The sequence below is a fragment of the Pezoporus wallicus genome, unplaced genomic scaffold (assembly GCF_028554395.1).
Source record: "Pezoporus wallicus isolate ANWC-B61680 ecotype Strahan unplaced genomic scaffold, APGP_CSIRO_Pwel_v1 contig_5352, whole genome shotgun sequence".
NCBI classification, from domain to species: Eukaryota; Metazoa; Chordata; class Aves; order Psittaciformes; family Psittacidae; genus Pezoporus; species Pezoporus wallicus.
In genome coordinates, this window is record NW_026639660.1 from 7447 (window position 1) to 78293 (window position 70847).

Here is a 70847-nt window from a genome sequence, read left to right on the forward strand (position 1 = left end):
TTTTCTCTGCATTTATTTTCTCATTTTCTACTATCCTCTGAAATGGAAAACAAAAAAAGGGTGAGTGGGAAATGAACACTGGTAATGTTCACAGCCACATCTGCTTTGAAGCGTGAGTGCAAAGTACCCATCTTCCTACAAGTTGCTGGCAAGATGAAAGAAAATTTAAGTGCATATTTGTCCTTGCATAAAAACCTAACCCAGAGGAGCCTTCTGTTCAATTCTTACTTTTTGATGAAACAACATTAGGAATTCATGAGTTTTCTAAATCAGAAGATACCAGTCTCTATCATTTTTATTTCTGTTTTTCCATTCAGAGATTTAAATTCTACACCCAAGAATGACTGGAATGACTGCTAACAAGAGCAGTCTTAATTAAATGGCTCCTGTGTGCATGCACTGCGAACGCAAAACACTAACAGCATGAGAAATTCAGGTGGAGCCTGACCAAGGGGACTCTATTAAAGTCAAGCACTTCAAGACTGTGCTTTATTAAAAGTATAGATGGACCCTTTGAAGAAAACGTATGCAAAATGCTTCAAAAATGCTTTTGGTCAAAAAGTGCTGAATCATCTTACGCCATTAACTGCAGTTAAAAAAGGGTACCCTACCACTGCTAGTAAACAAAATGTATTCAAGGGAGCATAAGCATATCTACAGATACGGGACCAACATATCCAACGTGTTAAAGTTCTGTAGCAGAAGTTGAAGCCAACAAACAAGCAGGGGGATGAGTCACAAAGGATATTTAAGAGAAGGTTTCTGCAAAAGCTTAGCAAAAAGCTGATAATGGAAGGAGACTGAAGGCTCTTTTTTAATAAATATTAAGGAAGTATCATAGGGTTATTACTGTAATCCACCCTGTTACCAACAGCTGAGAGAATGGATTGTGTCTGCTCTTTCTCAGCATAAGTAATTAAAGACAGCTTGGATTAATCTGTGAATATGAAAAGAATCCCTTCCTTTGATACTTCTCTAGAAATTCCATCAACTCTTCCCTGTAATTTAAGTCTGCCTGGCTTTTTGTGGCACAATAAAGCATATATATATATAAAATAGATAATGATGAAATAGATAATGATCCTAGGATACTTCCAAAAACCCCCACCTCATTAAAGGTTTCGTTATTTACTTCAGTACCATTTAATATCATGGAAGCAACACAACAGAACACGTATTAACGAACTGTTGCTCTGTAGGTTCAATTTCTATCTGACTTTCTTGGGAACATTGTATTTGCTGAAGTTAGACTCAAAACTCAACATTTTCCCCCTTGATCAGGAATATGACTTCCCTGGTACTTCACAACAACAAAATCTTTGTTACCTCTACATTTTCAGTGAGGCCATATTCAGAGTGGGGATTTTCTGGAACCTGAAAAATAACACACTGTCAGCAAAATGAAAAAGCTCCGTTCACACATGTAGCATTATGCACATAAAGCATTTCCTGCAGTACCTGTGGCTGTCCCTCCATGATCTGCTCTGCCTCCATGATTTGAAAAGTGGACTTTGCTGGACACACAGAAATCTGGAAAGCCATAAAATACCGGTCAGCAGGCTGAGGTGAAGATCAATGTTAGCAGACTAATACCGTATCGCTTGCTGGCAATTAAGGCACAATTACTAGAGAGCAAACTGAGTGGCTCCGTGCTTTCTTCCCCACCACCAAACTTGTACGCGTTTCTCCCACACACCCAGAACCGCGACAGGGGCTGAAGAAGACGGCACCAGGATTACAAAACACGGTACTCATCACTTAAAACAGGAGCCCCCCGAGACGGCCGGCTCCCAGTCGAGTGCTTCCTCAGGAAGGTGAACACCCTTCCTTCCTCTCTCTTCCTACCCTCCTTCCCTCCCTCCCTGCTCCTCACGCCGCAAAGAGCGCCAATGCCCCAGGGCCCGCCGCAGCGCGGACACCCGCGGGTACTGCGCGGCCTGGGAGATGCCCAACCGCCTCGCTCTCACCCGTGTGTAAGGCCGGGACCCGGCAGTCTCCGAGAGCCTCACCGCAGCAACCACTGCCACCGCGCACGGCGTCGTAAAGTGTTTTGACGTAAGTGAAGAAGTGGCGCCGCTGGCGCAGACTCCCGACAAACTGCGCCTGCGCGCCTCAACCCGCTCTCCCCATTGGCGGGCGGGCACGCGGAAGCGGGCCGCTGGGCAGTGCCGGTCGCGCGGCGGTTCTTAAGTCACCGGAGCGGGGCTGAGGGGTGTAAAGCAGTGATGGTATTGTGGCTGTGGGGTGTTGTGGTGCGGGCATACGGCTTATACAGCCGTCATGCTGCCTTTAGAAACTAAAGGGGACTGTGGAGATTAACTCATCAGGCTGGTTTGAAAGTTACTGTTTTCCTGTTGTCATTCAGTCTGTCCCTCAGTTTATTCTCCTTCACCAGCTTTTCTGTTTTGCTCAGGAATGGGGTGATGTTAGAGTTGGCAGATGGCTAATAGTGACTATAGATTGTTATCTATTGATAGGGGGCTTATTTTTCTAGACATTTTTGAGCGCTACATTTTTTTAACATCGAACTTTCTGAAATTCTCTATTCCAAAATTTGCTACATTTTTACATCAGGAGAGATAACTTTTTTTTTTTTAAAAAAGGGCACTTATATATATTAAAAAAAAAACAAACAAACAAAAAAAAACAAACCAAAAATACCTATCTAGCTGCTGCATTATTTTCCAGTCATTTCCAGATGAAAAATAATGAAACTTCCTGCCTTTTTCAATGTTTGTTGGTTTTTTTTTGGCACTGGTAAGTTTATCTAGGTCATGAATAGTTGTATATTTATGATTTTTATATATTAATAAAATCATGTATTTTATACAGTAAGAAGTAAGAAAACTAATACTTGGTTCTGTTGTTAAAGTAACTCTCAGTTTAAGTAGAGACAATACCCATTACTGAGGGAGCTTTCTGAACTAGAAGCAGGTGTGTGGCACAAACAAGAAAAGTAATCGAACAGTAATTTTATAGTAACTTGGGGAAAGACAGTAACACATCGGGGACGGCAGTGATTTCAATTCCTTTTAATTAACACCCCCCCTGCCCCAATTTCCTGCTGTGAACGGGAAAGCAGCTCGCTGGTGCACCGAGTTATGAACTCATACTCTGGGTCAGCCTGGCTTCTGTTGACCTTTCTGGGGTGTAGAAAGGAGCGATCTGTCATGACGTTAACAGTAGCTCTGAGTATTTTATTTGCAGAGCAGAGAGTGACAAAACAAAACAAATCAACCGAAAATGAAAGGAGGGGAAGATCGCAGCTCAGAGGGAGGGTTCGGTCCGGCCCCAGGCGCAGGTCGTGCGCAGTCTGTCACGGCAGCTATACAGACGTTGAGTGGTCAAATCACCGGAGAACCCACTGCCATGTTCCCGGGGGCGATACGAGAGGCGGCAGGATGGACATTGGCTGCAGCTCTCTGCGAACGACTTTGGGAGGGAGGAAATTCCTCCCAACGATGCTCATCTGCCTCCCACAACGCCTGCCCGCCGACAGCGGCGCCAGGTACCCCGCAGTGCGGGGCGGCTCACAGCGCCAGTCGGAATAATTAATGTTATTAAATTAATTAGGTTCATCCTCTTCCCACCCGCTGCGTTTCAGTGTGCTGCCATCCCGCGGGCTTGGCCCGGGCATAGGCACAGCACTGACAGACACGGTGCTACGTCCCGCTGGAGTCCCCGCCCCGGCCCGCGGGGCAGGCCGGGAGCTGTAGGCGCCCCGCGGCGCCGTCTCCGCCTCCTATTGTGGCTGCGGCTCGCCGGCAAAGGCACTGGGTGCGACGGCGGGCGGTGTCTGAGAAGTGCCCTGCGCACTCCTCCCCCTGGGGCTGAACGAAAGGGGCGTCGCCGCCGCTGCCGCCATGGCCGGTTGTTGTCAGTCGTTGGCAGCGGGTTATGGCGACGGCGGTGAATGAATTCTCCGGGCGGCCGAGGGAAAAAGAAGGGCTCAGCCGGCTCCAGCTCCGCGCCTCCGGCCGCCGGGCCCTCACCCTCCTCGCCGCCTGGGCCGGCTCCCCCCGTGCCGCCGGCGGGGGCGGCGGCGGCAGCGGCAGCGGCGGCGTCCCCCCATAAGCGGAACCTGTACTACTTCTCGTATCCGCTCTTCGCCGCTTTCGCCCTGCTCCGCTTCGTCGCCTTCCAGCTCGGGCTGCTCTTCGCCTGGCTCTGCGAACGCTTCTCCTGCGGCGCCCTCATGGCCGCCAAGGGCAGCAGGGCCGGAGCCAGCGACGCGCCCGAGCCCGGCGGGGCGCCCGAGACGGTGAGGGCCTGCCACAAGCGGGCCTTTGAGTGCATCTCCATGGCGCTGCGCATCGACGAGGACGAGAGAGGTAGGGGAGAGGGATGCGGTGGGAGGCGGGCCGGGTAGGCCGGTGTCGGGAGGGCGGGCAAGGCCAGAGCTGCCGCTTTGAGTTGAGAGCAAACAAATCCTGCTCGTGTGAGAAATATGGGTCACGAAGGATCTGTGCCGGGGGGCGAACGCCGTGCGGCCGCCCGTTCGCGGGTACGGTGCTTCGCTCCCTGTCGTCCGAGTCCGGTCCGGCCGCATCCGGCAGGTGCAGGCTGGTCTCCCACACGCGAAGCAGGTCTCTATCTCGCTGTAGTAGCTTTAAAGCTTTTAGTGCGGAGGCCTGGCTGTGAGTGCAGCTAGCTCTCAGTGTAACCGAGTCAGCCGGACAACAAAAGCGTCAGGGGCAATGATAAGGGTGCATCTTTAGTGTACCGTCATTACAAATGATGGAAGTGTTGAGGTAAGTCTGAAGGAAATTCTGCTTCCAAACTGCTCATTTGAAGTCGTCTGAATTTTAAGGAATATTCGTATTCTGGCAGTTTTGAGAACCTATTTTTCTAAAGCTGCTTGGCATGCTTGCTCTTAAGAAAACTATTGCTATGTGACTAGAAGAGCTTAAGAAGGATTCACAGGGTTTGATTAAATGAAACACAGGAGTAAGGGGTTTCTTTTTTTTCCTAAAGGATAAAAGCAAACAAACAAAAACCCAAACAAACAGAGCAATTGCTACGGCATTTGATGTGGCCATTTATTCTAAATGCAGCAGCACAACTCTCTCAGCCTCCAAAAGATAGTCCTTAGGGACATGCTGTGCTGTGTTTTAAAATTCTCTGGAAACGTCAGAATACTTTATACCATTTCAGTTGAGCTGTAGTGCAACTGCTATAATAGAGGAGGATGTTAAAAAAGTAGGTATAGGGCTTCAATAGGAGCTACATGCTGAGAGCACCATAAAAGTGAGGGATGTGTCTTGCTGTGCACTGTTGGAGTAGCAGTGATAAACTCTGGGAGGAAAAACCTCACAAGGTGCAGGAGCGTTACTTTAGAACAGACATAAAGTGTGAGAGCATTGAGGATCGTAGGAGCAAAGCATTAACAAAGGTGAGGTAGTTTAAAACTTCTGTAATATTGATTGCTCTCTGAAGAGTACCAAAGTCTTAAATTATCAGGTGCCCATTCCATTGTTGTGGCTTGAAGGGTAAGCTTTCAAATACTGATTTTAATCATGGACTTCCTTTGTAGATACTCTTAGAATTATCATATGTGAATTAGCTGCACAGGTCATACGTTTATTAAGAAGGTCTTTGCTGCTAGAACAAGCAGTTGCAAAGCTGTTACAACCCTGCAACTGCAGTATTCATTGCACTGAGAAAGAACTCGTTTTAATACATTGATTTGTTATTTGCTTATTTGTTTTTGCTAGAATACATGCATAACTTTGAATATATTTGGTATGTAAACAACCTTTGTATAGCTTCCAACAAAAGACACTATATTAGGCATAGCATGCAAGATGTTTGGGGTTTCTGGATCATCTAATATCTTGTTAGTTATGTGGTGGTTTTGCTATTCTGGAAGCTATGTGTACTTAAGTAATTATGATAGCACTTCTGGTAAGTTTTATGCTTCTGAATTATTTGTGAAATGGATATTCTTGGTGTGGTATGTCACACTTAACACCTTCTCCTGGGAGTGAGAAGGCACATGTGTTGGGTTGACCTTAGCCAGCAGCTCAGCACCCACACAGCTGCTTATTTGTGCCCCTCAGTGAGGCAGGGGAGAGAACAGGAAGAGCAAAAGTGAGAAAGCTTGTGCCTTAGCAGAAAGACACTTAATAAGTGAAGGGAAGAGGTGGGTCAGAAACTCATGATACAAAGGCATTGCTTACCAGTGCCCAGGGAGGTTCTGAGCAATTACTGCCTTGTAAATTGGCCTCCACCCGGTTATTCCTCTACCCAAGTTTTTATTGCTGAGAATTAGGCATTATGATATGAAATACCCCTTTGGCCAGTTTGGGTCAGTCATCCTGCCAGTGACCCCTCCCAACTTCTTGTGCACCCCCAGCCTATTCGCTGGGGATATAGAGTAGGGGAAAAGAAAATCTTCAGGTTGTGCTGTTCAGCAGTAGTCCAACCTTTGGTGTCTTATCAACACTTTTAGTTGCAAATAAAAACCACAGTGCCATAGGGGCTGCTGTGAAGAAAAAGTAACTCCATTCTAGCCAGACCCAGTACAGCAAATCAACAGCTTCCAAGGAATGTGACATTGAATGTATTTATCACTGAGAACTAGTAAACCATCCCGCATAGATTCAGAATGGTACTTTTGCAAACAGTGCACTTTGGTACAGTGCTTTTCAAACTTCTCCAGTTAAAATGTGGAAGTGAGATTTTACTGATGACCTTGGCATGTTTGCAACTGCTCTGCAGAATAACAAAGCAATTTAGGCAATAGCAGAGGTGCCTGAAATCATCTGAAATTTGATTTCTAATAGCCAGATTCAGCATCAGAGTTACATTGCAGTTGAAACAGTTTCTATAGGTGATGGGGAGAAGCTTAAAGAGAAAAGGCCGCAAATAAGATGAAAGGCACTCAGCTTTGGTGATTTAATGTATCTTTGTCCTTAACAGTCAGGATATATGAGGCTGGTGGAGAAAAGGTAGTAATAAGATTATTCCCAAGGTGTGTGATGTACACAACTGTGGGAGGGCGCTGCTCCTGTGATTTGCATTGGTAAGAAGAGCAAAGCGTGGGAATTATCTGTGCAGGGTAACTTGCCAAATGTTATTAAAAGATTTTGCATCTGGAGAGGAGCAAGAGAGCACCCTTAACCTGGTTCTAGAAGTGTGTTGCAATATTTTTTTACTGGTGCTGCAGTTTGCTAGAAAATAGATTTGGGACTGAAATTATCAAAAAGATTAGATTGCCAAAGCAACACATCACTGATAACTGACACTTAGGAATAGTTTGGTGAAACATCTCCTGTGAAACTGGGATAGTGGTATCTGAAATTTTCAACCTAGGCTTTTTTTTTCCCTCTAGCACTAGCAGCAACTAATGCTAATCAGGTTTAAATTGAAATACCTAATGTGCTGTATTCCTGTGTGGAAAGGCATACTTAGTTTGACATAGCTACCCTGTAAAAGTATGTTTCCATATGCAGGCAAGTATCTTATTAATGCAGAGTGCTTATAGAAGGGGGGCAATATGAAGTAGATATTGATGTCTCCCCAGTGGGTCATTTGCTGTCATGGCATTAGACAGTATAGGTTAGGCATAGCCATGTTCACAGTTGTGTCTGCTGTAGAATCCATTTAGGACATTGTTGGTACAGGGGTCCTTTCTAATTCTACATGTATTGTACTTCATGTGAAGGTTGATGTTCACCTGTGATAAAACAGTTTCATGATAGGATGAACAAAGAAATACCTCCATGACTAATGAGCTGCTCTATACAAAAGTTAACCAGAGGAAAAATGTCTCTTGTCTCATTTGAGTAGTATCTTAGAGTCATTGCTTTTCTTTTTGAGTTTCTGTGCCTCTAGTGTTATTTTGGTATTGGCTATTACTGGAAGATTGAGAGGCTTGTTTCCAGAAAGAAAAGCAATTCATTTCACCATTTCTGTTCTAAGCAAATATGTGTAGGCTAACCTTTTTGCCTTTTATTTGGGGTATTGTTTGTTTGAGGGTTTGTGTGTGTCTGAGATCTTGGGGATGTGGGTAGGGGAGGGTGACTCATCCCTATAAGGTGGACATAGAAATATTCCTAAAAGTGATTTGATACCGTGTTACACCAACTGGTGTAGTACCTGTTTTTAATAGAAAAGCTTGTTCACAGTGTCTCTTTAAATGTTTCTTTAAATTATAGGATTTTGTTAAAATATCTCCTCCTTCCTCTTACTTGTTTTAAGTAGCATTATATGGAACCATTCGTAAGCTTTAATTCATTACAGAAAATAATGGGTTCACTTCCTTTTTAAGCAGGACAAAAGGAACAAGCTGTTGAATGGTATAAGAAAGGAATTGAAGAACTGGAGAAAGGAATAGCTGTCTTAGTAATTGGTCAAGGTAAGCCAGTTTTGGATTTTGTGGGAAAGATTCTGGTTTATGACTTCTTCAGAGCGAGAAATCAGTATTGCTAAATATAATAGATGCTAGGAATGGTCTGCTGTGTGAATTTGTTCATCAGAGTGTTCTAGCTGTAGGGGAGCACTGGTCCATTTCTCTGTTTTATCTTAATGTTCTGGTCTATAACACATGCTAATCTTGCTCCAAATATTTTCATGCTATCCAAAATCATAAGCAGTTCATGAAAATTCTAAAGCAAAACACTTACATAATGTACATGTCAAAATATTGAGTTCTGTTTTGATTTGTCAGAGTTGACAGTTCATGTTCTCATGCAGAATTTCATATTCCCTTCAGTATGACTAAAAAAAACCCCAATTCAGCATGGTCTAGTGTTGTGCTTCTGAGTAGCTTATGCCAAAATAGCTGAACATTTCCAACAAAGGAAGAAAGCCATCTGTGTGTATGGAAACATTTTAATCTGTAGTGTAGAAGCAGGTATGTACCATGGAGAAATAGGTATAAGTGACAGATTTCTTAAGAATTTATCTCCTGAAAATATAACAATAATAATAAACACCCCCCCCTCCCCAAAACCTGTAACTGCTTTTGCAGACTGCTGTTTTGTTCCTCAGCTATGTTTAGAAATGTTTGTGAGCAGTATATTATGACATGTTACTTATGCAGCAATACTGGTGGCGTTTGATACAACCCATCTAAATTTCACATTAAAGGGGAAAAAGAAAAAGCTTGACTTGAACAAATGTTATTCTTTAGGAAGTGGTGATATTAATGTCTGTAATTCTGTGTTTTGAAATGTAAAGGGACACAGTCAACTGAATTGAAATCTGTTCATTTTGAACTGAGTTATTTCAAATTGTACTTGCCTCTCAGTCACTTTTCAAGCTTTCTAAAAAATCATTTTTATTCAGTTTCCCCTGAGGAAAATGCAGTGACAATGGGCACATTGTCAGTGTTAAATATTAAAAAATTATGCAAAGCAGTGCTTGGGTTCTCACTGCTTTATGAGCAGCATCATAAAGCAGATAGTCTCAACTAACTTCAAATTCTTGAATAAATAGAAAGCTCTAGGATTTTGTCATTAGTTTTGCAATGATGTTTCTTAGTGGAGAGGGTAGGTAAGGGGTAGGAGAAAGAAGAGGGAAGCCTGGGTGTCAGTATTTTAGTACTTTAAAAAGTTAATTTGCCAAATTATGTTTTAACTTTGATTTTTCTTTTTAAGGTGATCAGTGTGAACGAGCTCGACGTCTGCAATCTAAAATGATGACAAATTTGGCAATGGCCAAGGATCGCTTGCAGCTCTTAGGTACCACTTACAATTCATGACTTGTGCAGATAATGACAAAATTTCCAGACTTCCCCATATGTGTTCTTCAAGTACTTTACTCTGATTTTTGAAGTGAAAGAGTCATTATCTGTGTAGGCTCTCTTAAGTTTGGTTTTTAGTTGAGAGTAATATTTTTTTTAATGCTGTTGATGGATTTTGAAATTGGAATCTCATGATCTGCTTCCCTATGCCTTAATATATAGGTGTAAAAGTAACCGAGAAGTCTTTATATTGTAGCACGCTTGACTCATAAACTGCAGAAGTCTTGACTAACTCTTGTTGGAGCTAGTTTTGGATTTCTGTGTTAGAACTGTAGTAAAGCTCAGGATATACTGCTGTTCATTAGTACCAAGTGTGCCTTCTGTACATGTAACTACCTCATGTTCTGTTAATTCTGCTGTCACTTATGTAACATTTGTCCTGATCATTGGTATGTGCAGTAATAATAATTCTTTAGCATCATGTAGTTCACAGGGTTATGAAATCCTAATGCTTTAATTTTTATCTAGTACTGGTCTATTTTAAGACTAGCAGGTAAGATCGCTTCAGAAGCGTAGTGTTGTATAGCTTTATCAAAGTTGTATTATATATAAGCTCTTAATGGACAGAGTAAACCAGGCAGTATTGGAAATAGCATTGTACTGTGCATGATAAAAAAAGACTCCCCCCCACCCCCGCCCCATAAGGCAGCAAACCCCCACTTCTGTGTAGTGCATCCTCTAAATTGAGAACTTCGGAAATGCTTTCAGTTTAGACAGTAAAATGAAAATACAGATTACTTTTTAATTGCTCTTTAAGTAAAACCTAACAAATGTACTTGAGTTTAATTTATCTGCAGCCTTAGTCTTGAATTGTGTTGTTTTGAGTTCTTCTAACTGCCTCTTCTAGGAGCTTGTAGAGCAGACAGGGAAACCTTTGTTCTTCTCTTACTTACACTTCGTGTTTCAGTGGTCCTAACTAGTAATTGACAGGGAAGTTGTGACAACCACAAGGAAGTGAATTATTTTTGTTTCATTTGAGTTCCTGGTATCCTTAGTTCCTTTAGAAAAAAAAGTGAAGGTAACATGGGCAAAATAGGCTTCTGGCTTCTATGCTTTATTGCAGGTGTTTGTCAGTAGAATTTTGGTGTATGCAGAAAAGATTTTTACTCGTTAGGGTTAAAGGCTGATTTCTAGAGAAAATACGAACTAGGGAACAAAAGAGTGAAAGTGATTATATGCTATATTGATAAGGTATGTCTTGTTGCTGACATCCGAATTGCAAGCAGCTAGGATTTCTTTAAAAAATTTGCTGTTATTTGAGCCCTGAAATGCCAATGTCTGTGTTTTGTAGGCAGTGCTTCATCCTTGTTGGTGTTATTGTAGTAGCACTTGCAAGGTTGCTCACTTGCTGTGCTGGACAAGATAACAATGATTAGCATAACAAAAAAACCCTGAAATTGAAGTCAAGCTGCCACATTAATCTCTACTACCTGAATGTGTGATCACATGCTCTTTGTATTGCTTGTGGAGATTGAAAGGTGAATGGACAGAATAGCGTTTATTGCATAAGCTAATGTCAAATATTATTTTTTTTGCTTTGAAATTATCTAAAGTTTTGTACTTTGTTCTACATAAGCTCTTGTTCAGTTTGCACTAAGGATCTGCTTCAAACAATGTACCTGAGAGCAAAATATGTATAGACAGGAGCGTGTGAAGCCATCCGCCCTTCAGGAAGGAAAAAGATGATGTTTGGAGAAAGATTCCAATGGATTTAAATCCCTGCAAACTTGATCATTATGGATCTATTCAAGTAATATTTGTTATACCATCTAACCAACTTTCAAGTATTGACAGCATCTGTTTTTGTTGTGTGATTTTATGTGGATTTTGTGGAAGTATAAGGTAATGTAGAGTTAAATTGCATGTGCAGTTCTAAGCATACCTTTTAGCTTGTTAGAGTAACAGATACTTGAAAGTTTTTAGGTGGTGTAGAGATGATTTTGTAGTTGAACTAAACCTGAGGCTCTTGAAGTTCTAAAGGTTCAATAAGGTGATTTTTCCTATGAATCTAACTCTTAAGATCAACAAGTAATTTTCCTCTGGAATTTCTCAATTTCTTAAGGGAGAATAAGTGGTTCCTTTATTGCATTATCTTGCAGGATAGAACAGATTTAGACTAAACAATAATATCAAATATTTCAACCTGCTTGCTAGGCAGAGATGTGATTGCAGACTAAAATGCCACCCAGTCAAGCAAGTTACATTGATAATACATAGAAAGTGAATTTTAAGTCATACGGATTATAACTGTCCCTTAGAAGTGCTCAGAGCTTTGATTTATTTTGAAGTGTGTTGGGTCATCAGTGTAACTGCTGATGGGGCTGTTTGACACCACTGATGGGAGCATGATGTCTGATCACACCTGTGTATTATTGCCATGTGTCATCACACCACTGATCTTCAACCAAGAAGATGTAGCTACTTATCTTGGATGATGGCTTTACTATTTTGAGGCCTGTTTTCATCTTGAACGTAAATTACTGTATCATAGTCTCTAAAGCTGTACCATGACAGCTGCAGTTATTCTAGGTATGTGTCAGGGCACCTGAAGGTGACTCGACCACTTTGGCAGTCCAGTGAGAATATTGGGTTGTCCTGGCTGTCAAGACTTCAAAGTTCTAACATTTGGCGGTCTGTGTTTTTGATGTGGTTTAGGGTGTGGTAGCTGTGCAGTTATTTAGATGAGTGGATAAGTCTTGCTCTGTTGGTCTTTGTAAACCTGATCTCTCCTGGATGATTGATCACCCACAGTAGAATCATTATATTTGATATATTTAGAATCACAGAGTGATATTTGCTTTCTATAATTGATACATAAAACAGAGCAGCTCAGCAGTTTGCTGTTCCTAAAGACAGGTAAACATAAAGTCCAGTGCAACACTGTTCACTTCTGATGATATACACGTGCTTTACCAGTCAGTGGTCTCCCATTTCTGAGGTCTTTTCTGTAGGGGGTTGGATTTCCCACAGCACAAGTGCCTTTCTGTTATACTACAATTAGCTTCAGTATTTTGGTTGAAAGATGCACATGGCACATCATACAAGTTTCATCAGTACCCTCTTTGGTAATAAATCTGCTAGTGTATAGATATGGGCTTCCATGGACACCTTTTTGGATTTTTTTGCTTTCTTGGATGTGATGGTGGTTTTGCTTTAGACTTGTGTTTAGGCTAGATTTTTATTTTTTTTTTTTCCTTTTTTTCAAATTGGGAACATTACCTTGATTTCAAAGTCTAGTGTTGCCTAAATAAGACAATGGCTTCAGTGGTGTTTATTTGGTAGGTTTATGGCAGCATGTGCTCTCAGCCCAGAAAGCAAACCGTATCCTGGGCTGCATCAAAAGAACCGTGACCAGCAGGTCAAAGGAGGTGATCCTGCCCCTCTGCTCTTGTGAGAGCTCACTTGGAGTATAGCATGCAGTTCTGGTGTCCTCAGCAGAGAAAGGACATGGAATTGTTGGAGCAAGTCCAGAGGAGGGCCGTAAGGACGATCAGGGGACTGGAGCACCTCCCGTAAGAAGAGAGGCTGAGAAAGTTGGAGCTGTTCAGCCTGGAGAAGAGAAGGCTGCGTGGAGACCTCTTAGCAGCCTTCCAGTATCTGAAGGGGGCCTTATAAGGGTGCTGGGGATGGACTCATCATTAGGGACTGTAGTGATAGGACAAGGGGTAATGGGTTAAAACTTAAACAGGACAAGTTTAGACTGGATACAAGGAGGAAGTCCTTTACCATAAGGGTGGTGAGGCACTGGAATGGGTTGCCCAGGGAAGCTGTGAATGCTCCATCCCTGGCAGTGTTCAAGGCCAGGTTGGACGAAGCCTTGGGTGACATGGTTTAGTGTGAGGTGTCCCTGCTCATGGCGGGGGGGTTGGAACTTGATGATCTTAAGGTCCTTTCCAACCCTAACGATTCTATGATTGTCCACAACGTAACTGATTGTCTAATATCTTACGAAGTCTGTTAATACTAATTTTGTTTCCTAAGCTTTTCTCTGTACTTTCCGTTCGGGCTGCATGGACTGGGCAGGGAGTAGACTATTCTGCTGTTTCTTTCAGTAGTGTTTCACCTGCTGAAATAGTACACTGTGTTTGCAGTCAGTCATACTAAAAGAAATTTTCTTAGGTGTCTTTAGAAGGAGGTTTCTTAGGGTAACTTCTTGTAAGTTACAAAGCTTGTGGTTGTTTGTAGAGTGTTCTTGTGTGGCTTAACATTTTTTTGTTTTACTGTACCTGACTTCAGTGCTTTCAGTGTAAAGCAAAGTAAACCCTTGGTGCACATACTAACCTTGAACTGTAGCTTTTTGCATTTGCCTGTGGCTACTAAGTTTTCACTCTAAATCACATCTTGCTCAGTCTGGATATTATTGTTGCACCATCACTTAAGCTATGAGGCCTAAAATACTTTTCAGGGAGGCTAAGCAGCTGAGTGATCAAGAGCAGGCAGAAGAAAGGAATGAAGCAGAAAGGCTGGAAGAACACCTGTAATAGGCAAAGAAGTGGAGCAAGGAGGTGTTTATGCTTGTTGGATATATGATACGGAAGCTCTGAATGGCAGTTCTTCCTCCAAAAATAGTAAGGCCTAGAGATTTTTAACTGCGGTGGAAAAAGCAGGAGTGGTAGGTGAGCTGTAGAGAGCAAACAAGCCAGAGACTGACTTACTCTGTATTAGTTGCAGCCTTATACCTTGACACATGCTTTGGCTAGTTCATCATGACTTCCTAGAGTTAATTTCTTTCTCCTTAATCTTTAACCTTATAAATCTTATATTTGGATGTTTCTTAAGCTCTTAAATAATACAGCTTGCATGATAATTTTATTGACTTAATTTCAAGGCAATTATATTTCTAAATAGAGATCTTGAAAGACATTATCTTAATGTATCTGTGGTGTTTTACTTCAACAGTTGAGGTTTCTGTAAAATGTTGACTGGCTGTTATCACTTAAGTGAAACATTTAATATGCAGGAAAGGGATGGCTCCTTGCAGTTGGTCAAAAGTAATGCCTTGGGGAGGACTTTCAGAACCGTGTTATCAACACTAGTATATAGTCAATGAAGTTGAATTAATCCTGACCATTTGGGGAAGTAATCACAGTCACTAGACTGGAAAGACTGCTGTAATTAACTCAGCTACAAATGGCTAGTTTTAAAGCTGTTTTCAGTCATGCTTATACTAACAGAATTCTCTTACAAATTTGCTAAACATGTAGAAGCTAGAAATACTCCTTTTATCTTTAACCCTGTATCGAGTGTAACAAAGCCAAACTTGACATTTGTGTGTTCAGCATACATAAATTTTCTTGGTTCATTTTTGGTTTTTGTTTGTTTATTTTGTCCTTTTTTCCTCCCTCCCCCTCTGTCTATTATGTAGAGAAGCTGCAGGCAGTTTTGCAAATTTCCAAGCCGCAAATGGAGGTCTATAATGACAGTACTAACCTGGCATGCCGCAATGGACATCTCCAGTCAGGTGGGTTTGGTTTTACCGGCGCCTATTAAGGGGATGTCTCTAAGTTTCTGATGTATTGCAGGGAAAAATACGCAATGCTATGTTCTGGCCCCACCAACTTAAAAATATGTAAATACATAGAAATTTGGTTTATATTTCTATTTTTAAAGGCTTTGTCTAAAATACATTCCATGACCGTGACAACACTGTTCTATAGTACTCAGTTCTCCTACGATGACTGTCCTAGAATCCAAAACTACTTACTTAAGGCAACATTTTAGTAAATACTTTTCATGTTATATTCTTAAAGGAATTGAATTAAACCTGTTCTAGAAAGTGTCAAAGGCAGTGTACTGTATGTAGGTTATATTGTGCCTACATAAGTAGTTCTTCCTTTATGATACTGTGAGATTGAATGTGCTGCTTTAAATTTCAGAGTTTTTTTACTCTGAGAAACAGATGCACAATTAAAATAAAGTGGGCCAAACAGCTGTTACTTTTTGTAAAAGAAGGTTGTTTGTATTCTTTCTCAGAAGACTGCACCAGGGATGCTAAAATATCAGAAATAAACTTGTTTCTCCTTACACTAGGAGTAAAGTTGCCAGGAGGTTTGTGAATTGTGTTCAGGGACTGTTTTAAGCCAGCAGTAAGCTCTGTCACAACTGAGATCTCAACTGATATTTTATACAGTAGACTACAATGTGAAATAAAATGGAGCAAACAGGCAATGGAATTTATAAATCTTGTCTTCTGAGTTAAGAGCAGGATGCAGCTTTTAAAGCAACTAAACAACATGCCTTTTCTAGCTCCATTTCTAGTTCTGAAGTCATACTGCTGCTTGGTTTTATTCTTTATGATGTATGAGAAGTTAAAAGTAGTAGAACTATGTCATGTTAGTCACCTGTACATTGCTACATGTGTGGTATTTTTAACTGCATTTGTCAAAAAGATGTAGTTAAAATGGCTTTTCAGTACAAGTTCTTATGTAGATTGACCTTGAGAACCGTTTACCTGAAATGACCAAGTACAACTCTTTTTACCTGATTGGCTGGAGATTGAATGAACAAATACATACATATACACACAAGTTTACAACATGCTCTGTTTGATTAAATATGAATAGGTTTTTTTTTAAACTCTTTCCTTGATTTTTTTTTTTTGGTATATTTTTCTCAACATATTTTAGAATTGGATGCTGCAGAAGCTTGGACTGAACTTTCTATTTATTAAACTATTAATTAAATCTGTTAGTAACAAAGCATAAAGTATCCAGTGGCATCTACTGGAAATTAAGAAACATTTCTGCCAGTTCTTTGGCAGCTGTTTTTCACAAAAGTTCCTGTAGCAGGAGATGGTCACTGTTGATAAACATATAAAGTAGTATTAGTCAGTTTACCCATTTGGAGTCATACTTCTGGTGGATTATAGAAGACGAATCACTGAACCACTTCTGCCAGACTGTGGAGGAAAGGGTAGCGAAACAACAGTGAATGGCCACAGCCTCGTGGGGATTCTTTTTTTCTGAGAGTCTTCCCACTTTCTGAAAAGGAGTGCAGGCTAACAGAGGAACTTTTATTTACCAGACTTAAGGGGATCTGAGGAGAGATGGAAGGACTAATGAGTTGGTCATAAAAAAAGAGTTAGGTACCAGGTGTCCACCGATTACTTTGAATGAGAGTTCACAAGAGGCTTGTTCCATTTCTGTTTGCATTTACATTGCCAGAGGTAAACTTGAGATTTGTAATTTGTGAAAGTCAGAAGTTTAACCTAAGTACTGAACTTCTGCAGCTGTGGGATCCGTGATAGTACCAGGGAAGTCAGCCTGTTAACAGTCATCTGAATTTCCTAACTGGCTGGTGCCCATGCTCTCATGCTCAGGCACTCTCTCTTTTTTTGTGGAGGACTGTAGGGAGAGGGAGTTGTTTGTAAGAACCTGTTTCTTCTACACTTCTTAGAAGTACTGCAGAAGTTTTGCTTCAATCCGCCAATCTTGCTGTTCCTATTTCTTTATACATGTTGTAATAAAGGTGGTATTTTCACATGGAGAACTGCAGTCATTTAAAAATACAAAGTAGACCACAAATTCTTAGAAAACTACAAAATCAGCTTGCAGGCTGTTTGAGATAAGACAACTGCTGTTACTGGGAGAGGCTATTTGAGATAAGAGGACTGGTGACACTGGGAAAATAGAGGCATACTGCAGAGGTACTGAGCCACAGGGCTCTGGCATAAGCTTCATTTTTCTGTCAAGTTGGGCATTTTAAAAGTCCAGGATGTTATGAAGTATGAAACGTGGTGCAGTTTTAACATCAAGAAAATGCTTTTTAGTGTGTTCTTTGGTCAGAAAGTGCTTTGCTTTTTCATATGCTTTTAAAGGCCAAAACCTTTACAGATGTGTTTGCTTCTTAATTCTTTAGGATAGTCTATTCTCACAACTATACTGCATGGTTTTTGTATTTACAGAGTGTTACCAATTTGAGTTTGTTTTTTGTTTTGTTTTTCCTTCTCGCAAGGTACTCTTTGTCAGCTTTTCAGGCCAATTTACTTGATTCTAGCACAGATGACTACGTATCCCTGTCTTCCTCATTCGTAGTTACCTGAATAGCTAGTGATTTTCCTTGATAATTTATCTGATTGATAGATTTATAACGAGGTTTTATGAAACATCATTACAGCAGTATTACCTGCCTTTCAGCTGCAGAAGGCTATGCTGTAACTTGTCTTAAGACCCAAAACTTTACTTTTAAATACATATTTATTGTTTAATATCCATCACTCTTGTTCTCATAGCAGTCTTAAATTAGATGTGAAACATTTTAACTGTTGGCTTTTTTCCAGACATGCATGTTTTCCTTTGCATTATGGGTTGTTGGTTTTTGTTTTTAAAATAGTTTGGGAAGGAGCTTATGCCAGTCTTGCCAAGCAGTGTTTGAGTTTTGTGAGCTAACTTAACTGGGCATACAGTACTGATAGTAATAAAGTTGGGCGAAGCCTTGGGTGATATGGTTTAGTATGAGGTGTCCCTGCCCATGGCAGGGGGATTGGAACTAGATGGTCTAAAGGTCCTTTCCAACCCTAACCATTCTATGGTTCTATGAAAGTAATTCCAGTGTACCTTTTAACATTTAACGTGTAAATCTTGGTGTGGTAGATGATCAGACAAAGCATTACATTTTTTCTTATCACAGCATTAGCACTGTGGAAGTAGCTAATATTCTATCTCAGTTTTCACTTGGAAGAAATTGCTAGCATGTCTTTAACAGTAGGCATATGTTGGCAATATTTTTCAAGTCACAGAAACTGTTGATACTGAAGGTTTTTAAGGATCTTCCAAAGTAGAAGAACAAGTAGCAATAAGATGGTTTTTAGCACCATAATTTGCCAACAGTAGGTCTTTGACATGTCTGTCAGCTACATGACTACATAGCTACTACATAGAACTCCCTGATCTACATAGCTATGCTGTCATTTGAAACATGAGACATGTTATTTTCTGAAGCTTTGTGTTAGGTAGATTTTATTACTTGAATCTACCTGTCTGAAAATATAATACAATATTTGAAGGAACTTTGAATTATCTGAATATTATCTTTGAAGGAATTGCTATTTTGGGCACTGTTGTGAATGTTGAAATGCAGAAGAATTTATAGCTAAGAAGTTTAAAGATTTTTAACTATTTTTAATAAAATTATGTACATAAAGTTACAGATAATTCTACAGCACTGAATTATTTTTCCCAGCTTGGAGCCCACAGACCACATAGAATAATTTGTCTTAGTCACTTTACATCAGATCTCAATAGGCATATGTGAGGAATTTCTGAGAAATGTTCCCTGATGTTTTTTTAAGGTGTCACAACTGAAGGCTGGAAACAGTTTTGCAAGACTAGAATTGCCACTGCTTGTTTAAGCTTCAGGCCAGATAGTAATTATGTCTGTAGAATCCAGTGGTGTCAGCTTGGAGCTTTAATGTACGTTATTCTGTCCAGTCAAGAATTGGAGAGTAGAATCAAAATGATCAAGCCTCTATTGCTATTCTGTAAGCATATGTAAAGTAGACAATTGAATCATTCAGTGTTTTGAATACACTTGAAAAAAACCCATAGTTTTTATGATCAGAAGATATTTCAGGCACTTTCTTACTGTTTTATACAGAATGGAGAAACATTTGGCAAAAGGCTGCTGGAGATATTACAAAGGTTTTAAGGTCACTTAGAACATATTTTCAGTCTTTCAGCAGATAACAAATACAAACGGGTAGGAAATGTGTTTGGGGGATTCTGCATTTATTGCAGCAAAATGTATATCTTATGAAATGGGCTGTAAGTCTGAAAAGCACTTAATGCTTTAGAAATAAGTAAACTTTAGATAAACAGTAATTTGGAAAAGTTTGGTTGCATTTTTATTTGTCGCTTCAATGAAAATATGTATCTAAAATTACATTTCCCTCTGGAGTTGACGCAGAACAACTATGCTCAAGAGCAGTTCATCAGTGCTTCTTTCTGTGCTACCTGGTGGGACTGACCACAGAACGTGTGTAAACTTAGTGGTCTTGATTCCTGGAGGTACAGTTAGAGTGAACTCTAATTTGTATTTAAAACTTCCCCTCTCCTCTCTGGCACCTTATTTCCAGCTTCTTGAAATACTCCTTACCTGTGCAGTTTTGTGATACTCAGAATTGCTCTGTATGTGTGTGTGCATTATTCTCAATGGATGGGGGTAGTTCTGGGAAAGTGTGATACCTGAGCAACATGTTAGGGTGAAGGAGATGGAGAAATACTACTTTAGCTTTTTGATGCCTTCCTGTCTTGACTTTAAGCCAGCTGTGCAAATGAGACTGAAGGGAAAAAAAACCAAACAAACAAACAAAAAAACCTCAGTGAATAAACCAGAGTGCCACCTTTGATTAAATTGGACCACAAAGTCCTGAGTAGCTAGAACTAATTTAATAGCTTCATAGACTGCATTTTGAACTTGAAAGTTACTACGTATGCCTAATTTTTAAGAGGTTTTGACTTGGAAATTCCTGTGCAGGAATGACTAAATTTAACCTGCTCTGGACCTGTGCATGATTTAGTCAGTAGCCAGTTTTGGTTCTGTTTTTCAAGAAATATCTTACAGGTGAATGTAGTTAATTATGTTCTTCATGTTCCCTTGGTTTTTTGCATGTTGATACATCTGCATTGTTTATGATGACACCTGCAGACTTTCTGTAACTCTTAAAAGGAATAGATTACTGACTCAAGAAAGGCTTTAGAAGCTTGTTAGCCAAGTAGTTCAACACATGGATAACTGCAGGCTGTATAAAGATTTGCTCCTGGTAGTATGCAAGAGGCTAAGAACATAGTAGTAATTAATTGATCCTCCCACAATAGTGTTTCACTGAAGAATTCTTATTTGAGTATTTTAAGCACATCATTTAAGATTAAGGCTTCCTACTTAAAGTATTTTTTCACTGAACTGCAGTATTATAAGTTAAAATTTTTTCATAGTCATTAACTTCTTTAAAAAGCAGGGTTCTTTGGCCTGTATCTTAAGACTAACAAGTCAAACTGAGTAGCAGATTTCTAAAATCTTAGTGAAGAAACTTGTAGCCAAAATCCATCTTGAGCTTCCTTAACTCTTATGCCATGTTTCCCTTACCTAATCAAAAGGCTTCTTAATCCTTTTACAAGGATGTAAGGCAGTATTTATAGTTTCCATTGCAGATAACAGTGCTGTACTAGACAGCTTCTAGTACTGTGTTCCCACCACAAAAAAAAAAACAGTCTGATGCTGTGTTCTAATCATTAACCAGCTTGACCAAACTGCCTGCTCACTGTAGCATGTTCTTCCCTCTTAGTAGTGTTTTACACTTGCTATTTCTGTGCCAAGGAACTTTATCCCATATGAAGAACATAGAAGTCAAGTGCTATTTCACTTACTCTGGACCAAAATGGCCTTTTGTACTTTAATTGCCTGTGAGAAATATTAACTTTTATCTGTCACCTCATTTAAGAACTTCCTGCTCTGTCACAGAAGTGAATTAGATTAAGTGTGAACAGAATGTATGGTGGTGGTTGAATTCAGTGGTATAATACAATATTTTAAGACTTAATTTTAAATGTAGGAGGATGTAGCCACTTCAGAGCTTACTTCAGAATTTATTTACTTATCACTTGAGACTCCTGAAGTGAAACTAAGTTGTAAGAAAAACCTCCTGGCAGTTGCTTGCAGGTATAACTATTTTAATACTGCCAGTTCAGAGTTCCTTGGTGAAGCATCTATGTGGAGGGTGCTAGGTAACGTGAACTAGCATCCAAAGTAACTAACCTGCTATCATCGCTAAGAAGTGAATGCTCTAATGACTTCAAATTTGGTGATCATTATAACAGTGTTTTTAGGAGGTCTTGGGAAGGAAAATCTTCTGGCTTGTGTTCTGTCTTAAGGAGTAGATGGTATTCTTCCCTTGTTACAGGACTTGTCATCGCCCCCTTCTCTAAGATGGTTAACTAGAGCTGGTTTTAAAAGCCTCTAAAAATTAAAAATTAATTTAGGAGAGAGCTGCAGTTAATATCCCATTGAAAGTACTAAACTTCTTTAAAAACTAGTGTTATTCTGCTATAGTACATGTCAGTAATACTATCTGCAAGTTAGAATTGATAGTAAACGCATGACTGCTGAAAATGTTCTCATGGCATTGGTTTTCTTTATAGAAAGTGGAGCGGTTCCAAAAAAGAAGGATCCCTTAACACACACGAGTAATTCCCTTCCTCGTTCAAAAACTGTTGCAAAAACCGGATCCACAGGCCTTTCAGGTCACCATAGAACACCTAGCTACAGTGGGATATCATCATCTTCTGTGTCTAGACCAACACCTAACCCTGCAGCTTCAGCTCACAAGGTATGGTGAAGATAAATGTAGCAGTATGCACTTGGAAACTCAATGTAAATTCCAGTACAGACTTTAGATTTAGTGCCTTTATTGCAGTATTGTAATAGCAGAAAGTTTTTACAAAAAAATCTAAAAGCCTATTGAGCTGCGCTGCAGAGTGGATTTTGGAAATCACGGGGCTTACAGTGGCTGCATGGGCAAATAGACTTCAAGTGGCATTGCAGTAATAAATAATACTTGTTTTGAAACTTGCGTGGAAAACAGAGGGAAGCTTATCTAGGAGAAAAATAAACGTTACACTGAGTACATGAAAGATGGAGAAACAGAACGACAGATTTTCTCATGTTCCTTCTCTTTCAAAGCATACATGTAGAGGTTGTATTGCAACCACATTGAAAAGCAAGTTATGGTTAGGTTGTGACTGAAATACAAAACTATAGTAGTAAGACGGAATACCACTGTATTTCTTTTGACCTGTCGTCTTCCCTTCCCTCCTTATCTCCCACCCTGCTACTCCACAGTAAAGTGGAAGTGATAAAAGAATTGGAATGGACAGAACATAAATGCAGTTAAACATTATTGTTCCTATGATTTGAAGGCTTTCAAATGGCCAGTTATCAGTGTAGGACAGCAGTAGAAATTCTTGCTTATAGGTATTAAGAATCTGAAACTGTTTGTGATGCTCTATTTCTTGAGTATGCTGGGGGAAGATACTGTTGTTAAATATCAAGAATTATCTTACAAACAAACAAGCCAAACAAACCACCAAAACAAAAAGCCTGTCATCTCTAGAGCCTAAGATTCACCTGTGGCTGAATATGATAGTATGATTTGTAGCAAAATAGGGCATGAGAATATCTAGTACTGCTTAACCTATTAGGTTTTACTGGAGCAAGTGAAATGAAGAAGTAATTTTGTTAACAGTATGCTTTAAAAATATCAAGCTGTTTTTGTTTGGTGTTTTCCGCTCCCTCTCCAGGTTGCTCCTAAAAACAGTAGAACAAATAAGCCTTCTACTCCTACCACTGCTCCTCGAAAAAAGAAAGACTTGAAGATATTTAGAAATGTGGACAGTAATCTTGCTAATCTTATCCTCAATGAAATTGTTGATAGGTAAGTCTGAAGAAAAAGTAGGTTTTTCAATGCAGAAACCCAGGTTTTTACTCAGTACAGTTTTAATCCATGTGGAATTAAATCAGTACTTCTAGTTTGTTGTGGATTTCGGGGGGGGGATTGTTTTGGGTCGGATTTTTTTTGTTGTTACATTAGCAAAAGGATGAAAAATGCTTATCTTCTTAAGAGCTTAGCAGTGTAAGTTGTAGATTTCCTCAGAAGGGTTCTGTATAAATAGTCAAATGCATTAAATTAGTCAGCTGCAGCTGAAAAAGACTATCTCATTGTTAGACTAATTAGTATTCTATTTCTTTGTTAGTGGGCCAGCTGTCAAATTTGATGATATTGCAGGGCAGGAACTGGCTAAACAAGCTTTGCAAGAGATTGTTATCCTTCCTTCGCTTAGACCTGAGGTAAGCAACTGGGTGTCATCATCAGCCTGTGACAGAATGAAAAAAATGTATTGTGCTTCATATGTGAAATGGTGATTCTTGAATCCTTTCTTTACTGGTTATGATTGCTATTGATCACTGTCTTGGAAAAAAAGAGTTAAGAATGAGTGTGTTAAAATTCTACCATGAATTTCCTCATCTTCTGGTTAGTCAATGGTCAAAACCGAACCCAAGCCTAAAACAAACCAGCAAACACAAAGTCCTAAAACACCAAACAAAACAAAAAAATGCCTTAAAACTTGTGCAGCTGACTGTTCCAGACAGGTGTAGCTGTGTGTCCAACCCTGTATGGACATGTAAAAGACAAAGCACAGAATCGGAAGAGTGAAACACATGAGATTGTACAGGTAAATTAAGTCATGCCACAATCCGATTTGAAAAGTATTAATTGATACTGTGGTCATGTTCTGTATGTGGATGTTGGTTAGATGTTCCAGACAGTCTATTTGCAGCAGGGGAGGATACAAAGAAATGTAGTGAACAAGCAAATACAGTGAGGGCGGATTGCCTCTTGGCTGTGTGGAAATTGGTCACTTAGGCTTTAGTTTTATTTATTGTGGGTTTTGCCTCAACTCCTGTGCCTCCCTAGGTCCAGGTCTTGTCTCTGGGCTACTGGAGTTTTCAGAGCCACTTCAGGGGAAAAAAAAAAGTTTGAGGGCTCTTGCAGATACTGCATGCAATGATTTACTGCAGTGCTCATGATTCAAACAAAGTTGTTGTTTGTGGGTCTCACTGGTCACATTGATGGGGGACCAGAGTTGCTCTGTGTTCTTCCTCTTTTAATACAGTTTCTGGTTTTGAAGCATCATGGGGAAGAAACCCTAAACCTGGCATAGCATCACAGGAATACCAGGCCTGAGCAAAACAAAGCTTTGATATTAAATATGCAAGCTCTGGTATTGTAATGCGGAAGGAAAATGTCATAGCACAGTGCTTTAGTATGTCAAGTTTGTTGTTCAGTAACACTAACACAATGAGCTGTGTGGGAAGTACTTTGGGTGAGGTTTGGAATAGTTAGTTGATGTTTTCAATAAGGTCATCTTCATATTACTGTAGCTAGCAATAGGTCTGACCATGGTGTTGAGATATAACAAAGACAGAAAATTCCGTGAATTTTTAAATGTTCTTTGGAAGAAAAGAGGTTGGTTTCACTCATTGTAAATGAGTGTGGTAGATGTGGCAACTATAAGGGAATATTTAATAAATTAAATACTAATTCAGTTTTAGCCTTCATGAATTTTGAGCTCAAATTCACATTTAAACAAGCCGATTAATGGTATTTTTGTAGGAGAGCAAGAGCTGAGGTGAATAAACAGAAAACAGTGGCTGTAACCGTTTCAGCAGTAGGATGCTAATCATAGAATAATTAGGGTTGGAAAGGACCTTAAGATCATCTAGTTCCACCCCCCCTGCCATGGAATGGTAGCCATTAATTCAGACCATGTTTAATATGATTAGTCTATTAACAAAAATGTTAGAAGCTTAGTGTGTCTCAGTGATAAATGGCAGTTGCAACTGAACTGTGTAGGTGATGATCACGGTTAGGGAGAGTTAAGATTCAGTCTGGAGTATCAGAAAATGCTGGAACTCCCAAAGAATGGTTCCAAACAAAAGGGGTCAGGCAGGAGATGCATGTGGTGGTGTGCAGCACAGAAAGCAGAAATGCTGAGGAATGTAGTTATCCAGGTGAAAATGCTGCAATATGTTTGAACATAGGTGGTATGTATTAGTGAATACAGTTGGGATGGATAACTATTTTTAGCGATCAAAGTCAAGCATAAGCAAAATGCTGTGAATGATGAAATGATAAAAGCATGCATGTTGGTTGGTCATCTCAGAAATACTACACTGGTAACAGAGTCACTTGTTGTCATGGACATTGCGGAAAAGAATGCCTGCTGACAGTGATGTGTATATTTGAAATGCCCTACTGTTCCTTTTGGTTGATTGTTGGAATTTTTGGAAGCTGGAATGGAGGGGGGAGTGTGAGACCAAAGAAGGAACTCCAGAACTCTTGAGGAAAGTGGTAAAGGCAAAGTGCTGGGGAAAAGCTATAGGAATAATCAAAATATGTGTACTCTGAATTTGTAGACTTGCTTGCTGTGATGCTACACGTGATGGGTGCAGTTTTACAGAGTAGGAAAGATGAATCCAATACAAAATGAGATTATTATCAGCAGCATTTAGAAAGAGTAGGTGGTTGTAAATAGTTTCACTCAAAGCTTCTTTTCTCAAGTTTCATTTCATAAGAAAAAGAGAAAGAGTTCTTCCATATGGCGTTAGTAAGAACACTGCTTTAACTACGCACCTGCGTTCCCCCCCTTTTTAAATCAAATGGATGCTTTATCTTGTTCGGCTGGTCTGTGTTGTGGGAAGTATTCAAGCCTTTTATGCTGCTTTCATAGTATGTCTATGCACAAAACAATCCTAATGTAATTTAACTGTTGTGTGGGAAACCATAGTGATGTGCATTAGGTCAGGTTAGTAAAAGACTGTGGTTCTTTAAAACCCTGTATTGTTGTAGCACTGCTACTGTTGCTACCACAGGTAGCCAGTAAGCCATACCTCAGTCTTAAACCATTTCCTTACAAATGTAAAGTAACACTTTTTCCAAGTGTTTAGAGGTAACTTATGATGATATACTTTTCAGTTATTTACAGGACTTAGGGCTCCTGCACGTGGCTTATTGCTGTTCGGCCCACCAGGAAATGGGAAGACAATGTTGGTGAGAAAACTACTTCATGTATGAGTTGGTGGACTTATAATGTAACCATGAGGATGGCTTTCAGTTTGGGTGTTGTAGTAACAAACTGTGTATTCTTCCTGGATAAGTGTTACAGTGTCAATTTAATACAAAAACGCAAAATTGTTCTTGATTGTGGATTTTACATGGGAGGCAATTGGTAAACTGTTCCCTGTTTAACTGTTTTCACTATCGCAAGTAATATCTTAAACCAGCAAGTCCAAGTTTAATTTTCAGAGATAGTTGAAGACACGGTTAATTGTCTGTGTACAGCAGTGATTAATAACAAACAGTCTGCTTTGCACTAAACGTACGGAAAGTGCATTTTGGAAATGGAGAGGGAGCACAGTAGCAAGAAGGGGGGTTTCTCATTTCCGTACTGCTGTATAAAGAAAGTGAGTAAGTTGTGGAACTGTCTGGCTGCTGCTTGTTCCCTCAGCCTGATAAGCTAGATTAGGGGAACTGGAAGGAAAAGGCTGTGCATCAACCAGGGAGCATCGTGTGTACTGATGCAGCTGAGCTGGGAACATCATCCTGCATCACATGGTGTGGTGCAGCTGCAAGCTCCCTTTGCTAATACGGAAGCGGGATCAGCTCTGAAGCACAGGGGTGTGAATGTTGAGCAGCTTGCTTGGGCTTAGCAGTTGTGGTTTATGTACTGGGGCATAATTGCAAATCACTGAAATTAAACTGTATAACCAGGGAATTGTAATTTCTTGAATGTGGTGAAACTGTGGAGGGTACTGTGTGTGAGCATTATGGCAGATCTAATTTTTTCCTAGCTCTCCTCTGAAAACAGTTTTTGTATACATAGAGTAAGGAGGAAAAAAAAAATAACCACAATTCTTTATGTGATTTGATCCAACTGCTGCCCTAAATTACCACCCTAAATGAGTTAAAACTGCTTCTCATGTCTACTTAGGATACATTGGAAGGAGCTGGAGACCTGTATTCTTCAGTAAGCAAGTTGTAGTTGGCTATGGAGATGATGTGATTAGAGAAGTTTAAGCGAGTCTGGAAATTTCTCTAGTGGTTTGGCTGCTTACCTGTTCTTATTTGTAAGTGGCCTGTATGGAAGTTTTCTCTATTATCTACAAGGTGTTCCCTTTGAAGGAATAGAGGTTTTCAAAATCATCAATCAGGACATAAGTACTAGCTGCAGAAGCAGAGAGGTATCTTCAGTGTGATGTTTTTAAAAGTACCTTTTTTTTTTCTTTCTTTCCCTGTCTCCTAGGCCAAAGCAGTTGCTGCAGAATCCAATGCTACCTTCTTTAATATAAGTGCAGCGAGCCTAACTTCAAAATACGTAAGTAGCAGCTGTAAATTATATTGATTTGGAAACACACATGCTATAGTTGAGGCTTAAGAACGCCAGAGACTTCTCATGAGTCCTTGGTGAACTGTTAGCCTGTAGTGAAAGTAAAGCTTTAAAGTGACTTGTGAAGTAAAAATATTTGGTTTGTGATAACTCGATGTCAAAGGCTTTTGCAGTTCAGGATGACCCTGGCTGCCGTATCAGTGAGTGGCGGTGTGTTTTTCTTCTTTAAAAAGTAAATGAAGTAGGTGCCAGCTCCCTTTCGCTCTGATAACTTAGGCACCAAAATATCTTCAGAACTCATTCATGATCATAAGTAAATTTGTAATCTTAAGACATAAACAATGCTGTCATATGTAATACTGAACTACTGATAATCTGAGTGTGTATGAATGGACTGACTGTGTTTGGTTATCAGCAAGATTTCCTGTAGGTCCTTATGTTAGCTGTCTTGTAACAGACACTTTCTAAATCTCCTGCAAAAACAGTTTATTGTTGTTTCAGGTGGGTGAAGGGGAGAAACTGGTGCGCGCTCTATTTGCAGTAGCCAGAGAACTTCAGCCCTCTATAATATTTATTGGTAAGACCTTAAATATTGTTGACTTCTATGTATTTTCTTAAATAGTTTGATTTATTAAATTAGAATAATTGTGTAAACTTCTTTGTTTAGTTCTGCAGTGAAGAGTGTCTCACCTGTGACCAGCTGTCTATCAGTAGTTGCATATAAAGCACGTTAGGTTACTGTTAAGTTACTTAATTGGTGTTAATAGTGGGAAGAAATGCCCGCAAAATTACAAATGCTGTGCCTTTTATGATTATAGGTCAAAGATGAAAATGAATTTTGCTTGTCCTGAGTTGCATTTTATTATCAGCAGGGTTTTTTTCCCCTTCTCATCTGTGCTTGGTGTTACATATTCAAAGGATAACACGTTATACCAGCTTTTAAATTTTACTAAGATGTGTCTGTCTCCTGCATAATGAAGATCTGATTTCTCTTACTGGAGCCCTATATTAGCAAAAGACCTCAGATAAATATAAAGATGTTTTGATGTTATATGCTTAATTAAGATGGCTTTTTTTGTTTTGTAGATGAAGTTGATAGCCTTTTGTGTGAAAGACGAGAAGGTGAACATGATGCTAGTAGGCGTTTAAAAACAGAATTTCTAATAGAATTTGATGGTGTAAGTATCAAGTCTTAGGTATTGTTTGATTTATCTGAATCGGCTAATGTAGTGCCAGTGCATGCTACAGGTGAAGCATAAAGAGGATTTGGCTGCTGGGGCTTAGCTCCGTACCCCTCCTCCCCACCTTGGCTGGCAAACAGATTTTACTTATATCTGTTAATTTCTCATCTGCATACTGTAGTAATATGGAATATTCAATCTGGGGTGGAAGGCAGTAATCTGGCGGCGAGCTGAAATAATGGATTGAAAGGTTAACAAATAATAAGAGTTGTGAGAACCAGCGTTCTTACAGGGCAAGAGGGACACTTGAGGGTTAGGCAGAATTGAATCCTTGTTTGTAATTGAATATCTTGGTAAAGCACATCTCTTCGTTTGGGCAAAGTAAAACAAGGTTAAAGGTTAAATAGCTTTCAAATAGTGTCTCTTTAAGTGATACATGTCACAAAAGCACCCACTGTCAAGGTGAGACTTGAAAGCTGAGGATTTCAGACTAGTTCAGATCATGGGTATACATAGCTCTGACACATCAGAAGGATTAATTTCTGTGTTAGTATGCTGCTTCTTGAGCTGTAATTTTTTTCTTGGCATCGTGACATAGAGATGACAGGATACAATTAAGAATATATTTAATAGCACATACATAATAGGAAAGGGAACTGGATTTCATAGTTGGGACACACACACAAATGAATATCAGAATATTTTTGTCATGCAGCACTGTTTTTTACTGATCAGTCTTTGTATTTGATTAGCATATGGAATATTGCTACAGTGGTGAGGCAATAGTAATGAGGTACAGGAGAATTTACATTCCTTTTTTATTTTTCTTTTTGCTTATTTCTAGTTTGAATTTACATTTATCTAAAGCATGTTTTAAAGTTAACTGTGTGTGGGGCTGGGGGGGGAGTGCATATACATTTCTAGTTTGAATTTACATTTATCTAAAGCATGTTTTAAAGCTAACTGTACGGGGTGTGAGGGGGGGAGTGCATATACAGTAAGACCCCGTAAGTGTACTGGATATACAGCAAGTCCTTAACTGGTTTTGTTGTGTTACTGCTTGATGTAAACTGAAAGCTGTCTTGCTTTCCTGTGTTATATAGGTGCAGTCTTCTGGAGAGGACAGAATACTTGTGATGGGAGCAACAAACAGGCCACAGGAGCTTGATGATGCTGTTCTCAGGTATCAAAATATCTCTTCCTTTGGAATACAATAATATGAAGTTCATTACAAAGAGCAGGTTTTGCTACTTAGTGTCTTGGTTACTGTAAGTTTTGGATTAAGCAGCAAAAGCTGTTCAGGACAGTTAAATTATTTAACCTCACCAAAAAGGTGCCTGGCTCTTCTCTTCTGGGATGCATCTGCAGAAGCATCATGGCTGTGGAATTGTCCAAACCAGCAGAACCTGTTGATACAAGTCAGCATTTTATAAGCCTCTTCTATCTTACATACTGCTGCTTTATTATCTGGATTTCAATGGCAGGATGAAGAAAGAAATTTGATCAGTGAAATCGAGCATTTCTTCTCTGTGAATATTGGACTTCCAATGTCCCATGCAATTACAGATCTTGCTGTAGATTTGCCTTAGGACTTTTTTGCTACAGGTTCTCATGCTTTCCTCTCTTCATTCTTGATTGAGGAAAATAGGTATGGCAGCACCCTGAACAAACAAAACCTTCTTAAGGATTCCAAAGGCCTTTTGTGTACAACGAAGAGATGCTTAATTTTGTTGCTGGTAGTCAGTGGTATTTCTACCTTTTAGAGTGTTTCCTCTCTGGGAGGGGTCTTGTAACTTTGAGTAAAGTGACACCAGTGGCTAGTGCATATTGTTTACTTGGTGTTGGTTTAGGTTTGTTTGTCTGGTTTTTTAATTTGTAGTTCTACTCCCTAGAATTCGATGATGTAAGTGAAATTTTGACATCACACCAAATGTTAGATCTTTATGAGTGTGTGTATACATGTATATGTTGTTTTTTTTCCCTAGACGATTCACCAAGCGGGTATATGTGTCTTTACCAAATGAGGAAGTAAGTATTCTTTTCTGTGCGTTTTCTTAATTTTAAGATCAATTTAATTAAAGCGTATAAAATGTATTTCATAGGCTATTCTTGAATACAGTTCTGTGAATTAACTTCTGGCCCAGCTTGGCCATATACATGGTGTTTTAATTTTGGTGGCTATATTAAATTTTTGCCTTTTGTTACATGTGCCAGTAGTAAATTTGGTAGTAGGTACTCAGTGTTTCTTGGCTAGCAAGATGCTGCTTACATACTGGCAGGCACAGACAAGTCTGAAGTAGGGCTTGCAAGAGCATGTTTGGTTGGCTGGAGAAGATACTCATTGCAAAAGATGAAAGGAGCTTTCTTGAAGATTTTCATCAACAGCAGATTAGGGCTTTTAATGAGGATTCTAATGTATAATTCTTGAAGTAGTTTGACCCTTGATCTCCTTATTAACCAGTCCCTATCCCTTCCTCTGAAGAGATTACAGTTTACAGTCAAATCAGCAAAGTACTGTAGGCAGGTTTAAACTGGTGAAGCATGGAAGCTAACCTGATAAACATGTAGTTTTGTTGTTGCAACAGAATTTTAAGTGCATTGTGAAAATGAGTTTTCCATCTGATAAATGTATCTTCTTTTCAGACAAGACTGATTTTGCTAAAAAATCTTCTAAGCAAGCAAGGAAGTCCATTGACCCAAAAAGAGTTGGCACAACTAGCTAGGTAAGCAGCTTGTAACTATACTAAATAAATATATTCATCTACTGCATTCATTCAAACTTTTATACATTCAAAATGTAACTAATATAAATCATCAGATAGTGACAACACTTGCTGTGAATGAATTGGATGTGTTTTGGGAAGATGGTATCCTGTCAGGCTCTGTGAAAGTGTGTTCTTTATGTATGCATACACATCATTGTTTTTATCCCACTCCACCTGCTGGGTTTGTGGTGTTAAAACATGCTCATCGGTGCTTTCCTCTCGGAGGAGGAGGAGGAGGGGGGAGGGGAATGCTTCTCTCCATCCATCCCCCAGGCAATTCAGCTCTCCTTCCTGATGGAAAAAGGCAGTGCCGGGTTTGCACTTGGTGTGCGTTTCAAATCAAAAGCACCTTTTCTTTGTTGGCCCATTGCTAGGTTTGTTGAAGGTATTAACCAACACAGATCAAGCAGTGGATAATTCTGGATTCTTTTCAATTTCATAATTGATTGGAAAAATGTGGGTTAAATGCCCTTCTTATTATAAACCAAGTTGGTTTGTTTTCCATCATTAAGATTGACACAGTACTCCCGTTTGTCACCCTCAGAAATTAAATGTAATGGATGTGAAGGTAGTTAGACTAAAAGCAGGTAAAGCATTTAGGGCAGGAAGGAATGAAAAGTCTGTGAGATGTCAAACATATGTAAATGTATGTACTTCAGTCTGTTGCTGTCAGTAGTAGTACCCAGGAGGTGAGTAGAGTCTTAGATGTAGCATTTTTCAGTCTCTTAGTGTTAGTAATGTTACAGAATTATGTTTTATAATCCAACAGAGTAAGTTCTTGAAGGAGGCTAGTTCAGGCCATATTTAGGCTGCAGTAATAGCTAACTGGAGGAAAAAGAATGTGTCTTGAATTCTGACTGCAAATTTATGAACAAAATTACAAATGGAACCTAAGTACACTTTTTTTAAAGGGTTTAAAGAAAACAAAATTTGAGGTTTTTGCCTACTTCACCTCCCATTGTCCTTAGTTTCAAAAGAGATGGGTATTTAACCTCCTTCATGACTTCGTGTGCTTTCACTCCTTGGCAATGTTTTCTAAAAATTGTAACAGAATTAATGCTCTCCAGAAGACTGGGAAGACTGGCCTATGGAGTTCTTGTTGCTGCAGCTGGCCAGAGCTCTATAAGCTGAGTGGGAGTGTTTTGGCTTTAAGTTTTTCTTTGGGTAACCATTACTACTTCTTTTCACCTGTGTTGGCAGTATGTATTGCTGGCTTTCTGGTTCAGTGGAGATCTTTAATCTGCAAAGTATTTAATTGCTTAACTTGGAAATCAAGTAATTCTGGAAAAGCTCCCATAGAGATTGGGTCCTTGGTTTGATTTCCCTCCCTGCTTCTGGTTCTGAGCATCTGGATGATATGTATGTCTGCTAGCCTTACAATAACAAACAAACCCCAGTAAATAACACAATTTATGTTCCTTTCAGCTCACACAGAATACCTGCACATTTACACTATATTTCCCGAATCAATGGGAAGTGTGTGCAAATCAAACTTGTAGAACCTGTTTCTTTCTGAATAAGGACCTATTTGCTGTATTTCACTTACAGGCTGAATTACAATTCTGAGTTGAAGTTAAATGTGTGAAGTTAAACTTGCTAAGTAAACTGGTGCTGCTTTTTGGATTTGTATTTACTCTTCTGAATTAGAATTTTTCACTCTCTGGAGTTCACTGGTCAGCTGCTAACAGGCCTTTTCCACTAAGGGCATGCTGCAGAACTGTCACTTACTTTCAAAACCAAACACTGTTGTTAGTTTTTTTAGCGAGGCATGCTTTTGCCCATTGTTTGCCTCTGATGTCACCTGAAAGCGTGCGTAGTTTTATTCGGAAAACCAGTTGTGTGATCACATCATAATGAATGTGTGGTATTGGGTTCTCACTGCATTGTATGGGTTGAAAGAGTACAGAAAGCTTTGGTTTCATAGTAATTTATGACAACCTAGTGGTAGAGCATCCTTATGACAGAGAATAGTAAATGTGCTTGAGATTAGTTTTCATCTACAAATCCAAGTTGGTTGCTATCTTTTTGCTTTTCTTAGAATGTAATTTGAGATTTGAATATCTGTACTTTAAATTTAACCTGGGAAAGAAATACAGGTCACTTACGCTGACTGCGCTTTGATTATGAAACCTGTGAAACACCAGAGTAAAACTACTTCTGATTAAGCTATGTTTTAATCATCTGCAATTAAATTGATATGATCTGAAGTGGGATTTGTTTTTCTTTTGTTTTGTTTTTTGTTTTTTTTTTACCTTCCTCCTTTCCCCCACTTTTTCCTTTGACAAAGAATGACAGATGGATACTCTGGAAGTGATTTAACTGCATTAGCAAAGGATGCAGCGCTGGGCCCTATTCGAGGTAAGCTGCATAGCTTTTTATTTGGGTTTTGAAAAAACTCAGTGATGTTAAAGATACTGTATTCTTATGCATGTTTATAATTCTTAAGCACCTGAAATTAAGCTTTTTAGATGGGATTTTTGTTTCTCGTAATAGTATAAGACTTACCTTACACAAACCCCTTTAGTACCTCACTATGTGGAACAGACAATTTTTGTGTCTTAAGAGGAAAGCAGGGTGAAGTGCTATTCACAGATTTGTGAATAGTGCATCTTTCCTAGGCTGATGTCAGTTCTGTTGTATCTAAATTATTAATTGAATAGTAGTTTCTGACTTGCATTACTTGGTTTTATAAAAGGTGGGCAGATCTACTTGTTCTGTTTTATTAGCTAGGTATTATGTGTCCAGTAGCCACATCTGAAAGGGCTGATTTTGTTCAGTGGAAATCAGTAGTGGGATTTTGAGAAGAAAAGTTTGAAGATCTGATGTTAGTTTTCTGTTTTCAGATAGATATATTGTCCTGCCTGACAGAAAGGTACTGAAAGCAGCCAGAGCAGAAGTGTTCTGTAATATCAGTCTATTATGTGTAAACAAAAGTTGTTGCAACTCTCTTAAATAGCTTATGGAGCAGAGAGGCCTGTGCATGTTTTATGGGCATGCTTGTTTTACTATATTTTTGAGTCTAAAGTCCTGTAACATGCAGTATTGCCGGTGCATTATCTCTTTAAAAGCAGCTGCTGGAAAGTAATGTTCTTTTTTTTACCCACTTACTTTCAGCTGTTGGGATTGTAAGGTGTATCTTCCAAATTTCTGCATAATAACTGGGAAAGTGAATTTCATTAAATAGCTCTCACCAGAGACATCATGCCTCCAAAGATTTTGAGTATATTTAGAGTTGTTGAAATTAATAGTGTATGCGTGTAGGTATGCAGGCTTAACTTTGCTGACAGATCACTTCATGCGCGTCTATTTTGAGGACAGACTGTGAAATGTCATGCTATTTGATCCCACCAGTACCCCGTAGGGCAGGAAGCACTCCTGTGTGCCCTGCCTGATCTTATTTCTGTGTTCTTGGCTGCCATACCTTTCTGTTGTCTGCAAATTATGCATGTTTGAGCAGTAGGGGGGTTGTACCAGGAGTAACATGGGGGAAGGCAGCTCTGCATGCTGTTCCCCATACTTTAAGAAGGAAGTAGTTCTACTACCACTTTGTACTGTATCTGCAGTGATGTGTGGGAGGAGCCTTGTTAGGGAGGTGATAAATGGAGATGGAGGAGAGAAAAATACCATGTACCTTTCTGTGCAGGACGTTACGTTGAGGCTGAGAGGTACACTTTTTAGCTGTGGAGTTTTTTCAGAATAAAAGCAGCTTTAACATGTTTTAGTTGTCAGAAGCAATGAAAGAGTCCTCTTGGCACTCAGTGATCTTCCTTTATTTTTCCAGAACTAAAACCGGAACAGGTGAAGAACATGTCTGCCAGTGAGGTATGCTCCTCTAGCAGTTGTATTTTCCCCTTTGAATAGAATGCATGCTCACCAGAAACTTTATAAAGGTCCCTTTATTTACACATAGCATCATACGAAATACCTGGCATAATTTTGGGGGGTTATTACCCTTTTTTATTTCTTATTCACTGGAGAAAATTCTTTGCAAATAGTCATTGAGAAAAGAACATGTTATCAGATGTCTGAGGTACGTTGTGTAGCTTGTTGCTAATCAGGCGTACGAGCACCACCTCTTTTTCTGATAGTAAGTTCTTGGTTTCAGTTGACTGTGTTTTTATTCACACTGAACTGCAACTTGCTCTGTTACCTAACACATGATGTTAGAGGCCTGGCTTTTATTTTCTTGCAGTGTCACTCCCCAAAAAGGTTCCCAGAAGTATTATGTCAAAAGATATATTTCTGCCACCAGCTCAATCTTTACATAAAGCAAGTCATCTTAGTGATGACTCTGAACACTCTGAAGTGTTTTAACACAGATTTGTTTGCATATATGTGCAATACTTACATTCACATGGACCATCATAAAGCAAAAAAAAAAAAACATCGCCACCACAAATTGCATCTGTAAAGCTCAAAAGAAAAGTAAGAGATTGATCCTGTGTATAAAGGTTTCTGTTCAAATGAGTGTGCAAACCACAGTTATGTAGGGGAAAACGAAGCAGAACTTAATTCCCCGTGATTTCTGTGTTTAGCCTGAGGTCATGGCTAAGGCTATGATGAGCTGAAAGGATTTGTTGCAGGAAGATGAGAACATCCAGGATAATTTGTTGTGAATGCAGGTTTACCTCTAGTAGCCTATAAACAGTAGTCCCGAGGAAACATGGGCAATCTTCTCCAATTCTCATGTTTTAGTAATGAGACCGCTTGTTCCATACACTAGTTATCTCACATCATATTTGTGCGGGAAATGTCTGCTTATAGTCATGTCCTCGCCAAACTGGAAGGCATGTGTTGAAGCAGAGAGGTTAGGTAATGAGTATGACTTGGCTGACAACATACTATGGTATGAAAACAGCTGTGGTAAGGGCAGGAGCTTTCAGTGCCTTCTCCTGATCTGCAGAGGTATGGCATAAACGTGTTTAAAAAATCCCATGTCCCATCCGTCACTTGCTCCTGTGCCTGCATAGGCACCAGCTTACGCCACTAGTCAGATAGGAAGTAATAATGAAGTCTCATGGGCTATTAAAGAACAAGGCAGACATGATTACCAAGTGTCAGTTTATTAAAACCAGTAAATACTGGTAGTCTTAAATTACAGGACTCTTGCATCAGGTCATAGAATCATAGATCAGCGCAGATCAGAAGGAAGGGACCCTGAAAGATCAGCTGGTCCAACCTTCTGTGGGAAAGGGAACATGGATGAAATGATGTAGCACCCTGCCCAGTTGCATCTTGAAAACCTGTACTGATGGGGACTCTACCACATCCCTGGGGAGGTTGTTCCAGTGAATGAGTGACCTCTCTGTGCAAAAACGTCTTTCTTAAATCAAGATAGAGCACTTGTAGAATCTGCTTTGTTAAAAGAGAATACTGAAGTATTTCTGAGATCATCTGTGATCCTGATATTTTCCACTTCTTGTTTAGATGAGGAATATCAAGCTATCAGATTTCACTGAGTCTTTGAAGAAGATAAAGCGTAGTTTGAGCCCTCAGACCCTGGAAGCATATATTCGCTGGAACAAGGACTTTGGAGATACCACAGTGTGAAACTCTACTTGAAGTGAAACAAAGTGCTGCCTAAGGAGCATTTGCTACAGACTACTGGAAGGCAGCCAGAGTTTACAGGACTTTACAGATCTTTCAGTATCTGCATTAAAACTTGAGATTAAGAAAAAAATTACACAATGTGAAATGTGTTCATCAAAGCCTGCTTGCCATTGAGCGAGGATTTACACACTGTAAGTAAGAGCACAATAGGATGTGAGAGAAGGTTCCTAGCAATCCAGTTATGGTTTGAACAATAATATGTATTTTGTTTCAGCTAGAAGGCACTGATGATATTGATCATTGGCAGACCTTTTCCTTATGTTGTGTTTGTGTGTGTTTGTTTTTAATTTTGCCGTGACATCTGTCTCTGGCTTTCTTCCTTCTAACTACTAACTTACAATTGGAGGTTTGTAAACTTTGGTTCGGTTCTTGACTTTTTTTTTTTTTAATCCTTAATGTGCCAAATAAACCAATTCCCCTTTGCAGAAAGCAAGAACAGCATTGGGGAATTACAATTATTAAAATGTAAAAAGCAGCTGGTCTGTTATTATTTGTCTTTTTATTTAGTTGAAATGTGGCTGTATTGTTCACAGAACAGTTTTGAAGAAGACCTTTGATAGCAGAACAGCAAAAAACCCAAACCTATCAAACCAATTCAGCCTCTTTTAAAAAAAATAATTACTAAAAAAAAAAAAAGACTAAGACATTCATTTACTGGCAGTATTTTCTCTTAATGCATTTTGTAACGCTTCCATTGGTAGAATGTTAGCCTACGCTTACGGTGTACAACTTGAAGCCCAGCTGATGTTTGAGAGTAAGTGATGCTAATTGTCAAGTTTCAGAAATGACATGTTTCTACTCTGTATTTTGGTCTGTTTATGATAATTGAAAGTAAAATTTCCATTGTGATAATTTTTTTAATCTCCACATGTAAGCATTAAAATATGAGGCTACATGTTTAATACATGGCACACATTAATGTTTTTATAGCTTTCCTATGTTTTGGTTTATATATTAAAGTATGAAACACTCAACTGATCTGCTTTTTTAAAAAGAAACTGAATCTTTGTACAAATATTTGTTTTTATTATATAAATGACAAGCTATTAAAAAACACAAGTAATAGCCTTTAAATATTGTAATAAAGGAAGACATCTTTGCCTTTACTTCTAAAGGCCTGACAACTTGTTTACAAATTCTGCATGGATTAAACACGGATGTTGGCAAGGTGGAACACCAGTTCCTTGTTAGAACAGGTCTGTGGGTTTTTGTTGGGTTTACTTTATTACCTTTTTTTAAAGACAGCCAACTCTCCCAATGTAGTGATATTACAGAAATGCTATCGTTTAAACTAAACTGAGTTATAAGCTTTGTTTGCTTTTGTTTTTAACAGAAAATTTTGTCTTAATTCATCATTTAACTTATTTTTTATTGGTAAGAGTAAGTCAAATGTTTCTGGGACTACTCAACTGAAAGTTGACTATAAATAATATATGACATATATATATGTATGAAAGCACATCCCTAGCTGATAGATGCAGTGTAAGTGTAGTAATACCTAGATAGGACTCTGCTCACTGCATAGTATTGCATATTAAATAGCAGAAACTGTTGAACTTTTGAGGTACACAGGTGCAAAGTTTGGGATTCTGTTCTTTTGAACCAGAGGTGCTTCTGACTGATCTCAAGATTAAAAGCTATTAAATAAGATGGTGTTACTCTAGTATGCCTTTTGAAATAGTCTAACCAAACCTCTTCTAGCCTTCTAAGCATATGACTCTCTCAAATGTATGTCTTACATAAATGAAACATGTGACTCCTGTTCCCCTGATATGCTTTCTCTGGGGAAGTGAGAAATGCTAAAAGATTTCAGTCTTAAATCGTATTCTTGCTTGCTTTACCTTAGTTCTGCCTCCAGTTAGACCAGCTCCGTTGTTGGAGATCGTGGTTGACTTAATCCATGTTTGTCATAGATTTCATAGTGCTGCACATGAATATTACTGTTTTATTAGCACCTGCCAAATAGTTAAACAGCTAGGAAAAGCCCTTGGTGGTCTTATACATAAAGATCCTTTGCAAATAACAGTTTTGAAATTTGAACTCTTCTGGGTTTGAGTGTTCCGACATACTTGTTATCAAATTCTGTTTACCTAATTCTGAGGAATATACTGGTATTTATTTCAAATACATACCTGTCGGCATGTAGTAGGTACCTGTAACGTTGAGGTAGAGTTCTCATCTGCTAGGAGACCACCAGTATGCTGCAGAAAGGCTCATAAGTGTGAGCTGCTACTTCAGAAAGAAAAGGACTAGCCCTGGCACTTGTTTGGACATCTAGTTCTGATCAAGAGAATCTATGTGGCTGGTACCATCAATGGCTTTTTGATTATCTATTCTACCCTGATTATTTTCTGCATAATGAATGAACTGCAACATCAGTTTGCCCCACAGCTGCTAGATTTTTAGCCTATGACCAAGTGCTGTTTTGTTCATAGATCACCTTTAAATGTCTGTCTTATGCTATTTTCTGAATAGTGTCTTTTAAGAATAATTCTCTTCCACCTAAGACATTATATTGCATCTTCTGGCTTCTTGATTTACATGTACTGACTAACTACCAGCTCAGTAATTTTTATCTAGGTGTTGGATTAACTGTGTATAAAGGCAGATCTGAAAAAAAAGAACCAATCCAAAAATACACACCGCTACCACCCCCCCACCCCCGAAAACCCCCAATTACTTGTATTTCATATTTATATAAAGCCTTGCAACTGTAGTCACCATAAAATCAGATTGTTTTAAATGCAGTATCTTGAATTAGGATAAACAGGACAGCAGCTTGGATGCTTTTAACCTTTGCAAAGAGTGGCATTAAGTTTGTTATCTAAACTGCCTTTTTTTTCTTTGTGAGCGTGCCCATTATTAATGAGCGACTTGACCCACTTCTTTGCAATGATTAGGAAGCAGCTTGTCTGGCAGTTTGCTACTGTTTTACTGGCGATGTAGCGGTTACTGGAGGGAGGGATAAAAACCAACCCAAGCCTCCAGGTGTTTTAACAACCTTCATACATCTTGGCCCCTTTTTATTAAGAAGGAAACATATCTTTTGTCTTTTTGTGTGTTAGAAGAACATGCAGAATGCTTCTTGGGCTGTGTTACTGCTTTTGGCGGCATAACAGGAAGGAAAAACTCAAGCACTGTGTGATCCTTTCTCTTAAAACGAGAATTTGTTGTGTCATGATGTTCCCCTTATTTAATGCTGACTTTTCTGTAGCATACACCAAACCTGTACAGGTTCCCTACTTGTAGCTAAGACAAGTAAGCACTTGTCAGTAAACACTAAAACCAACACTGAATATTGAACATAAGCCTTAAACTAGGATATTTATGCACATGTAAGTCTGTGTCCTGTTAATTTCTTAGATTTTACAGAGTTCAATGTATTAGAAATAAGGCATTCTGTCCTGAAGTGTCTTACTACTCCAGAAAGTCAGTCGCTAATACAGTTTTGTTTAATATGGTCCTGCAACTTACTTTATGTAGATAATAAATGTGATAGTAACACTTCAAAATTAAGAAGAATGGGATGTCTCAACAGAGGAGGAATTTGTTGTCACTGCGTTAATTAGAGGCTATTGCAGATTTCACTGTTAAGATGCTCTCACATGTTTTAAAATGACAGATTTTATACTTACAGAATTAACCTTACCTTCTGCTGTGGAATAAATAGTTTTTCTATTCTAAACAAGCATTTTTTAGCACTTCTTGGCACTGCTGCAAGGTTCATCTTGTGAAATTGAAGTATTCACTGGGAATACTCACGTGAGATATGCTGGCAAATTTAACTGTGATGTCTGTTCTACAGCCAGTATGGAAAGCACATTCTACTTGGTGCTTCCTTAACCACCCATGTGAAACATTGTGCCCTAGGTTCTTATGGTGCTTTCCTACCCAAGAGATGGATAGTGCATTGTTGTGCTTAAGATGTGCTTATCTGGCTACTCGATTGCTTTAGTGATGCTTCTGTGTGTGGCAGTTTTGGGAGGTAGGAGGCGCTATGGTAGGTTACAGATTTTCATTCATTGTCTGCAGTGGTCTCAAGCTTCTGTCATGTTTTTAGTTTTTGGGGACTTCTACCAGATACACAAAATAGAATGAAAAGTATCAAGCAGGTAGTGAATGCAACTAGTTATCTCAGTCATAGTGCTCATTAGAGGCAGTTTCTGGTTTCATTGTTAGGTTCTCTGGAGCTGCTTTTTAGTGTTGAAGGATGTTGTTTTACTCACCTGTGTGAATTTTTGTGATCTGCTGGTCATCCCAAGAGCTGACCAAAGGATCAGTTATGTTCTTTTAGAATTTTTTCTTTAAATATTCCTTTCAGTATTTTTTTTCTTTCAAATATTGTAATTATAATCCCACAGGATGAGGAAGTTGAACTGTTGCTTCCTGCAAATACAAAATCATCCTCTGAAGTATGGGGAAATATGTATTGTGTTCTTCCTGCTTCTCATGTAAATCGTTAACTGTCTTAGAGTGGAAATTGTTTACTTTGTCAAGAACTACCTCCTGAGTTTGGCAATAATTGGCAAGTTACGCGCTCCAGTGGATTAAATATATTGGCTAAACACTGGGTTCTGCAGAGTTGGATCTTTCAATTTGCAAATTCTTGACATGATGTCTGTAAACTACGGTGATAAACTTGTTTTGCTGTAAGACTCTCCTTACCTTCATAAGATTCACTTCTTAATCCTGTTTCAGAGAAGTGGATTTGAAGAAAAAGGTCAGCATTCTTTGTAGTTGGTTAATAGAGATGTATTCTTCTAAGAGGCTAGGCGTGTAGACTCCCAGTTCTGTGAGTCCTTTATCATTAGGAGTGGGGAAGTAAGTACTTTATCTAATAGTCGCACACCTATCAAAGGGACTGGAAATACAGAAACGGGTTTTTGCCACATGATTCTAATTTTTATTCATGTGAAGGGCTAGCCCTTTCAGAAATCTGGATTAAAGTGACAAAGACCAAAGGTGGAGACAAACCAGTAAACCCCACCCCCATTGAATATATTGGATGACTCCAGACTGGGATGGGGTTAATTCTTGTATTTTGTTGTTTTGAAGCACTTTTCTTTCATGTTCTTTTAATAATGTTTTCTGAAATGTTAAACACCGTTTTCTCAATAAGCAATGTAAAAAAGCATGATGAGCAGTCACATAGCTTTAGCTTCACAATAAAATTTCATTTGTCCTGTTCTTACTGTTTTCTTCTCTGTCTACCAGATAAAATGTCCAAACTAAGAGCCTTTCCATTTAACCTGAAGCCTATACTGAAAATAATAAAAATAACCCAGGTGTTGTATACCAGATGATGGAACAATAAATATGTAAATACCTCATTTAGTTTCTAATGGATGTAACTCAAGTTCTTAATGTAAACGGTAGTGCTACTTCCTAAATAAATGTGCTGAAATTGAAAGTTTGCTTATCCTAGTCCTGCTGAATGACAGTGAAAACCAGGAGGTTTCATTCTGGCAGTCATAGTAAAGCTCTGAAAATAGCTATTTGAAGCCAGCTTACTTAGACTCAAAATGGCAGCTTTTCTTTTGCTGGGGGAAGAGTGCTGCTGTTATTTTTGAGGTAACAATCTAAATTCTAAGGAAACCAAATAAAACCAATCCAGCAATCGGGGGAAAAAAACCCAAACCAATGTTTTGGACTGAAGCATGAGAGCTATTATTGCTTCTGTCAAGCATTAATTCCTTAGGTTAGAAAGATACTATTGTTGTCTGTGCAGTATAATTATCCAGGGCTTCTCCTTGACTGAAATACTACTGCTTGGAGGTAGATTGTGAGCCACTGAACTGATTTCAGTTAGCAATTCTGTGTATAGGTTACAGATATTCAAATAGACTTCTATTTTTGTAGAGGAGAGAAGCTTAAGATAAATTTAGTGAAGCAGCAAGAGCCTGAAAACGACATCCCAGAGCTTCCTGTGTTGAAATCTACAGAGCTTATGGATTTGGCAGCATACCCTGAAGTATGTTAGACTCATTAAAAGAGAAATCTTTTTTCATTCCAGCCAAGACTGTGTGAGACAAGGCTGCACGCCTTATGTCAGATGCAGGCTTATGTCAGATGAAAATCTGTTTCTTTCTGTACCTTAATGTTTTAACAAAGAAAAGTGAGTTTAAACTTGGGTTTGTTTTTCACTGAAGCCTCTTTCTGCAGATTTCCAAATGGTTTGTGGACTTGTGTAATCCAGCCCATTGCCTACAAGGGTGCATATGGCTCTGGAACAGACAAAAGAGTTATGCAACCTTCTCGAAGTCATTTTTTTAATTCCGTGTAATGATAGTACAGAAAATACTTATGTAGTGGTGAAGGCAGAAAGACAGAATTTAATTAAAATCCAGCCCTCAACACATGCGATTTATTCTGCATGCTGTGGTATAGCTAGGGAGAAAAAAAAAAGGGAATATCGGAAGCCTACAAGCCACCTAATGAGTAAAATCTTGTTTTTACCAAATACTTTGAACATTCTACTTTTTTTTTTTTTTGGCAAATATAGACTCTAAGTGCAATATGTTCTTTCTAAGATTGTAATTTATATTATTTTCAAATCTGTAATTTCTAAAAGATCTCAAACTCCCCTCCATTTTAAGACATCCTTGAAGACTGTTCATTGTTACGTGCGGAATGCAATTATCAGCTGTGCTATTAGCTGCAGTATTTATCCTCTCTGAATTGTAGGAAGTGCTGTTTCTTATAACTAACTATATGCCTCCTCTGGCAAGAAATACCCTAAGATATGAAATAATCTCATACTACTTCTGTATTAATGACACTGCATCCTGTAAGGACGAGGTATACTCAAAACCTGGAAAATAAGAATGATTTTATTGTCATTAACAAAGTTGCATGCTCTGCACATGCACCGGAACTGGACACAACACACCAGCGTGGCCGGGAAAAAGATTAATTGTAAAGACCTGGGCTTGTTTCTGGTTTCAGTTGATGTACAGGCCTCTCTCAGCCACACAGAGGTCTTGTGGTGTGCTTCACAGAACAGACTAGATGCATACAACATTTTTAACGACTTTAGCTTGGGTGCTGGACAACTGAAAAGCCAGTTAAAAGACGAAAGACAAGACAGTGTTATGCGGTTTTGGCTATCTAGCATCAGTACCTGCCCCTAGCTCTTTTCCATTTACTTCTATACTGCCTTGCAACTCAACCTTCCCATTCGTTAAATTCCATGCAGGTGTTTTGTAACAATTTTCCTTGACAAAGCTATCCTAACTTTGAAGAAGACTTCAGTCCTGTATTTTGTTCCTGCGTTCCTTCTGACAAACTATGGGGCACAGTTCAGTGATCTGCTTACATAAGGGGAGGGTTGGCACCTTGCAGCACCTATGTTCCCCTGTTCCAGAGCCTCAGCAGCAGTAGTCACAGCAGTGATCTAAGTACAACTGGTTTACCTCCCTCAGTCTGCTTTGCGCTGCAGCAGCCGTTGGGATGTTTTGACTGCAGATCGCTCCCGTAAACTGTAACGGTCCTACTGATGCAATACACCCAGAGCAACGGGAGCGGTTCTCGGAATTTCATCCCTCAACGAAGCGACTACAGGATACAGCAGCAGAGAGGGGGCTGGCGGCACCGCTGCTAACGTGATTTTAGGCGTACTTATGCGTGGAGGATTAATCACACTAGAGCGTGGTGAAGCCAAAGCGCCCTGGGGAAAGCTGCAGTAGCGTACCGTGACCCCACAGCAGCGTTCCCTCCTTGACTCCTCGCGGGTAACGGGCAGATAACACGCAGCGTCCTCCACAGGGGACGGGCGGCGGGAGGGCCGGGCAGTGTGCCCGCCGTGCAGCCGCTGCGCTCCCCGGCCTCCACCGCGCTGCCAGACACCGACTCGGCAGGAGGTGCCCTGAGGAAGATACCGTTTTCGCCATACGTCACATCCGCTGTCGCGCGTCACCTAACGGGCCCGCTGGTTTCCGTAGCAACGGGAGCCTTCTCCGCCTCTTCCGGCTTCGCATGGCGCCGTCTTTTCCGGTGCGGGGGATAATATGGTGAGTGGCCCCGCTGGGGGAGGGGGCGGTGGGGAAGGTGCATGTGGGAGCACGGTGAGGAGGCTGCTGAGGCCGCCGCTCTCGGGTGGGGGAGTTCCGCCGCTGCCTGAGGTGGCCGGGGCCGGGTAGGGCAGCGCGCCCGGTGCCGGTCTAGGCCTCGACTGTGCCGCGCCGCCGTCCCGCGCCTGGCGCGAGCCCCGCCGGGGCGGCGGTGACGTGGCTGCGCGCGGGGACCCGCCCCTCCCGGCCGGGGCTCCGCCGCGGGGCGGGCACCGGCGGCCGTTGAACGGCTCCGGGGGCAGCGGGAAGCGCGCGGTGCGGGTTTCCGTATAGCGCTTCGTCCTCGCGCCGCCACCCCCGTGCGCGGCTCCCCGGGGGTCCTGGCGGCGGACGCTGGGGTGGGAGGTGCCGCTGGAGGAGCGCCCCGAACGGGTGGGTGGTGTGCGCTGGGCTGCGGGTTGAGCCCGGTTCGGCCTCGGGGTTTTCACCGAACGCTGCATCGGTCAGAAAAGGGAAATTCACATCGGGACAAACGGGTGTTGGTGCCGCTGCTCCCGCGTGTCCCTGAAAGTACGGGGCTGCCGCTGCTCGCCGTTATGGCTTGCCTCCGACGGAACGACCGCTGTGTGTACTTGTTCGACCGGCTGCTTAAACTTTACCTTGTTATGCTGAGCACAGATGAGTCGGCAGCAGTACCAGGTACTGTTACCTGTTGGCGTTGTTGGAGCAGACGCTCGCAGTCCCGTAGATCGTACATCAGCTATACAATTGCCATACAGCTGGTGCAGCACTCTACGGGGACCCTCCGTGGCAGAGGTTTCTCTCTGTTGTGTTGGCTGGAATTTAGGGAAGCTTTAATACCAAAGTGCAACATGTGCTGAGTTGGAGCTAGCTTCTTGGGTGAGCTGATGCTAGCTTGGCTTTGCACGAGGTTCACACAGCTTCAGTGTGCCACGTCCTGCACTGAGCAGGGAGCTGTGGTACTGTGCTAGCAGCACACAGCGGTGGGTGCTGAGGTGGTAGAGCAGCAGTCCTCTGCCCGTTCGGAAAGCTTTCCATAATGTTCTGTCATTCTTTTTGTCGTCTGTTGGCAGTCACAGGTGCAGTAGCTCACAATCAAACCTTATTTTATCCAGCCCCAAATCGTTGCAGGTGGCAGACCATCCATTGCAAGTCCACACATTTCTACTGCAGATCAAAAGAGCTTTTCATGTGTAAAGCTTAGTTTGTGAGGAGGGTAGGATGGAGACCAGCTAACTAGAAGCCTGAGTCCTCTGAGAAAGGGGAGCAAACATTACAGTTGATGAATTTTTCTGGTAGTCTGCTCCCTGTCACACTTTCAGGAGAGCCACATAGCACCCCTCGCTCCCATCTCCTACATGTGTGTATGTTCTGTCCACCTCAGTGAAGAGCTTATATACACAGGACTGGGATTTGGGAGAAGGAGCTCCTACAGTGGCCACATCTACTGTGTGTATTTAGCTTAAGCCATAACTGAGATTGTTTGTGTCTATCATCATGTTACTGGCTTTGTGTCCATCATGTTACAGATGATAGCAGCATTGGTTTTATTTCTCTGAGGGGTTCTCATTTATGTATATGTGTATAAACAATATTTTCCTGTTTAATAAACCAGCTGGCCTTGGGTGGGAAGTGTGCTTTGATAAAGAAAAATATTTGTGTTTTCAGAACATCTGTAGTAGCTTTATTTAAATAAAAGTAAATAAACCACTCTTGAAATGGTATTTTGGTATGTTTCCAGTAATCTTGAACTATATCTGAATGAAGCTTAATTCCAAAGCATTCATCATTTTCTAATATAATAACCATGTAAAGCTGTTAGAAAAATATTGTATTTAATGTTTATGGCTGTCTCTAGTGGAAAAAAACCTTACTCTAAGTCATTGATATTAATTAAACTGTTATATTTTTTAAGGGGACAATACATCTGTTCCGCAAATCACAGAGATCATTGGTTGGAAAGTTAACACATGAGTTTAGGCTGGTTGCAGCAGATAGGAGGGTAAGTCTTTTAAAAAGTGAATGATAATAAAAAGATGTTAGCTGTGATAAGTTAAACTACATTATTGACATGAGTGTATTTTGACATTTTTTCTTTGAAGTTTTTGAGCTGTGCTTAAAAACTGAAATTCAGCTCTGAAGCTGAATTCCTTGCTGTGTTTTGTCTCGGACAGTCAGTGCTCTCCAGAGTTGTACTTATATTTGATGTGTTCAGTACAACTGTAAACCGAATATGCACAGATGGTTTTGGTACTTGAATTCCAGCACAAATCGAGGAACCCTCTGATATAAGTTAGAATCATAGAATATTTAGAGTTGGAAAGGACCTTAAGATCATCTAGTTTCATCCCCCCTGCCGTGGGCCGGGATACCTCACACTAAACCATGCCACCCAAGGCTTCATCCAGCGTGATCTTGAACACTGCCAGGGATGGAGCATTCACAACCTCCCTGGGCAACCTGTTCCAGTGCCTCACCACCCTAACAGGAAAGAATTTCTTCCTTATATCCAATCTAAACTTCCCCTGTTTAAGCTTTAACCCGTTACCCCTTGTCCTGTCACTACAGTCCCTAATGAAGAGTCCCTCCCCAGCATCCCTATAGGCCCCCTTCAGATACTGGAAGGCTGCTATGAGGTCTCCACGCAGCCTTCTCTTCTCCAGGCTGAACAGCCCCAACTTTCTCAGCCTCTCTTCATACGGGAGGTGCTCCAGAAGTTTTAGAAGTCTGTCTTCAAAAGTCAGATGGTGTGTGCTGTAATAAAATGCAAATATTATACAGGGGTGATTTATTTTTTATTTTTTTTTTAGACCAAAAAGCATGTTGCACAAGCGCTGTTGATAAACGAGTTTTGAGAATCTGTAAAGTTAAAGTATGCTTGTTCTGAAATGAGTTGTAAATATTTGGGAGGGAGGAGAAACCATTTCTGCTGAATTTTGGAAGGTGTAAAATATATCTTTATTCTCATCAACAGTCCTGGAAGATCTTGTTGTTTGGTGCTATAAATTTAATATGTATTGGCTTCCTGCTAATGTGGTGCAGCTCTACAAACAGCATAGGTAGGTGTCTCTCTTGTACTGAAACTACAACTAACTATCACGTGTTCTTAGGTTATGAAGTTCCAACATACTATAAAAGCAAAGTTCAGCACATAATGGAGTTAGGTGGCTACAAAGCCAAGTTTGGAAAGTGCTTCTTTTTGATCTGCCAAAGTCAGTTTAGAGTCATTTCTCAAGAATCATCTCTCAAGGCAAGTGTGGATGGTGAAAGTCATCCAAAGGTTGCAAGGGTTTCTAGACCTGGTTATTTTCTTCCTGCAGTACCCATTTTAGCCTTAGGATTGCAAAAAAGTAGACTTTTAAGCTCATCCTCAAACCTGTTCCTTATATAAATAGTTAGTGCCAGTGATCTAGAGACCCTGACTTGCAGTTGAATCAAGATGTTTATAGTGTGACAAAATGCTTCTCTGATTCCAGGAGTGCCTCTTTTCATTATTTTGTACAGGGGCTCCAAGATGCTTTGCGTCACCTCTACTAAAAATAGAATGCCTTACATTTTTTAGTTTGTGACACAAGTATTCTTGCAGTTTCAAGATGGGTCAGAGAAGCAAAACAAGTAAAAGGTTCTGGTGAACCTACTTTTTGCTGCAGTAATGCGTATTGGGGATCTCTTGCTTTGGCAGATGATGTGTTACTGGAAGATCTCCTGAATTGTCTGTATTTAAATTCATAGCCACAGCTTAGTCACAAGCTTAATATCTTTTATGTCTGGGCATTATTACAGCCTTTATCAGAATTAGGATTGCCATAATCAACTTGTTTATGAGGTTCAATATATCGATGTATTTAGGACATTCGTATTATATACGCATACAAAAGACAGGGACTTCTCTATCAACATCAACAGTTCATATAGATGATAAATGTAAAAGCTACACAAGAGGGACTTAGAAGAATACAAGTGATGTCTGCACTGAAAAGTTATATTGTTTTAATATTTGCTTTTTTTACAGCTTTAACTGCTTACACATATTTGACAATCTTTGACCTTTTCAGGTGAGTTTTTTCCATTTAGTCTTAACTGTTCATTTGTGCCTGTCTTTGTATAATTTCTATGCATATAAAATTTATTTACAGATACAAACACGTTATTTAGTCATCACTATAGAAACACTGCTTTAAATATAGCATAAATGAGTGCAAAATTGTACATCTCTATAAATACATGATGAGAAACACCACAGCTGTATTGAGAATGACCAGTAACAAATCAGTTCCATCATCTGTGCAGATGTGTAACAACATAAAACAGAATCTAGCATCAAACTATCATCTGGTTTGGTCACTTGGAATGTTTCCCTAATGCCACAGTTGTTGGTTCTGAAGTATCCCTCAGTTTTAGCATCAGGAAACAAGGAGTATGTAATCCTGTTTCTGTTTCAAAATATTTGAAGAGCTGTATCCCATGCAGTCTTCCAATAAGGTTGTTAGATATTTTAAGTTTTTTCTTCCTGTTTTCTAATGAAATGGTATTAAAACTACCTAAGTATGAAAGTTCTAGGCACTTTTGATAATATTGATATTGCAGACATGAAATATATTCAGTTCTTACCTGAGATGCAGGTTGGCAGCAGTGATTGGGAAATAAACTGCATAAAATACATGTAATTTTTAATTATTAACCTACATTATCTTCATTGCTGGCTCACTACCTTATAAAAAGTATGGCTCATCAGTCTGTTTTGTCCACTATATACTATAGCTTATCTGACTGACAGTGAAACATTCATAAATAACAGCAGCAAACATGCAGAAAGGAAAATGAATGGTTGATATAGGCACAAAAATGCTTAACTTGATCTGTGGCTACATTAGAATTGTGATATAACTCTAATGTATCTTTCATTTCTCTTAGAAGTCTATATCCACTGAGTTTTGTCATCTTGGCTCAGCAGCCTTTTTCATCTTGGGAAAGTTTTGATGTTGAATTTTGCATTTGTTTATCTAGTTCTCTAAAAGAAGAGTTTAATGGAGAGCTTTCTTCACTTTTTACTGGGATATAAAGGAAGTGACACAAATGTGTCAGTCCTGCCATCTTGCTTATCATAGTCGTTCTCATTTAAATGGCCTTTCTCAGGTTGCAGTATTTCTAGGCAAGTATCATGGCCCAGTTAGCACCTCGGTACTATGTAGCCAACTCGCTCACTCCTCCTGCCCAGCCCCAAGTAGGATGGTGAGGAGAATCAGAGAAGGGGTTGTCCTGGGTTCAGCAGTAGCAGTCATTTTTCTCCTTCTTGGTAGCTGGTGCAGTGCAGTGTTTTGACTTTCAGCTCGGGAACAGAGCTGATAGCGATGTTTTGGTTTGGCCAAGGACTTTGTGAGCCTCATGCTCTGCCAGGGGAGGGGAAGCCAGGAGGAAGCAGAGACAGGACACCTGACCCAAACTGACCAAAGAGCTATTCCATACCACAGCACGTCATGCCCAGGATGTAACTGGGAGTTAGCCGGAAGGGCTGGGGACTGCAGGGTTGGAGGAGGTATCGGTCAGAGCTTGGTCGGGCTTGGGGGCGAGTTATTGGTTGGCTGGTGGTGAGGTGTTGTATTCTCTTCCCTTGTTATTTCCTTTATCATTATTATCATTGGTGGTAGCAGTAGTGATTTGTGTTATACCTTAGTTACTAAACTGCTCTTATCTCAACCTGTGGGAGTTGCATTCTTTTCAGTTCTCCTCTCCGTCCCTCCGGGAGCAGGGGGAGGGCAAGAAAGGGGGGGGAAGTGAGCGAACAAATTACCTGACTGGGTTTAAACCATGACAGGGTAAAACCTGTGGGTTGAGAGAATCGTTTAATAATTAAAATGGAGTACAATATGGTAATAATAATAATTAGAAAAAAAAAGGAGATAACAGAGATAAAACCAAAAAACCCAATGAACAGCAGTGATGCTCAATACAATTGCTCACCACCTGCTGACAGATGCCCAGCCCTTTCCCAAGCAGTTATCGGTGGTTCCTGGCCAACTCCCCCTACACAGATATACCGGGCATGACGTGCTGTGGTATGGAATATTCCTTTGGCTAGTTTGGGTCAGGTGTCCTGTCTCTGCTCCCTCCTGGCTTCCTGTGCCCCTTCTCAGTGGCAGAGCATGAGAGACTGAAAAGTCCTTGACAGGGGTAAGTGCTGCTTAGGAGCAACTAAAATACCGGTGTACACAGCACTGCACCAGCTACTAGGAAGAAGATTGACTCCATCGCAGCTGAAACCAGGTCAGCAAGTTTCTAAAGCACATGTAGAAGAGCATTTACTTAGTGTCAAATTTGCTATTTTCATAGACTTTTGCTTTGTACTTACTATGTGTGACATTACTGTGTGTGATACCAGACAGTGTTAAAAGGATTGTCTCAAACCACCCTTGCTGCCTGTTAATCACATTCTGGGGTACCTGCTGTCATGTTCTCCAGGTCCCTTTCAGAAAAATTCATGGAGTAGGTACAATCTGAACACTGGTTGTGCTTATTTGTTTCGGGGCCTCTGTTAAAGTGCATTGCATTTGGAGTTATGGCTCATTTAGGCTGAGGGATGTTCTATATTGAAGAAGGTTGGCAGTAGCCTTTGTAAGCACAGCATGCTGTGAATACAGCATTCAGCTTCTCCCGGTGTAGGGAATTTGAGCAACTATCATTTTGCTAAAATTATTCACTGCACTTTTTATGGGAACAGCTGAAACATCCTCATGGAGTCTCAGTTCCCAAACACAACCTTTCTGGATTCACTGGAACCATCACTGACAGTGACAGTGATGGAGGTGTTGAGTTTGTGGTAAGACGTGGTAATACTCATATGTTCAGATCTGATGGCTGAAGTGTGCATTTGTAGATTATCTAGTTTGTGAAGGCTGCAGTTACTTATCATAGTGTCATTCTCCCACTTTTTTTCAGTTTGATAACATGTCTAATAAGCTACTGGGTAACGATGAAGAAGCCCAGCCCCATGTATTCGTTTGGGTAAGTACTAATAACAGGATCTAATATTTAATAACACACCATGCGATACATTGCTGAGTTTCATTGCCTGTATCCTCTAACAGCCATTTCTTGTGGCATGATCTGTGTGTGAAAGCCTAAAAATAAGGAGGACCAAGACTGATGCTTTATAGAGCAGGGGAGGAGCAGGAAGGGGAGGGACAGCAAAAAGAATGAGGAAATACTGATTTTAAGCTGTTTGTGATATGTGGAGTTTTGGCTTAGAAGACATTGAAAATAATGCCTGTTCCATAAAACTTTCAGTTTGTTCCCACCAATCTGCTCTTGAAAGAATCAGAAATAGTATGTCTATCTTGCTGGTTCCTTCCAAGGACCAGAATGCATTTGATGCACTGTTCAGTGTCCAGTTTTCTAAACTTCCTTCTCAAATTTCAGGTTTGAAAGGTTTGAAGTTCTAGCAGTATTTGCATCTACAGTTCTGGCACAGCTTGGTGCTCTTTTTATACTGAAAGAAAGGTAGGGATATGTACCACTTTCTTCAACTTCTTGTGATGTGCAGAGATACTCAAGTTTGAGCAAAAGCATATGCATTCTATAGATGCAATCTGTAGAGAGCTACTATAGAAAAACGTTCAGATTTTAAAATATAATGCTAACCCTTGCTACTCACATTGATTACACTATACATAGGCTTTAGATGTGGTGATAGGAATTGATGAATTTCCCTGTGCATCTTGATTTTTAAGTTCATTAATAGATATTTTTTTTTTACTTCAGTTACTTTGTAAAGCAATTTCATAATTTATGAAGGATCTGAATGTTTATCAACTTCATCAGTCCCTCAAAATGTGCTCAAATATGAATTTGACATACCAGCTACACTTGGAAGCATTCGTGTTTCAGGTGCTTAGCCTAAAAGAATATTTTAGTTTTAACAAAACCTCTTCTCTTGTAAACATCTGGTATTTAAAACTGAGGCAGCTTACCTTTCATTTTTCTGTTCAAAGGCTCTCTCCATGGAGAGCTGTATTAACAACTTAGCGATTCCATACTACAGGTTGATCTGTTGTACTGATCAACTTACGAAATCTGCTGTGCTGATTTAAGCAATTTATTTATTTATTTTCTTTGCAATACTGTATCTGTGAGGGGTTTTTTATGAAGGGCAATTAACTCTTCAGAACTGAAAAAATATACTTCAGGTATCAAAACAAAGATGTTTTATTGTATGAATATGACTCGGATTTTCAATTATTTTTGTAGCGCAGAGCGGTTCCTGGAACAGCCCGAGATACACACGTAAGAAATTATTTTGGCATGTAAAATGATATTTTTTCTTGTGTCCCTTTGTGTTTTTAATACTTAATCTAGCATGTATTGATTATGCAAATATATTCAACACCAGATTGGGTTTTGGTACTTCAGCATTTGTTTCAAACTATGTGCAAGGCGTATTGCAATCAGTTTTTTCAAGGTACAGTTGAAATGTAAAGCACATGCTCTCCTAAATAATGATTTAACTATATGTTGTGGGTTTTGCTAGTTTAGTCACATTTCTTATAGAGGCATCTTAGGAGGCCTGGTATATAGGGGGGAGGATGCTGTGATGATTTGCGAGCTGGAGGTGTTGCAACGATGATGAAGACTATGGATAGCACAGAGAGTGTGTTTTCTTTTGTGTGAATACACATAAAAGAAGGTGTTGTGGGACAAAAGACTGGGCCATGTGATGTATGGTGAAGTTGTAGTTCTCCTGGGAGAGGGTAGGGGCATAGGGCATAATTGCGTAGAAACAGCCTTTTTTATCTCTACTACTGAAGGGACAATGCATTTATGTCTTCAAAGGAAAAACGTATATGTGTGTGTATGTGTGCAGTTAGTTAAGAACTGTTACTCAATGTTCTGAACACTACATACAGCCTAATGTGATAACACTAGCGTATGAAGTTGAGTGATCTCATACAACCCTTGAAATGATAATACACTGCCGGTTATTAAGCATTACATTAGTTTATCTTACTCTTGTTTTCAGCCTCAGTGAAAGATTATTACTAGTAATTACAGGTTGACTTCACATTTTGCGATGACGTGAGATTAAGGTACCTTTTTTTTCCCCTCCCTAGGGGGCGACTGCTGGTTGGTACTTTCGTGGCTCTCTTTTTCAACTTATTTACAATGCTTTCCGTTAGGAATAAGCCTTTTGCTTATGTCTCTGAAGGTATGTGATAAATTAATCTACAACAAGAATTGGGAAAGGATGCTAATGTTCCTATTTTTATCAAGGTATAACTTGCCTGGCAACTTGCTTAACCTGTGGGTATATATTACCGTTACCTCCATAAATATAACTTCATGGAATTTAGAGTTGCTATTAGTCATTCAAGTAGCATGTAGTCATTAGCATGATAAACTGAGTAGCATTTTAATGCTGAAATACCCTTTATTTTCAATCTTTTTGGATTTAGCTAGTGAAGATCATCTGTCAGATATCAGAACTTTAAAGATGTCTTATGGATATATTAATAGATTAAAAATAAATTAATGTAATCATTCCTCTTAATAGCTCTTTTACCTGGGACTTTTCCAGTGTGAAGTAGGCTTGCAGTCGTTCCCACTAACTGTAAATTATTTACAGTTGTATATTATAATTCGTGTTATATAAAAGGTAATTTTGATGGTTATAATCTACAATTATATTTGTACATAATCAGCTGAGATGATAATGAGAGATAAACATTTTACTGCCTGGAAAAGTAGAACTTTTTTAAGCAACAGTCAGTCTGTTAAGATGCATTTCTTCATTCACAATGTGTTGGTTTCTTCTCTTAAAACTTTAAGTGTACTTTAAAATGTATGCTTTTACTCATAATAATTTCATTACCTTTTTTACTTTTGCAGCTGCCAGCACAAGTTGGCTTCAGGAGCATGTTGCAGATCTTAGTAGAAGGTAAAGCTTAAAAATGTTTTTCCAAATTGTTAAGTTTCTGGAAGGTAGTATTGGGGGTTTTGTGTATAATAACAATTTGGATGGGTATTGAGGTGTAAACTGTTGTATATTAGAGCTTTTAAAATAGCTTTGCCTACTGTAGCTCTAGTGCAGGAACTCTAGAGCAGACATTGTCTCTTACATTTCTCGAATGCATCAATCTAATCAAAATACACAACTTTCGCTCTGAATGCATTCAGTACATTGTATGTAATTCTCCTTGGCTAAGGTGAGGTAATCTGGCTTTGTCCTGCACAGACTTGGACTGTACAGCTCAACATGCATTACCTCAGTGATATATTTGTACTAATTTATGTTTGTTTATTCTGTGAGGTGGGCAAGTGACTAGGATGGGTGTAGTTTAAATGTGATACATGAAACAGCTTACTCACTGAAACATAGCTATGGAAACTCCTCACCTGTCCAGCAGAAAATTTGAATGTGTGTGTCTTCCGGGGGCTGAAGCAGCGTGGCTCATTCGTCTTGTCTATCAACTCTCCTTCTAGTACTGAATATCTAAATGTGAGATAACATTGTTTGCAAATAATTTTATCAGATGTCAGAAACAGTTATTTTGAGCCATACGTGTTTTTCCAAGTATTTATGCTGTCAGTATCAAAATGTTAAGCCATATTGTATAACAAGTTAAGTATGCGGCAAAGCCCATCTGTTCCTGCATGTTGTGATTTTTGTATACAGTTGAGGGAAACAGAGAACACTGGCTTGTTAAACAGAAGAATTAACTTTATATGGGGTGAAGTATTGTGTCATCAAACCCAAACTGTGTGAAACAGCTCTGGAAGACTAACAATAGGGTTGTCCATGTACCTGGAGTTTCAGTGTAAAAAAAACAGTGGATAACAACCACAGACTCTAGCAGAGTCTTTCTTTAACACTGTGTTTCAGAGGACACAGGTAACTTGAAGGGCTCCCAGATCAAGAATCTAGAATGGCTTTTGGGTTGTGAGATAAAAATTGTTGACATAATTGTCTACAGGTTAAGAAAATGTAAATTTTGGTAGTACATTTACAGCTATTTCAGATGTGTTCTGTGAAGCAGTGTTGATTACAAGTTATCCGCACCTGTATATAATTATGTTGATGAAAAGTCTTACAGGAACAGACCAGCATGTGATGTCTAAACATAGGTTGGCTCTAAACAGAGCAACAAAATGTTTAATGCTGTTTTTCCTTTAAATTGTCCAGTACGTGACATGCACTTACATTCACTGGGAAGTACAGAAACCCTTTTCTCTCTTCATGCTCTCACTGACAGGAGATAACGATAAATAAATATTTTTTCCCAGTGTTCCCTCATGGGTTTTTTTTTGCTTACTGAAGTAGCTGGTCTTTTCCCTCTTTTCAGAGTCCCAGCGATTAGTTAGCTTTGGCTTTTGAACACAGAAGGTGGCAGATGGATTGAAGACTAATGATATGGAAACACCCTCCCTGCCCCAAGACTGATGTATATGTAATAGCAATATCTCAACCTGTAAAGCACTTGTGTTTCATACAGCCGACACAGTTAGCTGTGTTACTAGAAAAAAGAAAGTAGGACAAGATATGTATTTTAACATGTAAAAAAACTCTGTAAAGATTAGCGTAACATAACATTTTGTAGATGGGAAGATAGACTTGAAGCACACTTAAGATGCAAGAGGTATTAGTTTCAGATATGAGACAGAATATGAAATGGATCTAAACTTGATTAATATTTGCTGACATCAGGCTATTACAAAACTGAGCGGAATTAGAAGGGCCTTCACAGTTCTCATAGACACAATTTGCTATGACTGCAAAGTGTATTTGAAGTCAAATGCTGAAATAGTGGGTATGTAACTTTTGGGTTTTGAAGCAATGCTGAACAGCTAGCTGACAACCGCTTTTTCTGTTTTGTTACAGTATTTGTGGAATCATCCCAGGATTAAGTAGCATCTTTCTGCCACGAATGAACCCTTTTGTCTTGATTGATATTGCTGGAGCTCTAGCTCTTTGCATTACATATATGCTCATTGAAATCAAGTACGTACAGTTGTTTAAAAAAAGAAACTTTTGTATCCAGTCTATGAGAAATTGCAACTTTTACATGGAAGGAGTGATCTCATCAAAGCTGTATTTTGTATGAATGGCTTTGCAACTCCGTGAATATGTTTGTCTTTTTTCAAAGAGGTATAGTTCAGATGAGATCAGTATATGTAATGTTCTGTAAGGGTATGTAATTGAAAAGAATGAAAAAGAATCAAATGAAAATTCTTACGCTTTTAAAAAATCTAAAAAGTTCTTTTCCTTTAACATTGCTCTTTCTTTCTAGCAACTATTTTGCTGTAGACACAGCTTCTGCTATAGCAATTGCTTTGATGACATTTGGTACCATGTATCCCATGAGCGTCTACAGTGGAAAAGTACTACTCCAGGTAAGGCGGTGTCACAAAACAAGAGATTTTGTGGTTTCAGTGTTGTTAAATGTCTCATTTAAAAAAGCAAAACAAACAAAGACCAACCAAACATGAAGTATGTTTAAGCATTTGAATGGGGAGCATTCCCAGGGGAATTTGTGACATGCTGGAAGGATTTCAAGGGCAGTGGAAGTATGCATCATGAATTTGTTTAATGCCATTGGTCTCCTGTGTGGATAGATCAGGCTTAAAGGCTTTCTTACTTAAACAAGGCCACTTAATCTTTATTATAACTCTTTTTTTCCTCCTTTTTTTCCCTTCTTTTTCTTAAAGACAACCCCACCTCATGTGATTGGCCAGTTGGATAAACTTCTTAGAGAGGTAAGTCAGTGTATAATACATAACACAGTGCGCACAGCTAACATTAAGTAAGCATTTAGGAATATGAAGGGGGTTTGTGGGAAGATTGCAAAAGAATTACTTTTTTTAAATGTTTTAGCTGCATGTAGCAAATATGGATCTTGCTGTCTAAGATAAATAGTGTCATTCAGATATCCGTAACAAATCTGTTAATAGTACAGGTTGTTCTTTTTATAAACTAAACTTGAGCTACCGTTGAGTGGTTTGCAGATGTTAATGCAGGGAGGAAAAGGAGTAGAGGCAGCTGTTGACTTATAGCATGTCAGGTTGAGAAAATACTGCAATTTGGCAGCAAGAGTTACTTGAAATGAGTTACTTAAACCACTTTTTGGATGGATTTGCATGTTCAAGGGTAGCAAAAATACAGTAGATAAGCATTAGTGGCATCATTAACAGACATCATCTGTTCTGTGTATGGAAGCTTTTCTATTTCGCTGCTGAAAATGCTGTATTATTCAGAGATGTGTAAAAGTACATTTCCAAAAGGACTTGAAACATTCTTTCTAATTTATTTTCATATTTCTGGATGTTCACGTAAAATCAGGTTTCAACTTTGGATGGTGTCTTGGAGGTTCGAAATGAGCATTTCTGGACATTGGGTTTTGGCACATTGGTAAGTTATGTCTTTATTGTCTTTAGCCTTTAAAAAAAAAAGTTGAGAGTTATTAAATTTTTATTTAAATGAAGTATTTCTTCTGAAATCTTAAAAAAAAAAAGAGTTAGTATTCAGTCCCTGTGATATATCGCAAAAGTTCTCTTCCCTTGTCCTTTCTGGTTTTTTAAAGCTTTGTTATTGCTTAATATTATTTATGTACATTGCAGCTCTGGATTAAAGCATGCATTTTACAACTATAGGATTTCTTTTGTATTTTGGCAGTGAAGAAAACCTCAAACCATAGTAACTTTTCAAATGGTATGTTAGTGTAAATTGTCTCAGAGGGGAGAAGAGGAAAACTGTAAAACTTCAGGTACCAAAGCTCTACAGCAGAAACATGTTTTCAGCATTTTTGGGGAAAGGGGATGAAAGGAGCACCTACAGTTGTATACTGATATTCTGAAGCTGAAAGGAATTAGGGTTTGGGTTTTTTTGTGGTCCAGAATGATCATACAGATCTCGGTTATTCCTAAGGTGATGCAGATATGTTGTTACAGGAAGAAAATTAAGAATTGTAGAATTTTTCTCTACTTCTGAATTCTTCAGTATGTTACCCTTCTTAGGAAAAGAAAAAGGTAGCAGGTCTGGCTGGCTGATGTGAGAATAACTTCTAGTTTACTATTCTGCCACCCAAAATACTGGATCACAGCATTGCTGGAGTGATCAGATGATTATAAAACCTTTGTATGCTTATTTACCTATTTGCATCTTCAAGCTTGCAGTAGAAACTTCCTGAGACCTGGGTATGTTTTCAGCTGCACTATGTGAAGTAAAAACGGCTTACATAGCACAAGCCGTGAACCATGTTCTTTATTAAATATGAACTGAAAAAGCACGTGAGAGGTTTTGGTTTGCATCCTGTTCTCTTCTGCAGCAGTAGTACAGGGTGAATGGGGTAGTGTCAACTGGGAAGAAGGCAGGGGCAGCCTACAGTCCAAGAGAAACTCAGTCTGAGTTCCACAGCAGGCATTGCCTGTATTCTTGCTTACGGTCCTGATCTGAGCTGTGAGTGTTGTCCTCTTGCCCGCTCCAACAGCACAGGGATGACACTCTTTCCTAAATTTGATCTTGAATGGTGATCTGAATGGTGATCTTGATATGTTCATAAAAGATCAACACATTAGGAAAGGTCAAAATGTATCCTAATTATGGAATTAGTAAATATGTTTCACAACTTAGTAGTGTCTCCACTGTGAAAGGTTTTTGTGTAACTCTGCAGGATAACTTACCTCATCTTGAATTTATGTGAAGAATCTTTACTGAAATAACAGTTAACAGCCAACTTATTTTTATCCCTTTCTAGGCTGGATCAGTACATGTCCGAATTCGGAGAGATGCAAATGAACAAATGGTACTTGCCCATGTCACTAACAGATTATACGCATTGGTCTCTACCTTGACTGTTCAGATTTTCAAAGATGACTGGATCAGACCTACCTTATCATCTGTGCCTATTGCAAACAATATTCTGAACATTTCGGATCATCATATTATTCCAATGCCATCTTTGAAAGCTGCTGATAATTTGAACCCTGTTACATCCACTCCAGCTAAGCCTAGCAGCCCACCGCCAGAATTTGCTTTTAATACGCCAGGCAAAAATGTGAGTCCAGTCATTCTTTTGAACACTCAGACAAAGCCCTATGGATTGGGCTTGAATCATGGATCCGCACCCTACAGCAGTGTACTCAACCAAGGACTCGGAATACCGGGAATGGGAGCAACTCAAGGATTCAGAACTGGTTTTACAAATGTCCCAAGCAGATATGGAACCAACGCTCGTGGTCAACCCCGACCGTAATAAACACCATTATTTATTATACTTAAGGGTATTGACTTAATTCTTTTATTACCCAATTTTTACAAACATTTGGAATGTCAGATCATTCTAAATGGCTGGGAACAAGTGCATTGTTCATATTCATGAAACGGTTAAACTGCAGTTTTTGCTTTGTGTCAGCAGTAGCCTGTGTAATGTCACAAATATTTTCCAGACTTAGGATACTTCAGAGGTAGCTTCTATAGCATGTCAGTTTCTGTTTAGCTTTTTATTCACTTTTCTTTATTTTCCCAAGAATGGATTGAGATACAGCACAACTCCATAGAGAGTAAAATTGTGACCAGGCAGCAATTTTTTTCAAATGAGAATTGCTTAATAGAAACTATTAATGCAATTCAGCATTAAATTCACTGAATGCTGAAAAGCTGAGAGAATAGGAAATGGCAGAAATACAAGTCCCAGTTCTTAGATGTTTTGATTGCTGTATTAAGCCATCTTTTGGCAAAGTCACAGTTAGTTTTGGTTGCAAAACTCCATCAATATTCGTATCGTGGCCATTGTGAAGACAATCTGGTATTTCAGATTCTAATTAGTTTTGTGGGACTGTGTTTTTACATTTTTATTGTTGCTTTTATAGAAATTCAGATGGTTCAGCAACCATTTTCTAGTTGTAAGTATTCCATATTCATCTCCGATCTCTCTTCCTTTTTGGTTTAACTGCAAAATTATTTAGCAATATCCTGGGAAATAAAATATGTCAAACTTAGATTTTACAAGCACTTCTTTTTTACAATTAACCCTGTTTAAGATACAGAGCAAATGGCTGTATTATTTCTGAAGCCAGTATTTCATTTCTGACTATGGAAAGTATTCTCTGATTTGATTGGTACTTTGTATTTTTCCCCTTTGTATTTTTTCTGTAGTTTCAGGGGGAAAGGTATCTGTTTCTATTTCTGGTTTATATCCAGAGTACTGGTCAGTGATTGCTGACAGTTCTGAGTGATTGCTGGAGTGCTTAACCTTCGGGCCACACTTGGAAAAAGACTGCCAAACTTGTCTCTGCTTTTGCATTATTGTTTTGCTGTACATCTAGGCCATATTTCTTCAGGGCCTTTCTCTTCCCTCTGACTGCTGTCTTTTTCTTCACTGCTCTAATAACAGGGAAAGGCCTTTTAGAAATACTTCAGGTTTTTTTTTTCCTGTTCTCCTGTGCAGTAAGTATAATTCCCTAGCCAATTTCTCCTCTGCACTTTCTTCAGCATCTCTTGGCTGTTGAGGAGTGGGTTACCCATTCCTGTTGTTTCATCTGCAACTCAGGGTGCTATATATTGGCTTCCACCTTGTTAATCTGTATAATAAGTCAGTCTCTCCATTTGTCCGAGAGCTGTAGTATCTCAGGGACTCCAAAGAAATTATGTTACCTGAAGATAATGGGTTTGATGCAGAAATCTTTCATAGAACTGAGTTGAGAAAACAGCCTTCATTTGAATTTTAAAGATCTGTGGCCTCTTCACACTGGCTGAGGTTTTATTTTTCTGCATAAGGACGTTGTTTTCCTCTTTCTTTTTTTTTTCCTTTTTCCCCCCCTCCATTACCTGTGTTTCTTGCTCCAGTGCACAGAGGAGGGTGTCACTTTCATAAGCAAAGTAAGGTGACATTCTGCATGATGGTATCTTGCTGGGATGTTTGAGGCTGAGGGTAGTGTCCAGACTGCCACTGGTATACAGTCCATGTAAGCTACGAGTAGGGAATCTAGTTCTGTACTTCATTTGCAGCAGGAGTAAGAGTTTCATTACCGTGTTAGAAAATGTAATGACCTGGAAAGCTTGCATTTAAGGATTACGGTGAACTTAAAACAGTTGGTCCTGTTTCTATAAGGTCAGTATTAGCTGAGTAATCACCTTTGTTTCATTGCTCTGTCTTTATGTGTGTGTAGCCTATTCCACGTGCCATTGCTGCATGGAAATTTGCTGAAGTACAGAACACTTGAACAGATTCTCTGTACCTCTTGGGTGCTGAACTAGACTGCATTCTACAGCATCTGTGACACCTTAGAGCCAGCAGAATGTTTACAATATACTACTCATGTGGCCTGAGAATTGTTCCTTACTCCAGTTTCATAACCAAACACCCTTTTTCTGACATTTTAAGTACATTGTATTATACTGGTTGCATGCCTACTCGTTTTTAGTAGAAAATTAAAGCTCCATTTTATGAAAAAATGAAGCTGATCCGTGATTTAAGATGAAAAGGGAGAATGAGAATTTCAGAATTCTGAGTGCAATATAATCATTTTAGCAAAACTATTTTTTGGAGTGATTGTTTACAATATATATCATATGTGCAGACGATAAAGATTCTTTTAGAGATTAGAACAGCTTTTTAGCTGCTCTATTGTTATGAATATATTAAGAATATTTGTTAAATCAATGCAGAGTAAAATGTCTCCTTTTATACGAGGAAAATAAAATCAGTGTCATCTTTAAATGACAAGGAAAAAGTGGTAATTTGTGTACAAGATTTTATAGTTATATTTTTATATATGATTGTTTAAGCGATGCTCTCGGGTGATACTTCAATCTCAGTGAGCAGGTGTGTGAAACTTCAGAACTCTTTTTCTGGGTCTGCTGCCAAGGTAGACTTGGGTCCTTGTAATAATGCTACAGAAAGCATTTTTACTGCATTTTGTCTTTTCTAATTTTATTTTGCTGTTAGGTGGTCACAATCTAAATGTTTATCGGAAATGTGGTGAATAAGAATCGCTAATTTATATTATCCTTATTCCTAGTGATAGGAATGCTGCCCCAGCTAGAGCATAAAAGAGGACTGGCTGTCATTTCTGTCTACCAGAGGATTTGGCATTGTTACTTCTTTAACTTATTCCAGCTGTGATTCCACAGGATCACTACACTTGTAGGTAAACACATCACGCTTTAGAGAATTTGAGGGGCATGTACCATTACCTGACATAAGATTCTTGTGAAAAACCTCACTGCCCTGATACAAAAGGGGCTAGACCACCTACTACAATACAAGTAACTAATGTATGGGGAGTTTTACAGCTTTACCTGTTGAATAATGGTTCCTGAGTTCATTCTGTTCTGTGTTGCCTTTACCCAGGTAAAATCCCCATTCAGCTTTGGGAGGACTGTTGACAAGTGACAGCCTCTCATGATGGTAGATTGATGCTTTTCATTCATTTCCCCTCTTCCCCCCCTCCCCCGCCTCAACTGAGATGTGACAAGTGCTATTCAAGGAAAGAACCTGTACAGCAATCCTGCTGATTTGGGTAATGATTGGATTGAAGTCCTTCAGCTGATTTCCATGCCCTGCTGCCACCATCCCACAGGGGCAGAGAAACTATCCAGGGATAGGTGCTCCAACATAAAGCCTGTCTCTGAATTCTGAAGTGACTGTCTGAACGTGTATGTTCAGATCCTACAGATCTGAAATATACTTTGTGATATTCAGTGTTGAAACTGAGAGTGGAAAATATACCAGTCCTGGTGTCCCTTTTTTTGTTTTCTGGGTATTTTATCAAATGCATAGACATTCTCCTGCCTGCTTGTTCTCCCCTGCCCTAGTAGCAGTGAGAACCCACCTTGCACCATGTCTTTCCTTTACTGACTACTTCAGGTTCTTGTGCTTTTGGGAGCTTAGATTCCTGGATTCACATGGTTACTGGGCTGATTTAAGCTGTCCTTCCAGCAGTTACTTTTTAAACAAATGACGGATCATATAAATTGCTAAGATGGTGACTCTCCCCTCGGGGGCACCCTTTCCAGGGCTCACATCTGGTAAAGAGATGGCCTTCTTTTCCTGTACAAAATAAGCCCCTTCAAAACCTGAGGGAGAGAAGCCTCTTTGCCTCTTCATGTTTTGAGAACCATTGAATCGTGTTACACCAACCCGTATCTCATTTCTTAGTGAACTGAGTAAACTTAACTTGAGGGAACTGCATGCTGAAGCAGTGAGATGCTGGTGACAAAACTGACATGCCGGAAACTTGGTGTACTACATGATTGACGTAGGGTTTCAACTAACTCTAATAGAGACTTTTTTAATGAGACTTTTCCCAGTTATAACAACGCTCTGATCCCACACATCTTAATGAAGCTTGTTGTAAATGGACTTTCAAGTTCTTGAAGAAGCAGACCAGCAGTGCACACTGCAATGCATACTGCGTTTTTCAAAGGCCCTGAAAAGTGTGAAGTAAAACAAGAATTCACCTGTAGCAGTGAAATTAGCCACACACACACTCATTATTAGTGTTTCTGTATATAGTCATTTTGTTACCTTTTTTCATCAATTAGGTGGGTGCAGCAGGCACCTTATACTGCTCAGAGTACAAGTACTCAGACTTCAGATTTCATTTAGTTGTTTAGAATGTTTTCTCATGGGCTGGAGGAGAATGTGGTAGCAAAGAGTTCAAATAGCTTTGATGTATTTACACAGAGGTACAGCAATATCTGAAAATAAACACATCTCTCCAGTTTTTAGAATTTTCATTGTATTCTATTTCAGAAGTCATGTGCAGAATAGAAACACTTCTCACGATGTTGAACTGATGAGAAAACATGAAATGCTTAACTTTCACCTTGAGTAACAGAACCAGATTGGGTTTCATTTTCAGGCTGTCCTGTACAAGTAGAATTTTACAACTTTGTATTGCTGTAAATACATATTTTGATTGCAGCTTTAAAATACATAAGTATTATCTTAAGTTCAGATATATTTGCTTTAGGAAAACGGTAATATAGAGGCCAAATCTAATAAGCCTACAACTCTCTAACTTACTTCCTTTCTAAATCTCTCCGCCTGGGACAGAACTTTCTGATGAAGAAGTTGAGAGCAGTAAAATACTGACTTGTTTTACCTCAGTTTGTTCTCTACCAGCTTGATACTTAACTTTCTTTTTCAGCTGCTCTCATCCTTTCCTCACCAGTGGAAACCATAATTCTGTAGGAGCTTTTGAATACTGCTCTTCTCCTATTGATTCCTCTTCCAGGCTAGATTTTTGGCAGAGTGTTATACTAAATTTATTGAGTAATTCCAGTATGAAATGTAAAAGCACTGGGTTGTTAAACTGGTGAGTATCTTTTTCTGATACAGCCTGTGGCTTGTCCTTACTTAAACTGTCCTCTTGCTTCTGAGTCTCATACTTCTTTTACTCTTGATAAACAGCACTTTACCTTTACAAGCTGTGGTTTCATACAAATACAGTTTTAAAGTGATCACTTTCCTAGTATTAAAACCAGCAAATTTGTGCTATTGTTTTTTTTAATTTTAGATCAAACTGTGAATGAATGGTGTGTTCTGGGAAGTGGCTCCCACAACCACCTACTCTTCTGTTTATATCTCTTGTGTTGCAATCAAAGCATGGTGTGGGGGGAAGCCCCCACATACCTTCCTTTAGCATCACTCTCCACCACCCTTCTCCATAAAAAAGTATCCAACAAAAAACAGGGAGAAAACTCAATTTGTGTTATTTCTCTGTTTGCTGGTGGCTGCCTGTCCACACACAAGAAGCCCTTGCAGCCCTCCTTGTGGGGGAAGGAAAGGCAGCAGAGAGGTCTAAAACACCCTTCTGTGTGTCAGGAGTTGTAGCAGCTCATTTCAGGATGGGATGGTTTAGTTCAACCCACAGCAGAAATTTAGTTTACTGTGATTTATGCCTCTTTTGATAATGTGGTATAAATTTCCATTGCTAAGCACTTTCCAATTGGGTCACACCTTGTGAAAAGTAGCTAACACTTAAGTCAGGAGGCAGTCCCTCCTGGATCTTAATATGTGACATAAAACAGGGATAACCATCTGGAAAAATTCCGGGTTTTTTATTCAGAGGTAAAACATGGAAAGATCAAATTCCTTCCAGGCTGATACTAATTCTTGTTTAATGCTATCTTGTTTGGCTACATAGAAGATCAGGCCAGGAACAGCTGAATCAATAATCTGTCTAGCAAGAGCTATCATTATATTTTTCTTCACTTTAGTCTCTCCAATGCAATTAAATAGCAAATGTGAAGATGGACAGTGTGTTTAGATGATAGGAGAATGACCTGTTGCCATTTTGTCCCTCACAGGTTTAGATATTCCAGTACAAACACTTGCAGGATTTTGCTGAGATTGTCGATAGTGGTTTTGTCAAGGTTTTCTTCTGTGTCCTCTGTGGTATGCCATACTGCAGGAAAAGGAGATGGAATCAGATGTAGGACTGGAACCCCTATAAAAGGAAAGTGAAATTTGGAGAAGACATATTGGAGATGTTCTGTTAAACCAATGAATATGTCACCATTTAACAACAGAATCGGGTAACTACTCAAAAAGTGTTGGTTTTGTTGGACTTGAGCCCTGTCTTGATGAAAAAAATAGAAGATTCACAGAGTTGAAAAGCCATTGAGCAGGAGACAGTGACCATAGCTCAATGAAAAGAGCACTCGCTTAGAAGCAGAGAGGTGTAGCTGATCTTGTGCCTGCTTCCAGAGCTGTGCACCAATTTTACATTGCTAAGTAGTTAACAGAGCATAAGGAATGGCAAAATTAGGGGCTGGATATGAAGATACCTACCTCCTTTCCCAGGTAGATACCCTTTCAAAGAACTAGTGTAACCTCCCTTTTTGGTTAACTCTTCTTTGGCAATACAACTCTTGTACAGCAGAAAACTTCAATCAGAAGACTTCACTGTATCTACTGCCCTTCCTCAGCACACCTTAGTTGTGAAGATGCTTTGCTGAGTGCTTGAACAGAGAAGGACATCAAATCCACTCCTGAATTTGGACAAGTGCTTTAATTACTGATCTGTCGCTTGACAAGGTGGCAGCAGTAATCCAACTGCTTTCCCTTTCTTTGCATCCCGAAGGAAAAGAATGAACACAAAGTTGGGGGCTAAGGCATACATATCTGCCATGAGAAATACTTGGGGCATTATAAGCTTGAAAAATAGGATCACATGAACTTGCTCATTTATTAAATTATGCATTTGGTACTGATCTTACACTTTAAAATATAAGAGCTTCCAGTACCTCTTAATAGAAACGGAATGTGGTCATCTTCAACCAAGCCTCGATAGAAAGTAGGCTGGAAATACTGCCTTTCCATGTGGTGGTTCTTCAATAGATTCATGTTGTGTAGCTCTTGCTCTGTAATTCACATTGAGAGTGACTTAGAACTTTTGGACAATATGAGGCATGTTAGCACATTTTATTTTTTTTTCCTCTCATGTGGAAGCTGTTTCCATCGAAGAAGAAAAAGGAGTTTGTAACTGTCTTTTGCATTTGTTCATTACTTAGAAGACCTCAACATTGGTGCTAATACTGTAATTTTCCAGAAGGAACTAAAACAGAGAAGTAAAGCAGTTCTAAGTGTTCAGAGTGTCAATCTGTTACAGAATCTGTTTCATGGTTTCCAGGTGTCTGGGAATCTTTCTCAGTTATTTTATTAATTAAATAATAAAATCTTTGTATAGGTTTAAGATGCACCAAATATAACATTTCATAATGTAAGTATTAAAACTGTAAACCAGAAAAGTAACCTAAAAATCTGATTTACAGGACTTAATGCATTCAGAAACTACACACTAAACTTTCAAATTCACCAAAAGCCCATACCCCAATCCTCACCAATTGCTTGAAGCCTCTGAAACCATCGACTAGTGTTTGGAAAATAACTGGGAAAGACAGGGTTTGGTGCACCAATTAAATCCAGTAGTACAAGCAGGTCCTACAGAAGAAAGAATCTTTAAAGCAAAATTCTTTATATTACTGCACCACCATTAACAGAGATCAGCAAAGAGACGTCTTTGTTCCTGTATTATGACTAGGTCTTTGATAGCTCTGGCCAAAGATCTGTCTTTTCTACCATAATGCCTGAGAAGAACTCGTTAGCAGAACCTGATTCCAAACGCATGCATTTTGCTGTTTTTCTGAGGAAGAAAAGGTTGGCTATTTTGCTGTTCTTCAAGCTGAAGCAGACCGCATTGCTTTGGTTGCAGTTTGTGTGTTATATCCCTTTAAAAGAAAAACTACAGTAGGTGGGGAGAAAGAAGAGGAAATTGCTTCTTCCCTGGAGAACAACAAAGTCTGTCAAGGGAAAGACATTTTATGAGTCATAAGACACAGTGACAGAAGAAAAGTGTCTCAGCAGTGAGTAGGGAAACTAGAAGGGAGCAGATGACCAGAATTTTAGTAGGACTCAAAGGGAAACAGCTTGCTGTAGCTTAGTGCTTATCTAGGAGAGATTTGTTCACAGATGGATCCTAATCACTTCGAATTATCCCTTTAAAAGGGTAGGTATCCTAGTTTATATTCTAATAAATTTGTGTATTTTGATTTTTCTATGACTTCTCCTCCATACTTGCATGGAAAAGGTCTCAGCCGGTTCACCTGAAAAGCTCTTGCCAACTCTCTACATGCCTTATAAAATTGCCCCAAGCTTACTTTTTCCTTTTAACTTTGGTGACATTCATGGTTTCCTGGTAATTTGGGCATTTGCTAACTGAATATTGGAAAAAAAAAAGCAATTTACTCCTGCCCATCAAGAATTGAAAAGCCACTTACTATGCCCTGCAGCTGATTTGTGGTGGTTGAACCAGGTGGATGTGGAGTAGATACCATTTTCTGAGCTAAGTGTTGAGATCCATAGAGGGAATCAGAAGGGGACCACTGGACAAAGGCTTCTTCACCATCAAAAAAAATGAGCTGAAGTGAAAGGTCTGGTCTTGATGCTGAGCTGGTCTGTTGGAGGAAAGTAAGAGTAGCATAACCTGACTTTGGCCAGAACATTAAATAAAGGACAAATACTGTAGTCATATAAGCCACATCAGTAGGAGTATATTTTCAAGGTACTCTATGCAAACCCTCCTATGGCTGTATAGTGAGTGACAGTGATCACTCACTATTATTTATCTAGTGCAGTGACACGTTCTGCAGTCTGGTATCATTTGGATTCTGGTTAGAAGCTTTATTTCGGACTTCAGCAGACATGTGCTGAGGATGTTGAGACAGGTCTGCAAAAGCAGGAACATCACCTCAAATACCAATGAGACATGCAAGCAACAGCACCTGATGCAAGTGCTAATATTATTCCTTGCTAGTGCCCCAAACGAGTAGTATCTCTGTTGCAGCTGTGCATCAGTGGAGGTGAATTATGGATTTGTAGAGCTGATGGTTTTTTGAGGGACAAAGAGCAGTCAGTCATGAGAAGAATGACCATTTCTTTTCCTTCAGGGGGACTCGCAACCACTGAAACCAAAGCACAGAGAGTGGAGTGCATACACCTTTCCCTTTTAACAACCAAAAATATCATAACAGTAAAAACTGAGAATATATGATTTATGTATTTAAGGTCACAAAGGAGACATTGTGTGATATTTATTCCCCATGTAGAAGGAGCCTTTTTTCTCTCTCTGTTTACTAACTGAAGTTTTCTTTGCACTGGCAGCGTTCCCTAGTAACCTCCAGTGTGGCTAACCACCATACAGTTTGGTTCCACTGTATGAACAGGCTGGGGAACCGTAGGCTTGGCAGTTAATATAAATGTTTTAACTGTCTATGAATTAAATGCTATTTCAAGTGAAATTGCATGATGGGGTTAATAAGGTGGGGCCACTGGCAACAGTCATGTCCTGTATGGGCTACAACTCCCAACTAGCTGGAGCAAATCCAATATAAACAGTAGTAGAAAACTTCTATAAAATGTCGCTCACACAGGCAAGACAGTATTGATTGTATGCTCATAGTGATATATGGATTTCTCTAATGGCAGTGCTTTGCTGCCCTTTGTCCTTCGCACAGGACACGGGTCTTTTGATAGCAGTCATTTTGCATTATGGAGGAAAGTGTATTAATGCCATTTGAATTTTAGAAAGTAGTATTTGTATTATTATTATTACTGTTTAACACATTCGCAGGTCTGACTAACAGCTGTCTTTGCCCTCTACTTTTAAACTTACTCTATATAACTGGAGAAACATCAAGATAAAAATCACAGCTTCAAGTCAAAGTATAAATAGATCTCGCTGAAAACATAACAAAGTCTGTTATGCTACTATGATCTGAGCAGAAAGGTCATAGTTAATGTATTAAGCAGATGGATCCCAAAGTATATTTTGTTAACAGACTGTTCAAATGGTATCCTGTGCAAAGTAATTAGATTGCCTTTTTGTCAAATGCTGTCATCTTACATGATAAAACAGTTTAATCAAAAAAAATGATATGTTACTTGCAAAAATTCCAGTCTTTAAGTCAGTGTGCAGGTTGTTCCATAAATAGCCATCAGGCAATTTTATTCTACATAAAGCTCCTAAATGAAAGCATCTGTATTACAGGAGTGCTTTGTTTTGTGATTAAAAACATTGGT

The 70847-nt window shown here is 39.4% G+C and overlaps 4 protein-coding genes across 11 annotated transcripts in view; 2 read left to right on the plus strand and 2 right to left on the minus strand.

Annotated features, from left to right (window-relative positions):
- The window catches only part of DPY30 (dpy-30 histone methyltransferase complex regulatory subunit), a 3612-nt gene extending 2082 nt beyond the window's left edge, over window positions 1–1530 (minus strand). Inside the window, exons 1-3 of the mRNA XM_057415405.1 lie at window positions 1459–1530; window positions 1327–1374; window positions 1–37 (exon numbers count right to left, since the gene is read on the minus strand). The exon at window positions 1–37 is cut by the window's left edge and continues 106 nt beyond it. Of these exons, the coding sequence (XP_057271388.1) occupies window positions 1–37; window positions 1327–1374; window positions 1459–1494 (121 nt within the window). The 5' untranslated portion in view covers window positions 1495–1530. The remainder of the gene's footprint in view (window positions 38–1326; window positions 1375–1458) is intronic.
- Window positions 1531–3755: 2225 nt separating this feature from the next.
- On the plus strand, window positions 3756–38217 carry SPAST (spastin). 4 transcript variants are annotated; one of them, XM_057415303.1, is made up of 17 exons: window positions 3757–4331; window positions 8273–8359; window positions 9603–9686; window positions 15114–15209; window positions 21883–22070; window positions 23041–23174; window positions 23494–23587; window positions 26277–26351; window positions 27604–27675; window positions 28189–28264; window positions 28774–28865; window positions 29972–30051; window positions 30854–30896; window positions 31512–31591; window positions 33921–33991; window positions 35415–35455; window positions 37061–38217. In XM_057415303.1, exons 1-17 carry the CDS (start codon window positions 3914–3916, stop codon window positions 37181–37183), a joined length of 1854 nt encoding a protein of 617 aa, XP_057271286.1. In that variant the 5' UTR covers window positions 3757–3913; the 3' UTR covers window positions 37184–38217. The 4 variants fall into 4 exon arrangements, with proteins under 4 accessions (XP_057271289.1, XP_057271290.1, XP_057271286.1 ...); XM_057415305.1 differs by having other exon boundaries at window positions 8276–8359; XM_057415306.1 differs by lacking the exon at window positions 15114–15209 and having other exon boundaries at window positions 3756–4331.
- A 6901-nt stretch (window positions 38218–45118) lies between these two features.
- On the plus strand, window positions 45119–60533 carry SLC30A6 (solute carrier family 30 member 6). Of its 5 annotated transcripts, XM_057415337.1 has the most exons (14): window positions 45119–45252; window positions 47189–47275; window positions 48248–48332; window positions 49286–49328; window positions 52210–52275; window positions 52690–52770; window positions 53518–53553; window positions 54378–54472; window positions 55153–55201; window positions 57143–57262; window positions 57552–57654; window positions 57970–58017; window positions 58601–58669; window positions 60015–60533. In XM_057415337.1, the coding sequence occupies exons 1-14, from the start codon at window positions 45250–45252 to the stop codon at window positions 60510–60512; spliced, it is 1383 nt and encodes a 460-aa protein (XP_057271320.1). In that variant the 5' UTR covers window positions 45119–45249; the 3' UTR covers window positions 60513–60533. The 5 variants fall into 5 exon arrangements, with proteins under 5 accessions (XP_057271320.1, XP_057271321.1, XP_057271322.1 ...); XM_057415338.1 differs by lacking the exon at window positions 52690–52770; XM_057415339.1 differs by lacking the exons at window positions 48248–48332; window positions 49286–49328.
- A 5773-nt stretch (window positions 60534–66306) lies between these two features.
- Window positions 66307–70847, minus strand: part of QPCT (glutaminyl-peptide cyclotransferase) — a 12768-nt gene continuing 8227 nt past the window's right edge. The window contains exons 4-7 of the mRNA XM_057415382.1: window positions 69047–69223; window positions 68111–68210; window positions 67514–67630; window positions 66307–66714 (exon numbers count right to left, since the gene is read on the minus strand). Coding sequence (XP_057271365.1) covers window positions 66569–66714; window positions 67514–67630; window positions 68111–68210; window positions 69047–69223 — 540 coding nt within the window. The 3' untranslated portion in view covers window positions 66307–66568. The remainder of the gene's footprint in view (window positions 66715–67513; window positions 67631–68110; window positions 68211–69046; window positions 69224–70847) is intronic.

What these genes read in the sequence shown, in the direction of transcription:
- SLC30A6 (XM_057415337.1), top strand. An exon ending in CAGCTCTACAAACAGCATAG is followed by an intron (nt 48,333 to 49,285) that starts GTAGGTGTCTCT and finishes CTTTTTTTACAG; the next exon opens with CTTTAACTGCTTACACATAT. An exon ending in CTTTTTATACTGAAAGAAAG is followed by an intron (nt 52,771 to 53,517) that starts GTAGGGATATGT and finishes TTATTTTTGTAG; the next exon opens with CGCAGAGCGGTTCCTGGAAC.
- SPAST (XM_057415303.1), top strand. Translation starts at nt 3,914, where the DNA reads ATGAATTCTCCGGGCGGCCGAGGGAAAAAGAAGGGCTCAGCCGGCTCC. An exon ending in GCCCTCTATAATATTTATTG is followed by an intron (nt 28,265 to 28,773) that starts GTAAGACCTTAA and finishes TTTGTTTTGTAG; the next exon opens with ATGAAGTTGATAGCCTTTTG. An exon ending in GAGTTGGCACAACTAGCTAG is followed by an intron (nt 31,592 to 33,920) that starts GTAAGCAGCTTG and finishes CCTTTGACAAAG; the next exon opens with AATGACAGATGGATACTCTG.